This window comes from Dryas octopetala, chromosome 1, assembly GCF_963921425.1.
Source record: "Dryas octopetala chromosome 1, drDryOcto1.1, whole genome shotgun sequence".
Taxonomy (NCBI): domain Eukaryota; kingdom Viridiplantae; phylum Streptophyta; class Magnoliopsida; order Rosales; family Rosaceae; genus Dryas; species Dryas octopetala.
The window spans coordinates 27,730,133-27,802,221 of record NC_141366.1 but is presented as its reverse complement, the minus strand read 5'-3'; the positions used below and the strand labels follow the sequence as shown (position 1 = coordinate 27,802,221).

General features: G+C 36.4%; 2 protein-coding genes across 4 annotated transcripts; one reads left to right on the top strand and one right to left on the bottom strand.

The window, feature by feature from the left end:
- Positions 1–31,844: 31,844 nt before the first annotated feature.
- LOC147299501 (putative magnesium transporter NIPA3) lies at positions 31,845–38,776 on the bottom strand. Of its 3 annotated transcripts, none has more exons than XM_086236984.1 (9): positions 38,408–38,776; positions 38,254–38,310; positions 37,740–37,830; positions 37,458–37,618; positions 37,225–37,304; positions 36,558–36,695; positions 33,623–33,715; positions 32,785–32,905; positions 31,845–32,658 (listed from the first exon to the last, which is right to left on the bottom strand). In XM_086236984.1, exons 1-9 carry the CDS (start codon positions 38,544–38,546, stop codon positions 32,528–32,530), a joined length of 1,011 nt encoding a protein of 336 aa, XP_086093110.1. In that variant the 5' UTR covers positions 38,547–38,776; the 3' UTR covers positions 31,845–32,527. The 3 variants fall into 3 exon arrangements, with proteins under 3 accessions (XP_086093110.1, XP_086093102.1, XP_086093119.1); XM_086236976.1 differs by having other exon boundaries at positions 37,225–37,352; positions 38,408–38,773; XM_086236993.1 differs by lacking the exon at positions 32,785–32,905 and having other exon boundaries at positions 37,225–37,352; positions 38,408–38,775.
- An 11,217-nt stretch (positions 38,777–49,993) lies between these two features.
- On the top strand, positions 49,994–53,064 carry LOC147299500 (mitochondrial fission 1 protein A-like). Its single transcript, XM_086247730.1, has 5 exons — positions 49,994–50,143; positions 51,654–51,795; positions 51,987–52,114; positions 52,521–52,584; positions 52,727–53,064. The coding sequence occupies exons 1-5, from the start codon at positions 50,051–50,053 to the stop codon at positions 52,810–52,812; spliced, it is 513 nt and encodes a 170-aa protein (XP_086103856.1). The 5' UTR covers positions 49,994–50,050; the 3' UTR covers positions 52,813–53,064.
- Positions 53,065–72,089: the final 19,025 nt, after the last annotated feature.

The window sequence follows — 72,089 nt, the reverse complement described above, 5'->3', positions numbered from 1 at the left end:
TCTTATTATTATTCAAAATGTAAATTGATACATGATGATATGAGTTTGACCCATGGGCAGACCTACGTACGTACATTGGGGCATATGGGATCAATTGACCCCTAGAACTCTTATTTATTCCCCTAAAAGTTATAAACTTGACCCCATGATCATGTTTGATCCTTAGAGTTGGAGGGGGCAATGGTGTTTGTAAAAAGATTTCAAAGTGGCTATTGATTATAAGGAGAGGCAATGGTGTCAATCAATCCCATGTTAACTTTATGAAATCTAGTCAGATTTAAGTTAACTTTATCGTTTCAGTATTTTTTGGATTATTGTTTAGCCTTAATATTGCTAGTATTTCTACAGATCCAGTTTAGATTTTTTTCTCTCCATCATCTTCTCTCCAAGGCTTTTACATTTTTTTAATGTTTTAAGAAGCCAGTTTAGTTTGGCCAAAAAAAAAAAAAGAAGCCAGTTTAGATTTTGTTGTTCAGATACATTGGCAAAAATACCAGTTTAAATTTTTAAACTTTTTTTTTCTCAAAAAAGCCAATTTAGATTTTGTTGTAACTTTGGTTTCATTTGCAAACAAGCTCCCAAAATTAAATTAAATCAACTTGTCTTCCCTTGTCAATTACCATATAAGTAAAAGTTGGCTTCCACAAGAATTAAGTAAATAAATGGTGGTGAAATTGAAATTGCAAAGACAAAATAAATGTTATGGTGAATATTGTAGAGTTTTAAAGGTAAGGGTATAAAGTGGAAAATGACTCAAACTACGAGCAATTACACCCCACTTTTTGTATCTTACAAATTCCAAATTCTTCATTCACTTCTTAATCTTGACCCCATGAGTTAATATTTCTAAATCCATCACTGGTTGGACCTGCAATATTCATTTCAGATAAAAAGCAAACCAAAAATAATGAATTGGTTGAGAACCAAGCAAGTGATTTTAGAAAATAGATTTGTTCCATGGAAAACAAATGTCATATTTGTCGTTTGCCCAGTTAAACCTGCATGGGCCATTTGGTAGTATACTCCACCAACAACGACCACACTCTTGTTCATCTCTCTGTTGTATATAAACATCGAAATAGTGAAATACACCTGGCCACGTAAAACTGCAGTAGAATTGTGTATTCTCGAAAAAAATGTTAAGGTTAAAACTGAATTCAAAGGAGACATGAGGGGGAAGCACTTTAACACCAAGATCATCATCCTTGGATTTGCAGTGAACGATAAGGGTCGATGGTCTACCCAAATCGTTTGTTATTCTAACATGTGTTTTTCCATCTGCACCAAATATAGTTATGAACGACAAAACCAGCATCAGCTGCAATGCATTTCTACTAAACAAAGCCATGATTGTTTGAAGAAGTTTTCTCTCTTGGTGAAAAGCTGTAAGGATGAATCATTTATTTTTATAGTTGCTAGTTCGGTTCCATATGGTCTCACATTTGGTAGTGCCTCAATGGCAATATTGTGATAATTGGCATGAGGTTCATAAAATCTAGTAAAAATGGAAAAATATTATGATAATTGGTGAGGTTCATAGAACCTAGTAAAAATGGAAAAATATTATCATAATTGGTGTGGTTCATAGAATCTAGTAAAAATGGAAAAAGAAGTAGAAGAAAGAAGAATACATTGAACAAATATGGTGTATTTTTTTTCGGTCAATAACCAAATATGATACTACTGCTAGTAGATTCAAAGATCCAGCCTGTCTGGGCTCTGAGTTTGAGTATACTGGCCTCAATTTTAACACGTGGACAATTTATATTAAGTGACGTGGGAACAGGTCTGGCTGGCCCAAGCCCAAGGCGACCAAAGCACAGGCCTTGGGTCTCCTTTGAATAAAGGCCTCATATAAATCAAAAGGATTTTAGACAATACATTGACTCACTAATCTTTGAGGCCCAACACAGTCATTTGTGAGACCTCATACACAACAAGTCAAGAAAACAAACGAAAGCCCAATAACCCTTAGTCTTTACATTACAAAAAGAACAATGTTTGGGTACTCATGTTTGAGGACCAACCTTGTCCTCATGACCAATCAAATAAGCTTCACTAGCTCTTCCACTCTTTTGACTCTCTCTCTCTCTCTCTCTCTCTCTCTCTCTCTCTTTATATATATATCTCATTCCCTCTTATTGTTATTCTCAAATTAAAGTATCAAGAAAAGTAAGTAAATCAAAAAACTCAACTTTAATGTCTGTACAATATTATTGTATTGCTGCAATTTAGAGGTGGTGGGGACAAATGAAATTAATAAAATTTCTTTCATTTGGAGATTGAGAATGTCATCCCACTTTCTGAGCACGTGGATAATCTACTCTGATATCATCTGAACATTCATTGAGTTTTATAGAGAATCAAAGAGAGGAAGAAAGAGAGAGAGGGAGAAGAGATAGAAGAGAGAATTTATGAAACTGATTCTGTTATTGATTAATCGATCAAAATAAGTGAATACAAGAGTGGGTTGGACCTTTATACAATGATTAACAAAGGCAGCAAAGCTAATCTTGCTTAACTAACTTAACAGCTAAACAAGCTTAGCTGTCTAAACTAATTAACTAGGCTGAGTCAACATTAGTTAACACCCCCCTTCGAGCTCATGCTTGGGGTCAAGCATGAGATTGGACCTTACAAATCTAAGTTGAGAAGAATGAAGAGCCTTAGTCAGTACATCAACTAGCTGTTCATTGCTGGAAATGAACTCAAGCCTCAATTAAATCTCCTCGAGTTACTCTCTATCTAACAAAATGGTATTTGATTTCTATATGTTTGGCTTTGAAGTGATAAACAGGATTAGTAGAAAGGGCCATAGCTGATACATTATCACAATGCATCATAGGTGGAGATGCTAGAAACACATGCATATCCCACAATAGTGTACTGTCTGATCCAAGCTAACTCAGCTGTTGTGTAAGCCATTGCCCTGTATTCAGCTTCTGTACGTAGAGGACCGTGACACTGTTGGTTGTCTCTTAGAGTACCAGGAGATGGGATTATCGCCAAGAAAAAGGACATGTCTTGTTGTTCACCTCTTTCCATTAGGATCTCCTCCCCAATTTGCTATGAATGAGAAGATTGAAGCTCTCATGAAACAGGGTACATGGACTTTAGTTCCAATCTCACTATGTCCTCCATGGCTAGGTATATCTTTTTTGTTTATTAATAAAATTTCCTCATACAATTGAGGTTTTTTTTAGCCCCCAAGTTTTAAATCATGGATCCGTCCCTAATAACAATTAAAATGACATGGGCTATCTATTGATTTTTTTTAGAGAAAGAAAAAAAAAGTGTGATTGCTTTCTTTTTGGTGCACTCGATCTCTCTTTGTTTCTCTCCCTTGTTCGTTTGTTCCTATATATCAAAATAGCCATCGAATTCGAGGGTTATCCACGTACGGATTGACAATCGGCTACTACATAAACCATACCTTAGTTTTGGATTTGCATGAAGATTCAACTATTAATTAATTGTTACATTTATTTAATTGTCATCAACATAAATAAATCAAACAGAAAGCCCAAAGTTTAGTGCTATTTGCTTGGAAAAAATTTAGGCAGGATAACACTCCATATATATGCACCTCACTTTTCTCAAATAGCAGAAGGTTAAAATCTATTTTCAATCTAGTTATCGACCAATAAAAAGAATCTTGTCATCACAACTATAAAGTGGATCATGTTGTGACAAACTACAACAACTATAAAAAAAAAAAAAAAAACAAAGACAATAATAAATAAATAAATAAACCAACAAAAAGACAAACTCTTATTATTAATTCAAAATGTAAATTGATACATGATGATATAAGTTCGACCATTATTCGTTTTAGATAAAAAGCAAACCATAGATAATGAATTGCTTGAGAATTAAGCAAATGATTTCCCAAAATATATTAGTTCCACGGATAACAAATGTTATAACTATTGTCCCACCAGTTCAACCTGCATGGGCCACTTGGTAGTATACTCCAAAAACAGTTGCTACAGTATAGTTCGTCTCTCGTTTGTTTACAGATATCGAACTAGTGAGATGCACCTGGCCACAGGCCAATCAAATCTGCAAAAGATATTCATTAAAGACTTGAATTCATAACTCGAGAGATTTTAAATGTTTATACCCTTAATGCATTTCAAATTGTACATATTGACATCCCAAGTCTGGTGTTTACGCTTCCAAAGTCATACATTAGGGAATCTCCAGTCGTTCCTTAAGGCATCCCAAGTCGTTCGTTGAAAATATCAGTTTGTAACTCGAGCGATTTTAAATGTTTATACCCTTGGTGCATTTCAAATTGTACCTAATGACATCCGAAGTCATCTCTTGATGCTTCCACAGTCAAACCTTAGTGTTTCTCAAGTCGTTTCTTAGGGCTTCTCCAGTCGTTCTTTAAGGCATCCCAAGTCGTTCGTTGAAAATTTCAGTTCGTAACTTGAGGAATTTTAAATGTTTATACCCTTGATGCATTTCAAATTGTCCCCAGTGACATTCCAAGTCATGTTTTGACACTTCCAAAGTCATAATATAGAGTTTCTCAAATTGTTCATTAAGGCATCTCCAGTTGTTTCTTAGGGCATCCCAAGTCGTTCGTTGAAAATTTCAATTCGTAACTTGAGGGATTTTAAATGTTTATACCATTGATGCATCTCAAATTATACATAGTGATATCTGAAGTCATGTCTTAACGCTTCCAAAGTCATACCTTAGAGTTTTTCAAGTCGTTCCTTATGGCTTCTCCAGTCGTCTTTCATAGAATCTCAAGTCGTTCGTAGAAAATTTCAGTTTGTAACTCCAAGGACATTCGAAGTCATGTTTGTATGTTTATACCATTTTGCATTTCAAACTATAACTATTGACATTTCAAGTCATGTTTTAACGTTTCCCAAGTCATATCCTAGAGTTTCTAAAGTCGTGGATTTGGGCATCTCAAATTGTTCTTTAAGGCATCCCAAGTCATTCTTTGAAAATTTCAGTTTGTAACTCGAGAGATTTAAAATGTTTAAACCCTTGGTGGATTTCAAATTATACCTAATGACATTCCAAGTCATGTTTTGACGTTTCCCTAGGCGTACCTTAGAGTTTCTCAAGTTTTTCCTTAGGGCATCCCAATTTGTTCGTTGAAAATTTCAAATGATCATAACTCGAGGGATTTTAAATGTTTATACTCTTGGTGCATTTCAAATTGTACCTAGTGACATCTCAAATCATGTCTTGACACTTTCAAAGTCATACCTTAGTGTTTCTTAAGTCGTCCCTTAGGGTATTTCTAGTCATTCCTTAAGGCATTATAAGTCGTTCGTTGAAAATTTCAGTTCGTAATTCGAGAAATTTTAAATGTTTATACCCTGGATACATTTCAAATTATACTTTGTGACATTCCAAGTCATGTTTTGACGCTTCCAAACTCATATCTTAGAGTTTCCTAAGTGGTTCCTTAGGGCATTCTAAGTCGTTTCTTGAAAATTTTAGTTCGTAACTCGAGGGATTTTAATTGTTTATACTCTTGGTACATTTCAAATTGTACCTAGTAACATCCCAAATCATGTCTTGACGCTTTCAAAGTCATACCTTAATGTTTCTTAAGTCGTCCCTTAGGGCATTTCCAGTCGTTTCATAAGGCATCATAAGTCATTCCTTAAGGCATTATAAGTCGTTCGTTGAAAATTTCAGTTCGTAATTCGAGGGATTTTAAATGTTTATACCCTGGGTATATTTCAAATTATACTTTGTGACATTCCAAGTCATGTTTTGACGCTTCCAAATTCATATCTTAGAGTTTCTTAAGTCGTTCCTTAGGGCATCTCAAGTCGTTTCTTGAAAATTTTAGTTTGTAACTCCAGGGATTTTAATTGTTTATACTCTTGGTGCATTTCAAATTGTACCTAGTAACATCCCAAATCATGTCGATCTTGACGCTTTCAAAGTCATACCTTAGTGTTTCTTAAGTCGTCCCTTAGGACATTTCCAGTCGTTTCATAAGGTATCATAAGTCATTCCTTAAGGCATCATAAGTCGCTCGTTGAAAATTTCAGTTTGTAACTCGAGGGATTTTAAATGTCTATACCCTGGGTGCATTTCAAATTATATTTTGTGACATTCCCAGTCATGTTTTGACGCTTCCAAAATCATACCTTAGAGTTTCTTAAGTCGTTTCTTAGGGCATCCCAAGTCGTTCCTTGAAAATTTCAGTTCGTAACTCGAGGGATTTTAATTGTTTATACCCTTGGTTCATTTAAAATTGTACCTAGTGAAATCTCAAGTCATGTTTTGATGCTTCTGAATTCATACCCTAGAGTTTCTCAAGTCATTCATTAGGGCATCTCCAGTTGTTCCTTAATGCATCCCAAGTCGTTTGTTAAAAGTTTTAATTCATAACTCGAGGGATTTTAAATGTTTATGCCTATGGTGCATTTCAAATTGTACTCAGTGACTTTTCAAGTCATGTTTTGATGCTTCCAAAGTCATAACTTAGAGTTTCTTAAGTCGTACCTTAAGGCATCCTAAGTCGTTCGTTGAAAATTTCAGTTCCTAACTCGAAGAATTTTAAATGTTTATACCATTTGTGCATCTCAAATTGTACATAGTGATATCTCAAGTTATGTCTTGACACTTCTAAAGTCATATCTTATAGTTTCTCAAGTCATTCCTTAGGGCTTCTTAAGTCGTTCTTTAGGGAATCCCAATTCATTCGTAGAAAGTTTCAATTTGTAACTCCAGGGACATTCCAAGTCATGTTTATATCTTTATACCCTTTGTGAAATTCTATGTCATGTTTTGACACTTTCAAAGTCATACCTTAGGGTTTCTTAAATCGTTTTTTAAAGCATCTCTAGTCTCTCCATAAGGCATCCCAAATACTTACTTGAAAATTTTATTTCGTATTGCGAGAGATTTTAATGGTTTATACCCTTGGTGCATTTCAAATTGTATCTTGTGACATCTCAAGTCTTGTTTTGACGCTTCTTAAGTCATGCCCTAGAGTTTCTGAAGTCGTTCCTTAGGGCATCTCCAATCGTTTCTTAATGCATCCAAAGTCATTTGTTGAAAATTTCAATTCATAACTGTAGGGATTTTAAATATTTATACCCTTGGTGCATTTCAAATTGTAGCTAGTGACATCTCAAGTCATGTGTTGACGCTTCGAAAGTCATACCTTAGTGTTTCTCAAGTCATTTCTTTGGAAATCTCCAATCGTTCCTTAGGCATCCCAAGTCTAAGGATTTTAAATGTTTATACCCTTGGGCATTTCAAATTGTATCTAGTGAATCCCAAGTCATGTTTTGACACTTCCAAAGTCATACCCTAGTGTTTCTCAAGTCGTTTCTTAGAGCATCTCTAGTCGTTCCTTAGGCATCCCAAGTCATTTCCTGAAAAATTTTTGTTCGTAACTCGAGAGATTTTAAATGTTTATACATTTAGTGCATATAAAATTGTACATAGTGATATCCCAAGTCAAGTTTTGACGCTTTTCAAGTCATATCCTTGAGTTTCTCAAGTCATTCTTTAGGGCATCCCACGAGTTATGAAAATTTCAGTTCATAACTCGTGGGATTTAAATGTTTATACGTACCCTTGTTGCATTTCAAATTGTACCTAGTTATATCTCAAGTCATGTCTTGACGCTTCCAAATTTATACCTTAGTGTTTCTCAAGTCATTTCTTAAGACATCTACAGTCGTTGTTTTCGGCATTTTAAGTTATTCGTTTAAAATTTCATTTCGTAACTCAAGGGATTTAAATGTTTATACTCTTGGTGCATTTCAAAATGTACCCAGTGATATTCCAAGTCATGTATTGATGCTTCCAAAGTCATACCTTAGTGTTTCTCAAGTCGTTTCTTAGGGCATCTCCAGTCGTTCTTTAGGGCATCTCAAGTCATTCGTTAAAAATTTGAGTTCGTAAATCGAAAGATTTTAAATGTTTATATCCTTGGAACATTTCAAATTGTACCTAGTGACATTTTAAGTCATGTTTTGACGCTTCCAAAGTCATACCTTAGAGTTTCTTAAGTCGTTCCTTAAGGCATCTTCAGTCGTTCCTTAGGGCATCTTAAGTCGTTCGTTGAAATTTTTCAATTCGTAACTTGGGGGATTTTAAATTTTTATACCCTTGATGCATTTCAAATTGTAACTTTTGACATCCCAAGTCATGTCTTGACGCTTCCAAAGTCATATTTTAATGTTTCTAAAGTCGTTCCTTAGGGCTGCTCCAGTTGTTCCTTAGGGCATCCCAAGTCACTCATTGAAAATTTCAGTTCATAACTTGATAATGGATTTTAAATGTTTATACCCTTGGTGCATTTCAAATTGTATCTTGTGACATCGCAAGTCATGTCTTAACATTTCCAAAGTCATTCCTTAAAGTTTCTCATGTCATTCCTTAGTGCATCTTCAATCGTTCCTCAGGGCATCCCAAGTCTTTCATTGAAAATTTTTGTTTGTAACTCGAGTGATTTTAAATGTTTATACCATTCGAAAGTTATACCTTAATTAGAGTTTTCCAAATCGTTCATTTGGGCTGCTCCAGTTCTTCCTTAGGGCATTTCAAGTCGTTCGTTGAAAATTTCAGTTTGTAACTCAAGGGATTTTAAATGTTTATACCTTTAGTGCATTTAAAATTGTACCTAGTGACATTTCAAGTCATGTCTTGACAGTTCCAAAGTCAAACCTTAGTGTTTCTCAAGTCGTTTCTTAGGGCATCTCTAGTCGTTTTTTAGGGCATCCCAAGTCGTTCGTTAAAAATTTTAATTCGTAACTCGAGGGATTTTAATTGTTTATACCCTTGATGCATTTCAAATTGTATCCAGTGGCATTTCAACTCATGTTTTGACGCTTCTAAAATCATAAATTTGAGTTTCTGAAGCCATTCCTTAGGGCTTCTTCAATCGTTCTTTAAAGAATCTCAAGTCGTTCGTTGAAAATTTTAGTTCTTAACTCGAGGGATTTTAAATGTTTATACCCTTGGTGCATTTCAAATTGTACCTAGTAACATCCTAAGTCATATTTTGACGCTTTCTAAGTCATACCCTAGAGTTTCTTAAGTCGTTCCTTAGAGCATCTCGTGTCGTTTCTTATGCATCCCAAGTTGTTAGTTGAAAATTTCAGTTCATAACTCGAGGATTTTAAATATTTATAGCCTTAGTGTATTTCAAATTATAGCTAGTGACATACGTTATACGTTAGTGTTTAGACATACGTTAGTGTTTCTTAAGTCGTTTTTTAGGGCATCTCCAAATCTTCAAATTAAATTTGTTTGTGAACCATATGTTTCTTTTACTATGTTTGTAAACGAAAATTTCCAAAATATAAAAAAAATAAAAATCATGTACGTTATAAGTAAATTACAAAGAATGCCAGATTTCATTTGTGTATTTCCACTATATTACAAACAACTATAAACTCTTTTACATTTTTAATTGAAAACATTATAGAATTTTTTTTGTTAATAATATTCTATATGGAAATAATTATAGAATCTTTAGTATTCTTCTATTTTTGGTTGTTTTCCATTTTTACTAGGCTCTATGAACCTGATCAATCATCATAATATTTTTCAGTTCTATTTGGTTCTATGAACCTCTAATTATCTTAATATTTGTCCATTTTTAATTACAATTGTAAGACCCCGTATTTTTCAAAGAGTTATTTTAAATATTTTGCGATTTTATTTTAAGGATTTTGGGAATTTATTTGGAATTTAAAAAGGTTTTGGGTTAATTTTTAATTTTTGTTTTAAATTGGGTTTGACCCAAAAGTTGACTTTTAAAACAAATGGACTGTCGTCTTTGACTTTGGGCACGTTGGAAAGGTCTTGAGTCCACGAGTTCGTAGACACGCGGCACGCGTCAATCGGAGCTACGGTTTGAAAGATACGAGCTTTTGAAGCGAGTGGCACACTTGCAATTTTTACAAAAGTGGTTTTTAAAACCCAAAAACTCAGATTTCCTCTCTCTCCTCATTTCTCTCTCTCTCTCTCTCTCTCTCTCTCTCTCTCTCTCTCTCTCTCTCTCCCGCGCCTGTCTCCTTCTCTCACCTCCGTCGATCTGCCACCGGCGCATGGCGGCGCGTCTGGCGACGGATGGGTTGGGTTTTTGGCCCACCAGCCTCGCCTCCCTCCCCTTTCTATCCTTGTGGCCTCCATTTTTCCGGCCGATCACCCACGACGAAGGAACGACGCGGAACAGCCAAGCCTCCCCTCGCCGGCGATCTGCGTTTTCCAATGGAGTTGCGGCGCCGGACCACCTGGGTTCTCTTCCCCAGGCCACGGCGAGTCTCCCAGTGGTTACCCCATGCTCCGATGACCTCAAACGGTGGTGGATCGAAGATGGTTGTCCGATCGTCTTCTCCGGCCAGTTTCGGCCATTTCCGGCGAGAATTGGCCGTCGTCCCAGGTATCATTTTGTCTCCTCTCAACGACTCTTTCGTGCCTGTATAATTTGTTTTCGTAAATTTTGAGTTTTGAAATTCATGCAGGTTGACCACCACGGACCACCACGGGTCCCGTCACGTTTGGCCACACTGATGGCTGGAATTGTTGATTTTTGGCCTCTGGCCAGTCACCCGAAGCTTGTAGTGAGTTTTCGGTGATTTTTGTGTGTTGTTTGGGGCGGGGCAGCCGCCGTGTGTGGTGGCGGCCGCCCGTTTCAGTCGTTCAATGGCGTATTTGTGAATTAGGTGTGTATTTATTTGGTTGTCTGGTCTTAACAGGTACACGGGCTCGGAAAATCGCATTCCCGATGTCGTTATGCTGCCGGATTTGATATCCGAGCAAAGGAGCCAAGAAGGGCATTTTCGTCATTTTACGTGGTTAAACAGTGAGTGAAACTTATCTGCTTATATTGTTGAGTACCGTGGTTTAATTGTCTGTTTTATGGATTTGCTGCTTTACGTTAGAGAAGACTAGGTGTAGGATTTGAGTTAGGAGAATGCATTGATGAGGATTTGAGGCTAGGGAATTATTTAGGAATTATAGGGTTGCCCGAGAATAATTGCTGGATTAGGGAAGAAATACTTATTGTCGAGGATTAATGAAAATAATTAGGTAATTATCTTACAGAATAATCAAGTTACTTTTGATGAAGCATTTGGTATGATTTGAGTAACAAACAAGTGAAAGGTCATGAGTAAGAATCAATTTCGGAAGGGATTCTTGGATTTGGCATAGCTCGGAGTAAACTGAGAGTAAATGTTTAAAGAATAAATTGTCTGACAACAAGTGTCGATGATGATGCATATGTAGAGATGAATCTGAGGAGAAATACATGAGGCATTTATACATTGTGCTACAAGGATGGCTATGAGATGGTTCTGAGAATGTTGTGATTGAGGTTGTGTGAGAATTCCTGCCTGCTCGTGTATAGATTCGCTTTGCACGAGAAGTGGCGAGCATCCTGCCTGCTTGTGCATTGATTCGCTCTGCACGAGAAGTGGTGAGCATTCCTGCCTGCTCGTGTATAGATTCGCTCTGCACGAGAAGTGGCGAGCATACCTGCCTGCCCGTGCATTGATCCGCTCTGCACGGGAAGTGGCGAGCGATTTACAGTTTGTGGAGTGAGGTTTTGGTTGTGGAGTATAAATTGTTCTTCAGAGGTCGATTTACAATTTTGAGGGGATTTTAAAATGGATTTGAAGGAAGATATTTTGAAAATAGTTTTAAAGTTGGGGGATTCTAAAGAGTGAGGTTAGGGGGATTTCAAAGAGCGACGTGAGTGAGATTAGGGAGATTCCAAAGAGCGACGTGAGTGAGATTAGGGGGATTTCAAAGAGTAACGTGAGTGAAATTAGTTAGTTTAACTGTTTGCTGGATTTCTTGTGTGCATTTGTTTGCTAGGACTTGATTTTGACTAGGACTGGGTAGGTCTAGGCTTGAATCTTGAGGATGGAATTGATGAATGCATTATGCATTGAGGTTATGAGTTAGAATGTGAATGATTCGAGATTGAGGTTAATAGTTGACGTTTAGGTAATTGATTTGTCAGAATGAGGATTATTATTTATTGATGGGATTTAAGATGTAAATTTGAGGAATTTTGTTTATTTTGATGCTTGGATATTTGTTGATGAATTTGTGATGTGATTGAGTAATTTTGGATACTTATTGTGGATTATTATTAAGTATGGAAATTGAAGAATTATTTGAGGATCATTGTTTAAGTCATTTCACTCATACGAGCTCTAGTGAGCTTACCGGGTTATTTTTTTGAATGACCCGGTGTACCATGGATATGGTACAGTGTGGTTGTTGATGTTTTGCAGGTTAAGCAGGCTGAGGAGGCAGTGAGGAGAAGACGAGGCAGTGGGATCTATTCTAATTTGATTTAATTGATTTTATGCAGTGAATTTTACATAAATGTTTTGGGCTCACACTCTGATTTATTTAACGTATTTATTTATTATATTAAGTGCATGGCTCATTCTTTGAAAATTGGTTTAAAGGACAAGGTTTCAGTGTATTTTTGGGCCCTAGGATCGGGGCGTTACAACAATTATCATTATATTGCCAATGAGGTAGTACCAAATGTGAGACCATATGAAACCTAATTAGCATATATAAAAGCAAATGATTCATGCTTCCGGCTATCCACCTAGAGAAAACTTATTCAAACAATCATGGCTTCGTTCACAGGAAATGCATTGTAGCTAATGCTGCTTTTGTCGCTCATTGTAACGACCCGACCCAAATTCCACTAGAAATTTAAATTTTTATTTAACTATGGTTTTTAAGAGGTTTTAAAAGGACATTGAATTGTATTTTAAAGATTTAAGATTTAAGATTTATTTGGAAAATAAAAAGGGTGAATTTAAATTTTTTATTTATTTTTGTTTTAATTTGGGGCTTGACCCAAAGTTGACTTTTAAAATAAATGGGCTTTCGATTTTGACTCTGGGTTCATTAGATAGGTTTCAATCCCACGATTTCATAGACACGTAGCACGCGTCGATCCGAGTTACAGTTTGAAAGATATGGGTGTTTGAAGCGAGGGGCAATTTTGTAAAATGGACAAATTGGGTTTAAAAATCAGATTTTTTTAGCAGTTTCTCTCTCTCTCTAGAACATTCTCTCTCCCCTTTTATTTTTCTCACCCCTGCACTCTCTCTCCCTGTTTTCTTCTCCCCCACACCCTCTCCCCTGCGCTATTACCCAGCCACCACCCACTCACCATCGCCGGCCACCTTGCCAGCCTCTAGCTCCGGCGAATCCTCGAGCCCATTCTCTCTCTTCCCGACCATTTTCTCTCTCCTCTGCGCGCGACTCCAACAGGCCGTACCCGTTTTCCCCGACCAGCTTCTCGGCAGCCCAAGGCCACCGACCAACGTCCCAAGCACCGACCACCCCTCGCCAACCTCCGGTGAGCCATCCCCGACGCTGACCAGCTCAGCCAGGCCTTCCTCCAGCCCAACCCAGCTCCCCTGCACATCGGAAAAACTCGCCAAAAAACCATTCAACCGCTGGCCCTTCTCTTTGGCGATTCCGGCCACCTCCGGCCTCCGTTCGGCTTGTTTTCAGGTGAGTTTTCCTCCATTTCCTATAGGCTTTATTTCCCCTATAGGTATCTTGTTCAATTTGAGCATTTAGAAACTTGGATTTTGGAGAATTGAAGGGCATTTCAGGTTCCTCTGTAGATTTCAAATTGAAGGCTTTTCTCTCTGTTTTCTGAGATGATTTACATCCCTAAAATACCCATTGGTCATCTAGAACCCGAAATTTAAACTAAATTGTAGGAAATTTAAGTTTTGGGAAGTTGGATTTGTAAGGTTGGAAACCAATTTGGGTCAGTTGGGGTTGGCCGAGTCTCTGAGTATTTTTGGTGTGATTTTGGACAATCTCATGTTTAGGAAACCCGATATTAGATGTTAGATAGGAATGTATATGAAGATTGAGAAATTTTTGTATATTTAGTTAATGTTTTGGGCTTGAAACAGCCACCTTGGGCAGCAACCTCTATGATTTCGAAACCCCCACTGATATTCCATAATTTTAGAGTATTTATGATAATTGGTTGATTGGGTTATCGACATTAGTTATAGTGTTTGTGGTTAGGTTGAGCCGGGAAACTTTAGGGGCGGTTGTGGAGGTGTGTTGGTCAATTCGTGTAGATTGTAAACCATCATGTAGGAATGAAAGTCGGGTGGGACGTTAGGTGTAACACATACGCACACAAACATTTAACATCTTGGAGATTGAGACTAATTTCTTATTTTATTATCTGTGTTATAGGTGAGACGACTGTGACTCGTGACGATCCAGCAGAGGATCGAAGCTAGGGCTATCTCTGTGAGTGGACTCTTATTTCTTTAAATGATTTATGAAATTCGTTATCTATTTTAGATATGTGAATTTTTATTGAGAATTTGAAGTTGAATAGATTTTTGGTTTTCTATAGAGTTTATGAAATTTCATCCATCATTTCGTACTTAACATTTTGAAATAAATTTGGGATTTATCAAAGGTGTTAGATTATGGATTTCAAATGCCATCATAAATAAGTTTTACACATTTGTCTTTATGAGTTGTTGGATGTTAAAAAGGACACTAGTTTCTTTTTTTTATATATACGCACGGATTATTGCATATTTTTATTTATGGTCAAACATTTTGATTTGATTTTATGTATTTGAACATAATTTATTGAGTACTATTTTACTAGTTGTATTTATATATTTTGGTTTGAGAATTAAAGTTCTGAGAATGCTATAAAGATATTTTCTATTGGTGGAAAAAGAGATTTTGTTTGGTTATGAGAAATAGTTTTAAAACCACCTTTTCAGTACCCTCAAGGTTATCAGATTAGATAGGTCTTTGGGACCCATTGCGGCACACACATAGGCTTTGGGCCGTGTGTCGTGATGCTTGACCCTTTGGGGGTGGCTCTGCGTACACGTAAGACAAAATTTGTGGCTCTGCATGCGTACGATAGATTCTTGGCTCTGCGCGTGTATGACAGATTATATGGGTAATTGACTGGTGTGTGTTTTCAGTTGTTTAGTATTTTAAGTGATGAGTTTATGGCAGCAAAGGTTTTTTTTTAATACGACGATTTCAGTTTGAGAACTTACTATTTTCAAAGATTGATTTTCAGTTAATTGTGAAAAAGATTTACATATGATGAGTTTCTTTTTCCTGCATGACTCCTTTTAAGATTCTCACCCATTTATTATTCTACGAGTTTTTCTTATGCATTGGGCATTCTGAGGATTTGAAATAGTTTTATGTTCATATGTTTTTCTCATACTCTAAGCATGATTGTGGTTTACAAGGAGATTTTGAATTAGACTTCTGAAATCATTTTAAAACTGGGGGATTTCAAAGAGTGATGCGAGGTTTTAGAAGAGTTTTGATTTTAAAGGAATTTGGAAGGATTAATAACTTAAATACTTGGTTTTTATATTCTATCCACTCATTGAGAGTTTTTCTCACATTTTGTTTTTTTTACGTTCCCCCCAGGTAGTTGCGATCACCGAGGTCGGACCGTACCACGTCGAGACATTCGAGTTATTCATCTCTAGTTTATTGGTATAATAGGATCAAGGTTTCCTTTGAAATAAATAAAATGAGATATGATTGTATAGTGGATTAGATATGCTCTGATTAGATTTGTATTACTTGTTGTGGGTTTGAGACATTATTTTTGGTTGTGGTAGAGGTGGTTGATGTTTTAGAAGTGTTTTTAACAGATTTTGAAATTTTGGGTTAGTCCATTTTCAGGGGAGGTTCTACCTAATTTTCGATAGGATTTTTCTTGATTTTGGATTCCCACAGGACCCCTTCGGGGGTTTCTGGGTGGAACTCGGGGGCGGTCCTGTCACTCATAACCATATTTGGTGCAGATGCAAGGGAAAAAACAAATGTTAAAGTGACAAACGATTTGGGCAGATCCTTAAACCTTACCGTTCACTGCAAATCCAAAGATGATGATCTTGGTGTTAAAGTGCTTCTCCCCAATCGCTTCTTTGGTTTCAGTTTTCATCCCAGCATAATTTTCGTTAATACACTATTCTTCTGCAGCTTTGAGTGGCCAGGTGCATCTCACTATTTCGATATATATATACAAGAGAGAGATGAACCAAGCTGTACTAAGTGTTGGTGGAGTATACGTCCAACTGGCCCATGCAGGTTTAACTGGAACTATAACAAATATAACCTCTGTTTCGAGTGGAATAAGAAGTCGATTCCCTGAAATCACTTGCTTCACTCTCGAATAGTTCATTATCTTTGGTTGGTTTTTATGTGTAATGAAAAATAATCGAACTCATATCCTTATGTGTCAATTTTCATTTGAATAAATAATAGAGTTTGGTTTTTTTTTCCTGTCAGAAATAATTTTTATTTTCTTGGATAATATAGGCTTGATAGTTGCTGGAGGTCATGATAACTGGATCCACTTTATAGTCGCGAGGACTAGATTTCTCTTTGGGAAATTTTATAAAACACTTTTTAATGAAGGGATTATATTAATAGCCTTGGTGGAAAATTTGTTATATTTCATAACTCTTTGGCCATTTTTGGACAAAAATATCCCTTATGGTCAACAAAGTTGGCAAAAAATAGCTGCAGAACCATCTAAAGTGGTAGTAGCCAGTTCATCTTGTTCATCTTTTGGTGAATAACTCAGATCTGAAAACCCAGATTTGCTGTAACAAAAAACAACAAAAACCTAGATATGCAAGTATGCAACCCATCAATTTCATTGAAATTGATCCAACTTTCAAGTGAAAAAAAGGGTTACACCTAAGCTAAATAAGTAAGAAGAGCATCAAAAGAGCTAAATGGTAAATAGAGAGGGGGTCCAATAATAGGGTCAATCGGTATGGCATCAAGCCAATGCAATGTGTGAGAACAAGTGAGGTCCATAGCTTGTGTTATGCTTGAAATTTTTTAAAATAATTAATCCTTTTGTTTGGGTTGTCGAGATCTTGAAAATTGAAGAAGGAGAGAGGTGAAGATAGACTGCACCAACGAGAAAGTAACGAAATTTTCTAAAAATAAAATAAATAAAGGCTTTTTTCCAAATCACCCACTCAAACTATACTCCGATTTGTAAGTCACCACCTAAATAAAAGATTGTAACAAATTGCCACTTGAATTAAAAAAAATTTGCAATCTACCCACCGTCCAAGTCAGTCAATTTTTCTGTTAAATACAATGGTGTTCTAGTCTTTTCAGATTAGTTTTTTATCATTAAATATATATATATATTAATAATTAAAAAAAATGAAAAAATTAACCCACCAACCACTGCCACAACACCACCACCATTGACCAGCTGGCCAGCCACCACCCTCCCTCCAACCCCAACCCAACCCACCTCCCTCCCCTCCACCCAGTCCCAGCCCCATCTCACCCCCTCTCACCCAACCCTGTTGCACCCTCTTTCCAACCCCGACCCACCCCACCTCCCTCCCCTCCTAGCAAGCCCAGCCCCTCCTTGTCCCCACCTCTCTCCCTCGTAACCCAGACCCTCCCTGCCCTTCTTCCTAGATTACCTGCCACAAACCAACACACATTCAACAAATTCACGAAAAAACGAAAAAAAGAAACAAGAAATTGAAAATTTGATAGAGAGAGAGAGAGAGAGAGAGATAGACCTTCTCAGTGTAGGCAATGACGGAGGCCTCTCGAGTAAGGCCATCAGGCCAATAAGACATGTCATAAAAATGTCTATGGAAATTTGTTAAGCTGTAGATGAGTCAAAGGGGACACACATTAGTATGTTAAACATAAAAACCAATAAAGGGAATTTTTATCAAATAATAGAAATTGTTATTTTAAATTTCAAAAACAAAATTTGGTACTTATTGTTATGCGAAGAATAATATATCGATCTAATATTTTAAGAACATTAATTAGCATGAATTAACTTTTTGATCTAATCATTACAAATCTATTGAACTTTTTTGGCCACTCAAATCTAAATCTATTGAACTTTAAAGCTTAAGTTCTTATAAGAAAGGTCACTAGCATCTTTTTCAATAAAAAATTAATTTGTATGATGTGTATTAATTAAAACCTCCTTCCCAGCTGCATTTCTGACTTTCGCGCTTCGCACTCTCTCACCCGCAACTCATTTTCTCTCCAGAAACCTCACTCCACCCGCAAACACTATTTCCTTTAGATTAATCACTTACTTTGCTTATTGAATTCAACAGTGAATTTAATAGTGGATACGAATTGATTACTCAATCCTTTGGTTAGATTTCCAAAATGAGGATTTGGTTATTTAATTTTTTATTAAGGTTTTGTTATGATTTTGATTTGGATTTAGAATTCTGATTAGAATAATTGTTCTTGGTTAGAAGTTAACTAAGGATTACATCAGTTTCCCAATATTTGGACCCGGTGAAGTAGAGAGCTGTAATTTGGATTTGTGTTGTGGATATCAAACTGAGCAAAGGATTCCGGGTAGGGGGAATCTCATACTCTACTAGTGGCCCTATTTTACGGCATGTATTATGCTAGTATATGTTGTATGCATGAGAAATTTGCATAGTTTGTCATTGCCATCTGTAGCGTGGTTTTTATCCTATATTGTGATAATTGAATTGTTAGGATGACGTGAGAGTAAGTGGTCACTATAGAGTTAACCTTGGGTTTCGATCCCCTAAATCTCCGGAGACGGTTAGGCTAGTAGCAGTCAATTTATCTTAGCGTCCAGTCTAAAGTTGTAGTAACCAGGAATGGATACTTTCGCTACCAAATCAGTTTTTACTGATAATCCAGGTATGATGGTAGTTGACCAAGTTTGAGTTCGATCATTAGGTATTGTATTAGGAACGTTCCGAAATATTTTTAATGATTGTTTGAGCATGCAAATGGTTTCGAACTGATATTGATTCTCTGGTTGTGCATTGTGCTATTTTCATGTGTTTCACTAGCTTTTTAGTATAAATATGTTCGTATTACCTTAAAACCTAGCCAAGGTCCCCTGAGGGGAAGCTATGATCGTATGTGATGCTTACTCCCTGCTATACTCTTTGAATGCAGAGAACGTAGCAGTTGATCACTTGGATTGAAGGTGCGGCCTTACTACTTGTCAAGTCTCCAATTTCTCGGATTTTGATCTTTTCTTTATGGGCAAGTCGGTTATGATCTTTGTGGATCAATTTTACTATGTAAATTAGCACACTGTTGTCTTTTGTGTTTGTTTTATAAATTATCAAATATCTATCATCGTGTTGGTTACTTTTGTAAATCTTCGAACATCTTTGTTTGTATGTTCCTCGAGGTTACTTTTAAACTTATCTGTAACCTTGTCGGGTTGGTTTAAATTAATGTAAACACTTTATTTACATCTTATATTTTCGTTGGCAATTTATCTCTGATCCAACCAGTTTTCTTTATAATTATTAAGGCTTACCTATTTTGGGAATGTTTGGGAGTATAATACTTGGGGTTAGAGTATTATATTTTCGAGTATTCTCAAGGTAGGTGCCGCTGTGATGGACCCGGGTTTTGGGGCGTCACAAAAAAATGGTATCAGAGCAAGTTTTCTTGAAAATTATTTTCAAAATGATTTTAGAATACCAACCTAGAGTCTTTTGAGAGTTATCTTTTGAAACTTCTCTTTAGTTCACTCTTTCGAATTTGTTGTGTGAGATTCAACAGTGATTTGTATTCTGTTATTTCGAAAGTTTTGATTCACTTCGGAATAGTTGTTGAACCCTGCCCATTATTTCTTTCAATTTGTTGACAAGATGCCGCCTAGACGAGTTAATCGGGCACAATGCAACCAGGGTCAGTTCGACTCTCAACAGTTTGTTGAGATGTTCCAGACTTTCTTAGCGAATTAGGCCGGTGAACAGTTGACGGCTGAAGAGCCCGAGGAAAAGCGCCAGGGTCATTTTTATGATCGTTTTCTGAAGAGCCAACTGTGGAAATTCTACGGTAGTATTGAAGCTAATCAGACTAAAGCAGAAGTATGGATCCAGAATGTTAAAAAGAAGTTGGATTCAATCAATGCCTCGACTGAGTATCGAGTCCTGGAAGGAGAAGCCAACTGTTGGTGGAGAACCATTTGTGATCAAGTGGGAGATGCTACTGCAATTACTTGGGAGCAATTTGCGAAACATTTCTATGATCGTTACTTTTCTCTAGTGCTGCAATAGAGTAAGTTGGGTGAATTTATGATTCTGGAGCAACGTAACATGACTGTTGGTGAATATGTGAATAAGTTTACTGAACTTCGACGTTTTGCCAAGGCAATTTTGAATGATGAGAATACAAAGGCTGTAAGGTTCTTTCAAGGTCTTAAGTTTGGAATCAGAAAGATCATTGTTGGTCATGGAACTAAGACCTATAAGGACATTGTTGAGTCTGCTTATGCGATTGAACAGGAGTATCTGAACAACCAGAAGAGATAGACTTCATCTGGGAGGTCTGATGAGAAGAAAAAGAAGTCTAGTCAAGGAAAAGTGTAACGCCCCGAACCTCGGACCCATAAAAACATTGAAACATCAACCTTTTAAATCTGTTTTCTCTTTCCTTTGAGTCATGTACATAAATATAAATAAATAAATAAATTTTTTTTTTCAAATAAAACATTTATGTAAAACCTCTGTATAAAAACATTTAAACAAAACAAAGTGGGTCTCACTGCCTCGTCTTCTCCTCACTGCCTCCTCATACTGTTTAATCTGCAAAACACAAATAACCACACTGCACCATATCCATGGTACACCGGGTCATTCAAACAAACAACCCGGTAAGCTCACTAGAACTCGTATTAGTGAAATGACAAAATATTATCCTCAATAAATAATCACATGGCCTCAAAATACTTTTCCTCAATTATCACAATTTACAATCCAAAATATATTCACAATAATACCAAGACATAAATAATTAATTCTCATAAGTCCATAATCCAAGAGATAATCAATCAACTAAATCTAGCAACTTAAATATTCTAAACATCAACATCAATAATTCTCATGGCATCTCAAGAATCCTCAAATAAACCTTTAACCTTAAAATCCTCTTTTACTTTCTTAAACTCAAAACTCATCATCAATTCCATCCTCAAGATTAAAGCCTAGACTTTACCAAGTCTTAGCCAACCCAAATCCTAGCAACCAGTCAAACTATCTAATTTCACTCACATCGCTCATTGAAAATCCCCCAGTTTTAAAATCATTCCTCAAATCCATTTTAAATCATCTCCAAAACTATAAATCTCACGCCACACTAGTACCCGGGGAACTGTTGGTCATACACTAAGGTAATTAAGCTTGCCACATCCCGTGCATATACTCGAGCAGGCAGATAACTAGGCTCGCCACTTCCCGTGCAGAGTGATCTCGATGCACAGGCAGGCATAAATGCTTGCCACTTCTCGTGCAGAGCGAATCTATACACGAGCAGGCAGGAATGCTCGTCACTTCCCGTGCAGAGTGATCTCGATGTACAGGCAGGCAGAAATGCTCGCCACTTCTCGTGCAGAGCGAATCTATACACGAGCAGGCAGGTAACTAGGCTCGTCACTTCCCGTACAGAGCGAATCGATGCACGGGCAAGTAGGTATTCTCGCACAACCTCAATCACAGCATTCTAGAAACTAACTCATAACTTTCATTGTTTAATAATATATTGATGCCCCTCGTATTTTTTTTTCAGATTCACCTCTACATATGCATCATCATCAACACTTGTTATGAGAAAATTTATTCTTAAAACATTTATAAAACAAGGTTCACTCACTGTTTACTCCGAACTATGCCGAATCCTTTCTGAAATTGATTCCTACTCACGACCCCTCACTTGTTTGCCACTCAAATCATACAAATGCTTCCTCAATAAGTAACTTGATTATTCTGTAAAATAATTGCCTAATCATCATTCATTAATTCTCGATAATAAGCATTTCTTCTCTAAATCAGCAATTATTCTCAGGGCAACTCTATAATCCCAATTAATTCCTTAGCCTCAAATCCTCATCAATTCATTCTCATGATTCAAATCCTACACTTAACCTTCTCTAACATATAACAACAAACACACAAAATAGACAATTCACTAACGGTACTCTACATTAAAATTCGATAAGTTTCACTCACATTGTAACCACGTGAAAAGACCGAAATGCCCTTGGACGGCACCATTGCTCGGATATCAAATCCGGCAACATAACGGCATCGGGAATGAGATTTCTCAAGCCTGTGTACCTGTTAAGACCAGACAACCAATCAAATACAAAGGATTCACAAATGGCCGTTCAACAACCCAAACAGGCGGTAACCACCACACACAGTGGTTGCCCAGCCACAAACATCAACAAAAACTCACCAAAAGGACCTAGAAAAGTTCCTGGGACCTCAATTGAACGGAATTGGGTTAAACGAACACTAACCCACAGCTAAAAGTGGTAATTCCGATGGTGGCAGCGGCGGCACAAACCTAGAGGATCGACTTTCACTACTGGACTGACAGCCAAAAGTCACCGGAAATGGCCGAAATCGGCGATGGAAGCCGGTGGCTGCGTTGGACTTCCCGAGCTCATTGCTCCGTCGTGGAGCATCGTATGGGCGAACGGAGACCATGGTTGAACTCGCCATAATGAGAAGAAAAAGACCCAATAGGTCCGGTGTCCCGTCGTCGCAGGAAAAACGAGATCGTCGGCGAGAGCCTCTCTCTGTCTTTGTGTCGATTCGTCGCGATGATGGCTCAGGTGGGTGATCGGCGGCCAAGGGGAGGAAGAGGGGAGGGCGGCAATGGCAAGGAGCCAAAGGCCGATCCCAGCCACCGCCGGACACGCCCTCACGCGCCGGTGGCAGAGGCGGCGAGGGTAAGGCGCGAGAGAGAGACAGAGACGCGGGGAAAGAGAGAGAGAAAGAGAAAGAGAGAGAGAGAGAAAGAGAAAGAGATAGAGAGAGAGAGAGAGAGAGAAAAAAAAATGTTTGATTTTGGGTTTTAAAACCCCTTTGGTACAAATTACAAAATTGCCCTTTACTTCAAATGCTCTGTAACTCTCAAACCGTAACTCTAATTCACGCGTGCTTCATGTCTACGAACTCGTGGACTCGAGACCTATCCAACATGCCCAAAGTCAAAAACGAAAACCCACTAATTTAAAAAGTCAACTTTGGGTCAAGTCCAATTTAAAACGAAAATTAAAAATTAACCCAAAACCTTTTTATTTCTCAAATAAATTTTCAAAATAATCAAAATAAATTCTCAAAATATTTAGAATAAATCCTTGAAAAATACGAAGTCTCACAAAAAGACTCATCTTCTGGGAGTGGTACCAAGAAGAGGTCACCGGCCATTTATCTGTTATGGATGTGGAGAAAAGGGACATTTCAAGAGTCAGTGTCCTTAGAAATGAGCTATTGGGCGAGTTACAGTTCCACATATGAGGTTTGGATCGGTTATTTTCTTTGGTTGCGGAGAGGAAGGACATTTCAGAAACCAATGTCCTAAGAGGGGAGCTACTAGACAATCTTTGGCTCCACAGTAGTAGCAGCAATAACCACAGGCATCGTCTACTAGACCTCAACAACAACCACAAGCATCTCAGCAAGCTAGTCAGGGAAGTCAAGGTAGAGGACGACCCCAACAAGCTAGGAGTAGTGGCAGAGTTTTTGCTTTAGGCGAAAGCAGTGGGAAAAGTACACTTGACGGTACGATTCTTTTATCCAATACTGAAGTTAAGATTTTTTTTTATACTGGTGCATTACACTCCTTTATATTTGTTTGGTTTGCTAGAGCTTTAGGATTAAGCTCTGAACTTTTGGAGAAACCTTTAGAATTGAGTGTTTCCATAGGAATAGGAATCACTATAGATAGAATCTTTAAAGCTTGTCAGTTGGTGGTACAAAGCCAAGTTTTGACTGTTGATTTGTTTCCATTGGAAATGGATTGTTATGACCTGATTTTGGGAATGGATTGGTTACAAGTTAAGCAAGCTAAAATTGATTGTGAGAAAAGGAAGATCATTGTAGTTACACCTGAAGGATCAGTGGTAGTCATAAGGTTGAATGAGAATTTTACTCCTTTAAGCTCGTTGTTGAAAGCTTGTTTTGAGAACAAAAGAGTTTTGTTGTGCTATGCCTTTATAGCATCAACAAAGGTGAAGGATGGTGAAAAAAAAATGATACCATTAGTAGATGATTAACCTAAAGTGTTTCCCGAAGATTGGCCAAGTATTTCACCTCAGAAGGAAGTAGAATTTAGAATTGACTTAGTACCTGGTACCCAACCTATTTTGATTCCACCTTATCGGATGGCACCTGCTAAGATGGAAGAGTTAAGAGTACAATTGGAGGATTTGCAAAGGAAAGGTTTCATTCGAGAAAGTACATCACCTTGGGGAGCGCCAGTTTTGTTTGTTAAGAAGCATGATGGTTCATTGCGTTTGTGTGTGGACTATCGAAAGTTGAATAGTGTTATTATCAAGAATAAGTATCATTTGCCAAGGATTGATGAGTTATTTGATCAACTCAGTGAAGCTAAGAACTTTTCGAAGATTGATTTACGATCTGGCTATCACCAACTTAAAGTTTGAAGAGGATATACCAAAGACCGCTTTTCGTACTTGGTATGGACACTATGAGTTTGTAGTGATGCCATTTGGATTGACGAACGCACCAGCAACATTCATGGACTTAATGAACAAGTTTTTTCGACCTAACTTGGATAAGTTTGTTATAATCTTCATTGATGATATTCTCATTTACTCAAGGAGTCAAGGAGAACATGTTGAGCATCTAAGAATTGTTTTGGAGACTCTATTAGAAAAGCAACTTTATGCCAAGAAGTCGAAGTATGATTTTTGGTTGACCGAAGTGCAATTCCTTGGACATGTTATCTCTGGGGAAGGAATTTCAGTGGATCCAAGCAAGATTGAAGTTGTGCTTGAGTGGGAACAAACTAAGACTGTTACGGAGGTAAGAGTTTCCTTGGATTAGCCGGTTATTATAGGAGATTTGTTTAGGATTTCTCCAAGATTGCTACACCTTTGACTTTTTTGTTGAAGAAGGAAGTTAAATTTGAATAGAATGATAAGTGTGAGAAAGCATAAGAAGGTCGTTAGAGTACGAAATTGGTGATCATGTATTCCTTAAGGTATCGCCTCGAAAGAGGGTCAAAAGATTTGGAAAATCTGGGACACTAGCTCCAAGATTTATCGGACCTTTTGAAATTTTAGAACGAATTGGAGAAGTAGCTTACAAACTAGCACTACCACCTTAACTTTCAAGCATTCATAACTTTTTTCATGTCTCTATGCTTCGGAAGTATGAACCGTATCCAACACATGTTTTAGATTGGAGTGAACTTGAAATGGATAAACAATTATCTTTTGAGAATAGACCAATTCGAATCATGGATCACAAAGAAAAAATACTACGAACGAAGACTATTCCATTAGTCAAGGTCCTTTGGCAGCATGGGAATGTAGAAGAAGCTACATGGGAGTTAGAAACCAAGATGCCAAAGAAATATCCAGAACTTTTCTCTAATTCTGATACGTTTTAAATTTCAACGACGAAATTTTTTTTTTAGGAGGATAGATTGTAAAGATCTAAGTTTTTTAAAGTGTTTATTTTTTTTATATTACTTTAAATTGTTAATTGTGTTGGGTAATTGTTTTTTTCAGTCAGATGTGTTTTTTAACAAAGGGTTATTTTTATTTTCTTTGGGTTAATCAGTTAAAGTGGAAGCACTTAATGTGCTATATGAGGGAGGAAGCAGGAGGTGTTAAACCACTATTGCACCACTTCTAAAACCTCTAACTAGGTTCATTTTAGACTAGTAAGCAGTAAGCAGTAAGCTTAGGGATAAATGAAGATGGCTTGTGTTGATGTGTGTGAGTTTTAAGGTTGGCTTGTGCTAGAATGTGGAAGACGTGGGTGAGAGGGAGCAATTGGTCAGCAGCTGCTGGTGGTCTAGGAACCAGATGGTGGAAGTCTAGGAAGCAGGGGGTGGAAGGCTAGATGAAGAGGAGGAAGACAGCAAGTGTGGATAAGCCCACACCATGTTGCATGCCATGCTGTTAGAAGAGATGGGAGAGTATAAAATCAGCAGCACAAAGAACAGAAAATGAAGGAAGAAACCAGAGAGAAAGAGAGAAGGAAAGAAGGACAGAGGGGGAGAAGGAGAAAGAAAAGAAAGGTAATTAATAAGCTTTATGTTCTTGCACCCTCTGTTTTTCTTTAGAATTTAATTTATTGGTCATTTCTGATTTTGGTGAGTTTTACTTAGTGATTAGAGAGGTGTTTGTGACCAAAGAAACTTAGAAACTAAGTGGAGAATTGAAATGATTTTCGGATGGGGTGTAAAGAGTAATTTTCAGATTTTTAAGTTTTTGATTTTAAATCCATTTGGTTGTGTTTCCTTCGATTTTAATTGAGTTACAAGTTGTATTTCTTCATTTATTAGTCATAGAAACTGTTTTTGAGTGCTAGAATCGAAGATGATTGAAGTTGGGTGAAGTTTGGGAAATCTGGGATTTTTCTGGAAATTTTCGCAGTTTTCGGATGGCCTACTTTGAGGCCACATATCTTGAGTTGTAGAGCTCCGTTTTGAGTGTTTTTTGTATGGTTGTAAAGAGGTGTTGCAGATTTTTAAAATGAGTACAATTTTGGTCAATTTAGTGGAGTTTTGATATGTCAAAAGTTAAGGCAAAGTAAAGAGAAAATAAAGAAAAACTGAAAAATTGCAGAAAATTGGAGAAGATGATGAACAGTGTCGCGACCACCACCACTCGCACCACCGGACGCGTGGCGGCGGGTGTGGCGGCTCCGGTCGCTGGAGAAAGTCTCTCCTCACTGCATTTTTAATTCCGATGGTGGCCTCCGTTTTGCAATCCAAGATGCCTAACTTAGTGTTTTCACTACACACACTAGAATTAAAGAGTAAGTGACTTTTATTCCGTAACTATTTTATTTTATTTAGAAAAAAGTGAGTTAGTTTAAAATGTTTTATTTATTTTCTAAATTATATTTTGTTTTGTTTGGGCATTTGTATATATGGGTTTAGGTTCGAGTGTTGTGTTAAAGATCCCGGAATAGTGACTTGAGCAAGCTAAGTTGGAATCGAGGTAAGGAGTCTTGGAAAACCTTTGTGGCAATTGATTATATTAAATTTTGTGATCATTGAATTATATTATTGATTATATTATGTGATTTTATATGAGTGATATAATTGGATGGTTTGTTTGTATAATAACCATGAGATAAATGTTGAATTATTTATGCATTGTTTTCTGATTAATGCAAGTTTATGCTTTGAATTTCATGAGTTATTATTTTATATATCATGGAAGGAGGAAGGGTAATGACTTGAGAAGAAGTCAAAAAGATTCATGTTAAGACGAGAATGATGGGAAAATAGGAAATAAATAAATACTTTTGTGTAGTTGAGTCTAGTCTTCGGGGTTCCAAGCTTCAGGTCAGCCCACCTGTGCATATATGGGGAGTGAAGCCCATTCGATGAAAGGTCAATAAAATTATCATATTGGGTTTCGGAGCTGGAAACCGACAGGTAGACGAGATGACTAACAAAAGGGGAATTTTGGGGTTATTGGAAGTATGAGAAGGATTGAAGTCACATTCATGCATCAACATTATTTTTATATCATGTTATAATTTAATTTGTTTAAAATTGTGATACTTAATTTAATTTAGTCAATTAACTATTGTAAGGTTCATGTCCTACTGCAATGTTGATGCTCACCCCTAAACAGATCTTGCAGGTGCTGAAGCGGATACCTAAACTTGTTTGGCATGCATGATGTTTTGAAAATCTTTATGCTTAATTACAAGTTTGTGTGTTTTATTATTATTTGTTTAAATAAAGAACGAGGAGCTTGATGCTTGTAATGACTTTTGTAGAACTTAAGAGAGAAATAAGGTTATGCAAGGTTTGTTACCATTTGAACTTATTAATCATAATCCAACTTTGTTTTTACTATTTCATCATTTCTTAATTATATAAGTTTTTATTTATATAATTAGGACGTGATTCACATCTTAACCCGAGTTTAAAGTTAAATCCCGTGTTGGGTCGTGGCAACTTGCGAGCTACAACTTAGTATTCAATTCTAATTCCAAGTAAAACAAGTTGTACAAAAAGAGGCAACGATCATCACTCAGGAATTTAGTTAAGGGTGTACTCAATGGTTTATGTAAGCGAATACAAATGCTTACATAGTAGAGATGAAGAACAGCACATATGATGATCTTAATTAAGGAAGGATATCATTACCTAGAATGCATAGATATCAATCCGCATATGCTTATCTCTTCTCTGTACTCCACATTATGGATTTATGGTTTCCATGATTATTTAGGGCTTTTTACAGGGTTGTAATGTAGGCTTAGGTAAGGTTGGGTATTGAAAGAAAAAGGATTTTAAGGGGCTAAGCTATGGTTCTATACACCTCTAGATACTAAGAGGCATACCTTGCACATTGGCAACTTATAGTTTGTATTCATGTTGTACTCCTTCTTGTTGTTCCATTTTTCTCCTTGACATGTTGTTTAGATGCCAAAGACATTGCCAACTGTTGATTGACCGGAGGTGGTGCCAAAAACTTGCTTCTTTAGGAAAATGCGCCTTCTACTTTTTATCTCCAAGATTGGTTGGAAGGATGGACGTACATCTTTTCTTCTTTGTAACTTGAGCAGATTTCTTCTTATTTTGAGCATTAAGCTAAGGTCAGACTTTTCTTTCTAGCCTCCAAAGCACTAAAGATATATATTACCATAGGTAAGGGTTGGTAGGCTGTGTTAGGGATGTAACTCCCCCACACTTTAGGGTTTTGGTAGGGGTAAAGAAAGAAAAGGCTTAAAGGCTCAAAAGGGGTTAACTAGGGATATAATGTAAAGGATTGGTGTAGGTCAAAGGGTTAAAAACAAAAAGGGTCTAAAATCATTTCAAGGATCCATAAACCATAAAACATGCTTAATTTGCACAGAGTCAAAGATAAGTTCTGGATCATGATGAACATTCTAAATAACAATCAAGAGATATATGAGATCTTATATGACAAAGGTAGATAGAAGTATGAAAGCACTCATAATTTAAGCACAGGCTCAAACAAAAGCTCACTTAGTCATATAAGTTTATTCTATTTATGTATGAGAATCACCTAATTTATTAATGCACTCATAATTTAAGCACAAGCTCGATCAAAATATAATTTCTTAATTTTCCCAACTTCGAGAATTCACTTAAAATAGCTCGGGAGTCCGAAAAATTCTTTGAAAAATCCTATGGAATTGTCTCACTAGGTACTATTTATACATGATCTCACAATCATTATTTGACGACTATAGTTTTTTCCAAAAATTCCAACTTCTCAAAATTAATTCCAGACAATCAAAATAATGTTTATCCAACTTTGAAAAATTATAACATTTTATCCTGAACTTGATCAACACAATCTAAATTTCATTGGACTTGTGTCAATGTATACTTTCCAACCATGGGCCCACTTTGACCATTTGACCTACAAAATACAAGGGAATAATTTCTAATAAATCACCAAAAATTATAAAAAGTTCTATAAATCACCCAAAAATACAAATAACTTCAAAATAAATCCATAAAAATTTCCATGATGTTACAGCTCTCCACCTCTTTAGTGGAAAAAGGAGCTCATTATACTTCTTTTCTGGCTCTCATAAAATATCTCTGATTGTAAGATGTATTGTATATTGTTCGTAGTGAAACCCTAAACACAACTGAAGGGAGCGTAGCCCAATTAAATTGATTGGGGTGGACCACTATAAATTCTTTTGTGACTGATTGTTTTGATTATGATCGTTGATGACTTGATGAATTTTGTGCATCAGCATTTGGTGGTGTATGCAAGAACAAACGACGTTGGACTCCTATTGAAAGTTGAGGCTAAGTTTGTTCTTTTGATCACCATTTTTTCTGGCCCCAAACATCCTCCTCCGATCAAACAAGAATTGTTGCAAGTCATCTCTTTTTCTCTCAGAAAATACCAAAATCCGTCTCTGAGATCTACCCTTGCTCTGCAAAAGAAGAAAACCCTCACAAAATTTGTTTAGGATAACCGCTCGTCCTCACTATCAGCCAGTACCAGAATTCCACATAAAACATAAGAAGTGGGACCCACAGGTGTCAAATATACGTATATTTAAGATAAATTTGCACATTTATTACCCAGACTATAGGGGTTGTGTGCATTTACCACCCAAACAAAAAACAATTTACTAATTGTCATACAGACTTTGCTCCGTATAGTAATGTCACACCTACCGTTAATTTTGTCCATTTTTTTTTCTTAAATTAAAGGGTGATTTTGTCAAATCATAAAGAAATTTGCACATTTACGAGGGTGTGTGCATTTACCACAAAAAAAAAAATGTTTACTAATTGTCATACAGACTTTTCTCTGTATGGCAATGTCACACCTATTGTTAATTTCATCTATTTTTTTGTAAAATTAAAGGGTGATTTATTCAAATCATATATAGGACTTATAAAAAACTAACAATAAAATTAAAAAACACTTCTAAAAAACATTTTATCTCATAAAAATATTTTAAATTAAATAAGAAATTAGCCCATCGTAATCCAATGCCGTTGCACAAGCCAACCTCGCCTCTGCCTCTTTGTCCGGCGATGGTCACTATCGCTTCACCAAAGACATTTCTTTCACTATATATTGTGCTCGTGAGGCCTCAATCTATAAGAGGGGTGTCCCCAACTCGGATTTTAATGGATTTTAAAGGAGTTTGCAGATTTCATAGATTCAATGAATTCTTATTGACTTCCATATAATCCATCAAAATTCAAGGGAAAAAATCTATTCTCATGGTCTTTGTTATTTGAACCAAATCCATTCAAATCCACCACTTAATGAAATCCAATATGAGTTTTTAGAACACCTAAATTTCTAAAGAATCTATTAAAATCCAAATTTGGGACATCTAGATTTTTATGGAATCTATTAAAATCCAAATTGAGAACACTTGGATTTTGTTGGACTTTTAAGATCCATTAAAATCCGAGTTAGGGACACCTCTAACCCATACAATAATGCCACCTCTCGACACCGGAAAATCACTAAACTTGCCGCCTCCATTTTCTCTGCCACTGCCATGGGAGGGTGGTGGAAATATGCAGTGAGAAAGAAAAAGAGAAAAAGAAAGAAAGAGAGAGAGAAAGAGAAGGAGAAGAAGAGATAAAAGGAAGATTCACCGACGTCGAGGAAGGGGAGCCGACGTCGAAAAGTGGGAGGGGCTGGGTGGTCGGGTTAAATCGGATAGGGGAGGGATTAAGTTGGGTTTTATTTATTTTTTCTAATTTGATTACAGTAAAATAAATAATGTTGTTAAAGAAAATTTATAGGAAATTTGGTGAAAATATGTTATGATCTAACAAAAATTGTCACATAGGTGCCACATTGCTACACGACACAAAGTGTGGGTGGCAAATAGTAAATTTTTTTTGTTTGGGTGGTAATTGCACATACCTTTTATAGTCTAGGTAGTAAATGTACAAATTTCTTTATGATTTGACAAAATCACCTTTTAATTTAACAATAAAATATATGGAATTGACGGTAGGTGTGACATTGCTACACGGAGCAAAATTTGTATGAAAATTAGTAAAAAAATTTTGTTTGGGTGATAAATACACACGTCCCCTATAGTCTAGGTGGTAAATGTGCAAATTTCTCTATAATTAATGGCTAAGCTAACAGTCAAGCTAACAGCATGGCTAATGTGGCTTTTCTAAAACATTGACTATGAATTTGAAAGATTTGAAAGATTATGGATTAACTTGAAATATCCTTATAGTTCGACATAATTGTAATTGACCCACAGAAATTTGCAATCAATGATTTAATTAATTCCTAGAAAGGCTGGATAAAACACAAACATCAAAGCATATGTATACGAGACTCTTTAAGTTACAATCAGTAGTTGACCATATAAAAAAAAGTTACAACCAATAAGCTGATTCTGCAAAAAGGTATTTCTTGACATAAATTTTGAAAAAGGAAAACCACCCAAAAAAAAAAATTCAACAAATAATTAAGCTACAATAATCTCTTTTCTTTATAAATATAAAAAATGGACCCTGGAAATAATTGGAACTTCACTTTCCTCATTGACCTCGAGCACCTTCATAAAATCACTTGTCACCGCAGTAATAATCTTGACAAAGAAAAGCCTAGCCTTGAAAAAATCCAGTTGGAGAGGTATTCTGAGGCTTCATCTTATTTTACAGCTTTCTTTCCTTATTTAATAAAATGAACAAACTACCCAATAAAAGCCAGAAATCTTGGACCAACTGTACATTGAAGAACCATGGAAAATCAGCATCAATTGCCAATTAATTCTTCCTCGCTAATCTAAACAGAAAAACCCGATTACACGTTGGTAAATGGCCACCTGAACTTCTGGTAGTTCCTGCACTGCATATATGGATTTGACCAGGGCAGGGCAGTATAGAATCATTTCATGGACAATGGTGAAAGAATGGTTTGAACTTCGTTCTTCCTTGCCCTGTAGGTAGATGCAATGGGATGCTATCATCCTAGAAGGATGACCTAGTACAGTTCTTGTTTTTTTAAGCAAAATTCCTCAGAAGGTGACCCATCTTCTTCTTCATGCTTCAATAATTCTCCATTCCCACTACAAAGTCGTGCAGATAATGAAGGCGACACAGGTATATGGCTTCCTGCATTTATTTCAACGAGTATGAAACCCAAAATAATTGAAGGTTTAACAGAGTGAGCTGGTTAGGAAATAAATGATACTACTAGAGAATAGAAAGGAAAGATAAATGAGCAGATTGGATTCCCACCTCTAAAAGACGAGCTTCTCTCAAATTCTTTTGTTGAATGCAATAAGATGGTTCCAGATATTACAACAATAAATCCACATATTTCTGATATGATGGTTCCCCCACTTTGGTTATCCCAATCCTAAAATCATATATTCCAGCATGTAATTACAGTCAGCAAACTAAATTTACAATCAATAACGTCTAGTTTTAGTCGAAGGATAAAACATAATTTGCTAGAAGGAATGATCACATAGTATTCTAGGCAAAGATCTTTTCTTGAAGTAGTTCTAACCCAGGAAACCCTATCCAGACCATGTGTCTCTTATCCTTTAGAATGTAGACATGAGTCACATGTTTAGTGGTAGAAACTGAGTTTTCCTAAAGTATAATTCTTATTGTATATTTGATGAAATTTGAAGCAAACCCTTCTAGGATTCGTCCTACCATAAAGTTCTGACCCTAGGATTTGGATCAAGAGTATTGGATATCTAGGTTTGATTAATGCCAACAGGTTAATTTCAAATATAGATAGTAGCACTAACATTGTATATATAAAGTCCCTTGCCAATCCCAATCAACCAAAAATCCAATCTTTTTCACATTAACTAACATAACAGACTTGGCCAGGCTCATAGAAAGCATGCATTTCTTAGTTCGGGGTGAAAATCTTTTCTTGAAATTCCAAATGAAATTTTATTGACATCATTCAATGTATGCCTTCTAGTCACATTCCAGATTCCTTCCTTCTTATAGAAATGAAACATCAACAAAATTCCAACTTGGAACTGGAGTATACTTGGAAAAGAGGTCTAAAACCATGAAATATCCAACTTATAATACCATCACTTAAGAATACCTTAAACATTATGACACTGGCAATGATTGCCAGTGTTGTAAACATGACATAATAAATTGGGGAGACGACTGCAGTGTTGAATGTATCAAGTGCCTGAAAAATCAGAGTACAGTTGTTAAATAAAAATATACATACAAAGCATCCTTCAAATTCTTCTATAGAAACATATACATGTATATACAGCAGACAACTCACAAAGCAAGAGCACAACTACTACTGCCTAAAAGAATAAATCTCAAGTTATTGTAAGGTACTAGATGTGCCACCAGTCATGGGACCAAATTAGAAAACAAGAGTGGAGGCATAACTAAGATCTACATGATTGCTTTCTGATCTAAGTGTTTTTCCAGGTAGTAAAAAAAGAACCGCCTTATTTTATATAAATTAAATTAGGATCCATTTGGATGGAGTGATTTTTTTGAAAAAAAAAAAAAAAAAGGAATTTGGATTTGATAGTAAGGTTAAATTAGTTAATAAAAAATAAAAAGAAACCTATAGAACGTTACATAAAATGTCTTTGAAATAACTACAGACCATACATTTGAGATGGATTTGGAACAAATGTATACCAATCATCTGAAATCCACATGTTTTCTTCTTTTTCTTCTAATTCAAATATATATATATATGGATTGCGATAGTCCAATCAAGCAATTTAGCTATATAATATTAAGGCTGGTACAAATGGTTCTCGTGGTTCACAACCTTTTTTCATTGTTACTCTCGTGGTTTAAAAATTTTAATTGTACCCTTGTGGTTTAAAATGTTATCAATCTTGGTCCAATTTCATAATTTTGTCCAATTTTCATCAAATAATGCGCATGTGTGCATCATATGAGAGGGTAAAATTGCCCTTTCGCTTAATCAGTTGGCCATCATGCTAGTAAACTGGGATTTTACCCTCCCATCCAGGACTATTTGACGAAAATGGAATGGAATTATGAATTGTACCAAATCAAGTGATAACATTTTAAACCACGAGGGTATGATTCAAAATTTTAAACCATGAGTAACATTAAAATATGGTGCAAACCACAAGGACCATTTGTGAAATTTAGCCTAATATTAACTTAATCTCTAGATTTGAAATCACTCCTCCCAAATGGGCCCAATGCAGGAGCCAAGTTCAAAGTATAATAAATAACACCATCCAAGTTCCAAGCACAACATGAAGAGACTTTGCACTTGATAAATACAATTTATGCATTTATTTTAGGTCCATTATTCTGGAGTTTTATATTCAATGTCTTTGACTCTCTTTATGCCAGTTAAATGTATTAACTGTCATACGTTATGTCTTTTAGAATTCCTACGTGCATTAATTTGGATATTTTAAATGATTCATATATCAATGGCTCTATAAAAGGGCTATTTTGTAATCATTGAAATCAAGTTAATGGTGAAAGAAATCAGATTTTCTGCTTGTTTGTGAAGCATGAGTTGACTTGGAGTGATTCCGTGCCACCTTCAGTGAGATACTGAAGGCTGGTGCCAAGCCAGAATTTTTCTATTTTGTGTTGGAGTGATTCCATTACACCTTTGGTGTGATGCCATAGGCCGGAGTAAGTCCGGATCTCTCTTCTTTTCCTTACTCTTACTATTGACTGACATCACTTACGTTCTTTCTTCTCGACTATGCCAACACAATTTCTCAGGATTTTCACAAAGCAATAAAGAGAAATCCTGGACATTTCAGAATAACAGCCTAACTAGTATCATGTCTTCTCAATTGTCAACTTTTTAAGAAAATTTTTATCCTGTAAACTGTTTTTATGGTTTCTAGTTGTTCCTCCTATGGAAATTTTGAAGATGTAGAGCTAAGTTATATAGAAATTTTGAATTTTCATAGCTATTATGACATGAAACTATCCTACAATTAATCATAGTTAACGCATCCACTGGATGCTGCTATAGATTTTGATTTGTACAAATATCTTTTCAATCCAGAATTTTTATTTTTTTATGTTGCATAACTTGATCAGAAGCTGCCTTCTTTGACTAGCTTAAGAGCCGGGATGACACAAAGTTAAGAAGCAGCAAGAATTGCAAAACAGTAAGAAGTACACATTTATGAGATTAACTTCTTGACAGGCAAAAGGCTGAAATGGAAAGAATATTGACATAATTCTATGATTAGAAAAAATTAAATATATCCCAAACTTGATGTGTTCGCTAAATTCAATCTTTACAATTAAATATCTCCATCATACTGGCAAGTTTTGTAAAGTTATAGGAGTTCCATATTGGTTTTCTACCAGGTTGAAGAATGAAGTCAAAACAGTACAGTATCCAAAGAAAAGTAAGAAAAGAATGCATGAAGAAATTCTTGGGGCGACTTACATATGATTGAGCATGGTCATATATGAACAAAGGATCCATAAGTGGGAATTCAGTTGCTTCATCAGTTAAGTTTAGTAATCCTATTTTTAGAGTGCTTTCAACAACTACAGCACAAATTAGTTTATAATGACCATAACTTCTAATTGCAAGTATTAACTAAGTGTTAATAACTTTACATGCTTCACCGTTGAAGTAATCTTTGCGAACTAAAAATCAATAGGACCACACATCTGGATGCACTGTATTTTCCTATTCTTTTAAGTAGCTACAGATCTATTGGAGTGCAAAAAAGAAAAAAGGAAGATTGCTCAGAATAGCTTGGCAGAACTGCATGTCCTCAAAGAAGTCAAAATTTTGGGAAAACACGCTTAATTATGTTCAGGCCACTTTTTCTATTAGAGCTAGAAGAACATGTAAAAGGCCAAAGAGAAAGACAGGACAAAGGAAAAGCCCAAAAATGTTTTTAGTTTTTTCTTTTAAGGGTAAAGGTGTAAGAATAGTGCAAGCGCAAGAACTTCGAAAAGACTCCTAAAATCAGCCAAGGATTGGCCATATCTAGCATACTCACAAATTACAATGGAACAGATTTTCTAACCTTGTTCAGATAATTCATTTGAGTGATGACACATGTAGCTACAACCAACATAAAAAGCCATGTTTCGGGATAGATTAACTGATTCTTTCCCTCAAAAGTTAATTTCAGAGCAGTTCCTAGGGCTTTAACACTCATAACCTGCAGAACATGAAAATTACACATAAAAATTACAAGAAACCAAGGTATTATGAAAATTGAAAGGAAATCATTTCAACCTCAATTTCAATACACGAAATCATTGAAAGCATATTCAGGGGGAGAGAGACTCTAAATTGATGTGCTGACAGAAATTTGTCTTCACCCAAGCAAGAAATCAGATTGACAAATATTATTCTGCACCAATAACCCACACAACCCCCACTACGAACTTCTTTGAAATAAATTTGAACATGAAGAATTTACATGTTGATGTCAGCATGATTTTAGTACCAGCATTACGTGTGAACTTTATAATTCAATTTTGAATGAAATCAGTCACTGTAAATGCATATAATTAATTCTGGGAAGTTCTCCAAAAAAAAAAAAATTGAATTCTGGAAAGTTCTTTTTTTCTTTTTTCTTTTTTCTTTTTCTTTTGGTGTGCAGGACACCCTAGTTTGAAATGAAAGGAACTCAACACAATAAGACAGGAATGAACTAATGATTATCAGTACTTGTAATGATTTACCGAGAGAGAGCCCATCAACGAACAAATGCCGGTGAAAACTAGAACATTTGTGTGCCCACATTGTGGCACAAAATGGAAGACTAGTATGAAAACCAGAATAATCACTGAGCCTACATAAAGCAAGAAAGCTGAAAGAGACAGTGTATGTTGTTAATCACCAGTGAAGGATCATAAATCTCAAGAATAAAGGGCGAAAGGAAATTAAAATAAAATGAATGAGCCTGAATTCACACCTGGTTGAGTTGCCATACTCCATATTTCAAGAACAGAAGTGATAGGATGCTCCTGTGGTGCATGGATAACAATTATGACTGATCCAGAAATGCACATTACACAGCCCAAAACCCCAAACCGGTGTAACCTCTCCTTCAAGATAAAATGAGCCAGCACAGCACTACACAATACCATTCAATTCTTAAAACATTATTAGTAAACCTAGCTACATCGTAGGACATGATAAAAAGATATATAACAATAACCAATCACAGAATCAAAAGCAATATATGAAGAATTACCTCATAATTATACTTAATGCACCGAGAGGGGTCACAAGAACTGCAGGAGCAAATGCATAGGCAACGAAATTTGCAATTTCACCAACAATCACTATATCAAAAACCATAAATCAAGAGAGCTTCTGCAAACCATCAATGAAATTCCAAATGACCAGAATAAATGACAAGATGCATTCGTTAACTGACATTGTATAAACCAATGCTACAATAACAAAACCAAAGCTTCCATAGTGAAGGAGAATTATTTCCAATGACAAGAGAATTTGAACTCGATTACAAAATGAAGCATGACTGATCAAAAAATACCAAACAATCACAGTCTAGAATTAATGAAAATGACAAGCGCAAACAAAAATAAGCAATGACCATACAGTTTAATAATATAGTATGGCCATAATAATTTTCAGAACCTGAAGTCAACAATAGAACTATGTAACACCCACAACAATTTGCAGAATTTTGGATTCAAAACAACCACAATAAAGGGAAAAAAAAAACAGATAAAAAAACTTACTTGTAATCATGCCCACCCACCAAAGAGGCTCTAAGAGATAAGAAAACCCACCATAACCTACAAGGATCAAGAATCAATGACAAACCTATTTGAGGAAACCAAAAATCCGTACACGAATAACCGAATTTGAGAAGAAAAATGGAAAAAAATTCACCAGCTCTGACCCCAGAAGTAGCTGCCGCTCTTCTGAGACCCTTTTTCTTGATGATAAAGCTTGCCCCTATGAACCCACTTGAAAGCAAAGCCAGAACAAAGCCTTTAAGATTGTCTTTGGAGAAACCCATGTTGAACATTCCTCTGTCTTTCTGAAATTTTCCTTCGTTTCTTCATGGGAAAACAACCAGTCAGAAGCTTTGGGAGATCATCCTCGTTGCCTCGTTGGCATTTGGCAATCCGTGAGTATGCCCTCTTTCTCGTTAGGGGATGTGGGGACATCTATGGTGTTTAATTACAGGTGTTTCAGATGGGCGCCTCCTTTTCTTCTTCTTAGTATTTCATGGCTCTTAAAATTCGTCCAATGTAGAAACTTACAATTTGTTTCTGTATTGAGGACATTAGGTCCTCTAGTAAGATTATTTATTTCAATCATATCTTATATAAACGTGCATATCCATTTTTTTTTTTTTTTTTGGATAAAATGAAAATCATACATATCTACTAAGTTGTGTAATTTACTTTAGCTCATTTTTTTTTATTTTTTTTAGAAATTTGCACATTGACCGCTCAGATTATAGAGGGTGTGTGTGCATTTACCACCCAAACAAAACAAATTTACTATTTGTCATCCAGACTTTTCACCGTGGAACAATATGGCACCTCCATCACATTCTGTCAATTCTTTCATTAAATTATAAGGGTATTTTCATAAAATTACATACAAGAGTTTGAAGAAACTTTTTTCAATTTTTTTTTTCATATTTTTTTTGTTTCATATTTATGTTTTAAGTTTCTTTTTTAATTAGAATTGAGTAATATTTTTATTTAAGAAAAATTAGTGGATAAAAAAATGAATTTTTTAATTTCATACAAGGGTAAAATAGGGATTTTGTTCTAATTTAACAAAAAATGTGACAAAGGTACCACATTGCTACACAGTGCAAAGTTTGGATGGAAAATAGTAAAAAAATTTGTTTAGGTGGTAAATGCACACACCCCCCATAGTCTGGGTGGTAAATGTGCAAGTAAGGACATCCTTACTTATCTCTTTTTTTTTTAACTTATCTATATATATATATATATAAGGAAATTTTCAAGTAAGGATATCCTTACTTTAAGAAAAGTAAGAATATTATTTTCGGATCTACAATTCAATGATCGGAATCGTTCATATTTTAGAACATAATTTACAGATCACCCTTGCAAAAAATTAGCTAAATCAAAACCTGTTTAGTCAATTTATTATAGCCAACATCATTTCAATTTTGTCTAACGGACTGTATTTATTTGCACAATTTAGATAATTAAACAATTACTGATTTGGCTGATTTTTTACAAAGGTGACCCTTGAGGAGGGATCTAAAACATGAACGGTTCCGATTATGGAACTACAGTGTCTGGTGGTACCGAAAGATGATGTTTTTACTTTTCTTAAAGTAAAGAAATCCTTACTTGAACGAGACTCTGTTCAAGTATATATATATATATATCTTACCAGGGCCATTCAGGTGCGAACATGTGGGTCGAGCACTCGGTAGTACAAAATTTTGCAACTACCGAGCGCTCAGTACTGGTTCAACGGCGTTTATGTTATGGTTTATCTCCGAGATTTTGGGTGTCAGAGCTAAACCCTAATATAATGCATCCACCAAACTCATTCTATTCTTAGAAGGAGATGAGGTGAAAAAATGGAGATTTACACTCAAAACTCAGCAGTGGAAGCAGCGGCGAGAAATCATTGTCGAGCGCTCGACGATAGGTGGTGCATGTTCATACGTTCGCACCTGATTGAATCTGTATATCTTATATCTACAGCTACAAGCTTCTTCCATTAAAGAATCCCTCAAATAATTTTATTTAAGGGATACCTCAAATAATTTTATTTAAGGGATCCCTCATGGCGACTACTCCATATAGTATTTCAATAATCCGAACCATCTATTCTTTAAGTCTATATTCAAAGATCATACGTACAAAAAATTAGACAAATAAAAAACTATTAAGCTATCAAATTTTGATCAAATAAATAGACAAACAAAATATTTTCGATAAACACTTGAAAATGGTGACCATTTAATCAATAATCAAATGGTTTCCGATTAACTTAATTTTTTTTAAGGACAACCCTTCAATAGAGACCAAAAAGATAGACGATTTCGATCATCAAAATACAATGTGGAATGGCCTCCACAAGAGATCCCTTAAATAAGTTTTTATTTAAGGGATCCCTCAATAAAAGGGGCATGTCTATATATATATATATGAGTGCTCTAAAACTAACTGATTAGTAAGTTAATATGAAGCTAACCATACTTTTGGGACCACCACATAACTAATCTCATAATCCGAACCATCAATTATTTAGGTCATACTTCAAAGATCATCATTGCAAAAATCAACTAAATCGGAAATCATTTAGTCATCTAATTGAGATCAAATAAATAGACGATCAGTGTTTTCGATAAAAGCATATAAATAGTTGTTGTTATAATCAAATGACTAAACGACTTCCGATTTTGGAGATTTTTTACAAGAATGATCTTCAAAGTAGAGCCTAAAAAATAGACGGTTCGGATTTTGAGATTATATTGTGCGGTATATCCAACAGAGTGGTTAGCTTTGTATTAACTTACTAACTAGTTAGTTTTAGAGCATTCTTGTATATATATATATATATATATAAAGCAAGCTCTCTCCTTGGATGAAATTTTCATAAACTCTAAAAATTCCCTCCTACAAAAAAGATGCTACAGTAAAATAGTTAAATAAAGTAAAGGCAAAATTGTAAAACAATAATTTAACAAAAATAAAATAAATCAAAGCACTAACCCACTACTCTCTCTCTCTCTCTCTCTCTCTCTCTCTAGAGATCTCTCTCAATCAAACCACGTTATAACACAACCTCAAGGAAAAAAAATTAACAATATTTATATTTATTACAAATAGATAAGTTAGGAATTATGACATAAAAAATGTCAGTTATCCATCTATCTATTTATTAGTGTTTTAGAAAAAATTATTAAATAAATAATATAAATTAAAAAAAATTAAATATTATTATGAGTTAACGTTAAACAAAAAAAGTTACAATTTTATGGGGAGAAAGCCAATGGATGTGCGCGGAGCACGTGTCAAGGGGCAAGTCTATATATATAAAGTAAACTCCCTCCTTAGTTGAAATTTTTATAAACTCCTACAATATCCTTCTACTAAAAAGATGCTACAGTAAAATAACTAAATAAAGTAAGAGAAAAATAGTAAAATAATAATTTAACAAAATTTAAATAAAATAAAATAAATCAAAACACTAACCCACTACTCACTCACTCTCTCTCTCTCTCTCTCTCTCAAATTTAATCTAAGGAAGATAAAATGGTAAAAGAACAATAAAACTGAAAAAGTGCTACTATGTGCACACCCATATTCCTCTCACTACACACCATTTCTCATTACACACTCCTTTAACTTTTAAATTTTGTAATTTCTCACAAAACACCTCTCGCATTACCAAACTACCCATATTACCTTCAAAATAATTTCAAACACCAAAATTTCTCACTACACTCCAAAACCCCAACCATCACTTTCCATAATTCCCACCACCGAATGTGAATCATCGAAGTTGTTGTGTCAATGCCGCTAGAGCTATCGCCGTCAACGTCATCGGATCTCTTACAGCGACCAAATTTGCTACAACCTCTACTCTCCCACAACCATAGCCATTGTTAACACTTGGAGGTATGCCTTAACCTAATTTTTTTTTTATTCAAATGTAAATTAAGGTTTTCCATTCTAATCTCAGTTGTTTAATCCATTAGAACACTTAATTTTTCAATTTGAGATTATTTGGACTGTGGGTGTTTAGGATTTCCTATTGAAATTTCGAGTTGAAGGAGATGGGTTTCACGGGTTGTTTGGCACTGGTATGCCCAACATATTAGGTGTATTCGGCAACTAGCTATTGAATAGGTTATGTATGTTCAGCAAGACATGCTCGAACGAAAATTCCCTCGTCCGTTGTAAATTTAGTTGTATAGTCATGTGAGTATTTGATCCCAACCTCGACCCAGTGTCAACCCTAACCTTGTTGTTTCGAGTAGAAGCATCACCATATTGCTTGCTCTATACATAAAACATGAAAATGTAATTAGAACCTAGTATTCGGTAGAGAGTAGCTGAGTCTTTGTTCGGTCGTTGATGGCCGAACAAATATGCTAGCATTCGGCTCCAAGCAATCGAATAGATCAATTACAAACAATTAAACAGAATTTCATTCGGCATATTCCTTCCGAATAACTATTAACTATTTGGTAGGTACCTACGAATGGTATTCGACGGTTATCCGCCGAAAACGATCTTATATGATATTCTTCTATAATTAACATTCGGTCATGGTCAACTGAATGATAATAGGGTGTTCAATTGGAACCTACCGAAACATTTTTGACCATTTAGCACTAGTTCATCGAATGAATCGAGATCAGCACATTCAAGAACACTAAAAAAAACTCAAAAATTTACTATCATACCTTATCTGAAGACGAATAAGGGACGAGTAAAGGCTCCATTCATCAAAACTAATATGATTTTCTACAATACTATTATCTATATAAAATAAAGAGAGAAGGTTTAAGGTTTAGTGGATGAAAGATGACGGAAGGGGGTTATGGGAGGAGGGGTTGTGCCTGAAATGTTGTGGTTGGAAGATGAGGGGTTATGGGATTGGGTTTAGGTGTGTATAGAGTTATATTTTTTTTCTTTTAAAAAATTATAGGTTGTCCTTTAGAGTCTTTTCCAATTGTGTCAAATGTGTCATTCACAAATTAAGTGAGGCGATTGTGTAGTGAGAGGAATATGAGTGTGCATGTAGCAGCACTCAATTGAAAACCCAACATGCATTTCCTCTTGATAAGAATAAGAACAGTTCAACTCTATCCTACCATCCCACTAACCACAAAACTAACGTCTTTAATATCCAACAACTAATCAGATTCTTTGCATTTTCTTTTTCCTATATTCTGCTGCTTCATATCCTCCTCAAAAAGTAGAAGATAGAAAGATTGAAGATAAATTTTTCATTGGGTGGAAATGATACGAACTAGATTGAAAAATTGATTAATGCAGCATTAAAAGTAGGGTTAAATACAAAAATTAATAGTCCACGAACTTAACACTGATTCTTAATTTGGTCCACTAACTATAAAAAATATCAATTTGGTTCACAAATTTTTCAAGTTGTACCAAAACAGTATAAACGTTAACTTCCATCCGAGAATTAACGGAATTGGTCACATGAAAATGTGATGAACCGACTAAAATGCCCCTGAAAATGTGGTCACTTGCTGTGTATATGATCAGTTTCCGTTAAATTTTTCGATGGAAGTTAACGTTTGTACTGCTTTGGTACAACTTAAAAAGTTCGTGAACCAAATTGACACTTTTTATAGTTAGTGGACCGAATTGAGATTCATTGTAAAGTTCATGGATCATTTTTGTATTTAACCCTTAAAAGTAATACCTAATAGCTTCAGTAATTCTTGATTATTGGAATCTTAAAAGGTTATTTATTGTTTTAATTGCAATTTATCGTTTGTATGATTGTATCATATGATTCTTCTTGATGAATTTATGTTTTTTTTTTTTCTACTTATTTTGCAGAATGTACATTCTGTTCATGCCAAGTAAGGAAAATATTTGTACTTTCCTTCAATTTTATTTTTTTCTCGGGTTTTCATTGTGAATTTTTGTTTGGTGGGTTATAGTTTGCAGTTATTATTTTTGTTCTGCAAGGTGGGTCATTATTGAAGATAAAGTGTGTATGGGTTATTGTTGTTAAGGTGTACATGTTTATATTGACGATCACTCATGTTTGCTTAGAATTTTTAATTTTTATATAGCAATTAATACCTCTAGATTACTAACGGAATTCATCTTAGTCTAGCCAAAAGACAGGTATGCATCATATACAGGTTTGGTTCACTGCTTTTGTTTTCTATTTCTTTTATATTTTCTTACTATACTGGTGGCATTAACCTCAACTCCGCATGGACATCTACTTTGTATTTTTCTTACCTTTTGCATTTTATTTTTGTTGATCATGAAACCAAAAACTTGTGTTGCAAGGGATATTGCCTAAATATTTAAATGGTATTTCTTTTGATTTCTTTCATTTTTCTTCTTTTGTTTGCTTACTCTTCTCTTCTACAGATATCTAAGGATTTTGAGTCTCACTGTATAAGCACATTGCCAAGGTTAGGAATTTCTGCTCTTCATTATTATATTTATCCATGCATTGCTTGAGGAATAAGTTGCTTTTACTTTTAATTGAATTCAACCTGCATTTCTTTTAAGTAAAGGTCTTTAGTTGAAATTCACAATGGCCAAATATGTTAGGCTCTCAAATCATTTAAAAAAAAACCCCATTTCTTACATAGAATACTAACAAAATTATTGCCAAGCCTTAAAGGATGGTTTGTATATACTTTACAGATAATCCTCATTTGGTTTTTTGGTATTTGAAACTCATGGATCATGTGAAATTTTGATTCATTTAGCATATGTCCTAGACAACCCCTCCACATCTTGAGCCACCAGGTGATGATGAGTGTGAAAGATACGATGAGCACAAGGCTCATAATGTGCAAGCCAAGTGCTTTATGCTAGCATCAATGACTGCAGAATTGCATAAGTCTCATGAAGGGATGGACAATGCTGCTGACATTCTGGTCCATTTGAGGGAGCTCTATGGCGAACAAGCCAGAAACATGCACTACTCTTTAGTGAAAGAGCTTTTCCGTTGTAAGATCGTTGAGCAACTTCAAGACCTTGGGGTAACCCTGGAAGTTGAGCTGTCGTAGGACATACTTCTTCAATCACTCTCCGATGCATTCTCGCAATTTGTCATGCAATATAACATGTAGATGGATCATTCCTTGTCTGAACTCCTCAATATTATGTTGACAACTGTTGAGAAATTTGTAGTAAATATGCCCTAAAGCCAACAAGGACATTGATGAATTAACGACTCAGGGCTATTTCAATTAATGGGCAAGAACATTATTCTTTTAGTTTACATTAGAATAATGTGTCTCTGGATCTCAGCGAGATGAAACATGAAAAGCCAAGGAAGAGCCTTTGAGATTCATGTTATTTGAATCCCAGATTTCCTAGTCGAGAGAATGTTAATTGGGGCATTAACATTCCAACCTAGAAGAAGACTAGCACATGTTGATTCTTTTTTCGTTAGAATAGCACAATGACACACACATGAAGACATATGAGTGCACAACATGAAATCTCTCACCTTTCATAAACGAAGGGATTGTACAAGGAAGTGTTGACTCGTAAAGTCTTTGGCCAAAGCATTAAAGTCATAAGTATTGACTATACGCTATAGGCAGTGGGATTGACACTTAAACCATGTCCACAGTTATAGTCATATGGACAAGAATGATAGAAGGACCAAATCATATAGTAATCATAATCGAATAGGTTCTCACACCGCCATTCGTCTTAGTTTGGGTAGCCATGATGCATAGTTGAGTGTCAATCATGAACTTATGGAATCCATAGAATTAATAAGGGGTTTTATTAATTCTAGTTATTGGGAAAAGTTAAAAGGGTTTAACTTGGTTTAAATTCCATGACCAAATTAAGCGGAACCTATGAGGTCTCACACCTATAGATGAATGATGGAAATGATACATGTGGAATGAGAGAATAAATTAGTGATCTATGTATGAGAATTAATGTGATTAATTTCTCATAAGGTATGATGAATTGTCATATATGTCACATTTAATGTAACATATACCTTAGGACTTTGACTAATCAAAGACATGGGGTCACAAACATAATTTTAAATAGTTGGTGGGTTAAAAGAGAAAATAAAAAAAGAACAAGAGATCCAATAGACAAGGATGAGTCACTTTAATCTAAGGGTCATGAGAAAAGATGGAGATGGATAAAAGAGAGCTTTGAGGGTTCAAACCCTAAGTCTTTCCATGCTTTCCGCTCCCTTCTCACCATCTCTCTATCTCATCTTTTCTCTCTTGTTTTCTCTACTCACTCCATGGAGATCAAAGGGAGATTTAGCAATCCTTCTCTATACTCATTTCTCCTATCATCTCATTTAGTGTGTTAACCTCTAGAGAGTTCACAGTTTTGAACTTTTGTGTGGTGATCAACTCAAGGTGGAAAGAGAAAGGTTTTGGTGGTTAACTTGGCTAGGGCACCAATCTAGAGCAAAATGTATAATTTCTATATCTCCCTTATTTCAAAGTTTTAAATGTCTTGTTTACATATTATAACCCATATGATCTTGGGTGTTAAAGATAGGATTTATGTTAGTATTCCGTTGCTATGTTCTAATTTTGGTTTAGAATGTCATGCTAGTATCCTAGTTACAAAAGAACACTGAATCCAATAATGACCCTGAACCCACACCGGTCTTAACACAACCAACTCCGCATAAGTCTGGAAGGGTAAGTATGGAACCTGAGAGGTACCTAGGACTCATGGAGAAAGAATTGCTGAATCTATTTGGGAATAACAATGGCCCCATATATGTCAGGCCCCAAACTGGGGTCCTAGCAGAGGCACTCGCTCCAAGAACCTTAGAATACGATACCATGCTTTAGCATCAGAGAATAAAGCATACAACAAAAAATATAAAAACATACTTCAAAAATATATATATTTAAAATAAGTCAACCTAGTATGGTATTTAGAGGTTTACAAAAACAACCCTTAACACAACATGATATCAGCAAAGATCATGTTTGTGAAACAAAACCCAAAACAGGATATCAACCAAATACTAGAGAGGTGTTCTGAATGATTACAACTGGAATATACGATAGATAATAAAACGGGTAAAAGACCCAACAAAACAACAAGTTAAACATGAAAAAGACCTGAGGATGCCTAACAAGATATACGAGTGTCTCGCCCAACCGATTAATCAAGATCGTCAACCGAAACTTTATCTGCAATCACAGGCAAAAAGCAAAACAAACAACGTAAGAGGTAAGCATCACGTACGATCATAGCTTCCCCTTGAGGAACCCTGGTTGGATTTGAAAATAATAAGTAAAATACTTAAATAAATATAGCTAGTGATAAAACAGTTCATAAAGATTTACCAACAAATCAATATCAAAGTTTAATCGTTGAAAATCCACGAAACCTTTGTTGATGAGCATGCAACTTCTTTAAAACGTTAATGAGATCCTAAAGTATTATTACGTGATGATCGATCACTAATGGCCAACTACACTTACCACATTCATACTCGGTAATGTAGCGAGAGTATCCTTTACTATGGTAGTACCCCTTAAGCTAGCCTTCCCAGAAGGACAAATCGACTAGCTCGTCAGTACGTACCCCTTCTAGAAGTTTAGGATTGAAACCCAAGGTCATCGTTTTTCGTGACCCTTTACTCTCATATCATCATTAACAACAACAAAACCACATAACATTGCATACAAAAACAATGCAGAGTTCACAAGCAACATATTTATTATCATACATACATGCACTAAAATAGTCCCAATAGTCGGGGTGTGAGAATCCCTCTACCTGGTGTCCAAGCTTAACTTCTATGTACTTCCACTATGCCAATGTCCTTAAATTCTTCTCTAGGAAACTGGAAATCCAAATCCAACAGAATATCGACTTTAGTCAATGGTAAAATTGACATAGTTTCGACATGACCTTTCTTTTCAGTCATGTTTTCTTAGAAAATTTCATAAACTAGTCTACTAAGACTAAGTCTATGTATTTGGTCTATGTATTTTCGGGACTTAGGGTTTCTATTTAAAGTCTGATTTTATTTATAAGTCTGGAAGTTAACCAATTAAAGTCCAACAATATGACCAGGGCAATACGAGGGAGACTGGGGGATCAGTCCCAGTATCCTTAAGCCGGTAGAGTAATAGCAGCCGATACTGACTTCGACATCACGTATTCGGTTACTTTAATAGGGTGGCCTTAATCCATTATAGATTGATTAATTAATAAGTAACTAATACTTTGGTTTTTCTACCTGTTATTTAACAAATCAATCATTTTAAAACAACCTAATAAATGATGGTATAGTTGTAAAATACAACGATTAAAATAAAATTTAAAAAATAAAAACCACACCCTATTACCTTAAAACGTGGAGATAGTGGTGAGAATAACAATAAAAAAAAAAAACCAAAATAAAAATACAAATTGACACGTGCGAAACGCGTGCTAAGAGACTAATAAATAAATAAGAGTGCTGTTATTTGCACACCCTAAATTTCTCTTTGCACACCCTTTCTTAAAAAAAAGAAAAAACTCAAAGGAAAAGACCATTTGGCCCTTCCCTCACCCACACACCCCATCCCCATCTCCCCCCCGTACACACCCCACCCCTCACCTGCAAATTTTTTTTTTTTCTTCTTCACCGTCGCACCCTCCACCCTTTATCTTCTTCTTCTTCCCCCCACCCCAACCACCTCCCCCCGAGCCTTCCCCTCCTCTCCTCTCCTCTCCGACTCCTCCCCCCTTGCTCTGTTTTTTTTCCCTCCGCCGATCACCACCTTCCTCGCACCAGCAGCACCACATTCCTCACAGAACCACCACCGCGCGCCACCACCTTCCTCGCAGCTAGCTCACCGTCGTGCGCCGAAGAGAAGATAACTTAAAAAAAAAAAATTGGAGTGGGTTCGGCGGACCAGTGCCGAACCCGATGGTTTCGTTCGGTAAGTACCCACCGAACAATCCTATTCTATTCGGCGGGTACCTGTCGAACGAAACCACTGGGTTTGGCACTGGTCCGCCGAACCCGCTGCATTTTTTTTTTTTAAAATTTGTTTGGCTGTCTGCTGGGTGAGAGGAGAGGGGGAAGGAGAGAGAGAGAGAGAGAGAGAGAGAGAGAGAGAGAGAGAGAGAGAGAGAGCGCGCTGCGCGTGGTGGCTGGAGGGCTGGGGTGGTCGGGGCTGGGTTGGGCGCGGGGAGGGTGGTGCAGCAGGGAGGAGAGAGAGGGGTGGTGCATGGTGGTGGGCACGGGGAGAGTGGTGCAGCAGGGTGGTGGGCGCACGGTGGTGGTGCTGCGCGCGGGGAGGGTGGTGCAGCAGGGTGGTGGGCGCAAGGTGGTGGTGCTGCGCGCGGGGAGGGTAGTGCAGCATGGTGGTGGTGCTGCGCGCGGGGAGGGTGGTGCAGCATGGTGGAGAGGTGGGGAGGGGGTGTGTACGGGGGGGGGGGGGAGATGGGGATGGGGTGTGTGAGTTTTGGGTGTGTGTGTGTGTTTTTTTTTTTTTCTGTTTAGGGAGGGTGTGCAAAAAGAAAAATGGATGGGGGTGTGTGGGTGAGGGAAAGGCCAAATGGTCTTTTTCCTTGAGTTTTTTTTTTTTTTTCAAGAAAGGGTGTGCAAAGAAAAATTTAGAGTATGCAAATAGCAGCACTCATAAATAAAGAGAAACTAAATTGTTTTTTTTTTTAATTACAAATAGATGCTTTTCTTTTTCCGTGAAAAAAAAATACATTGTTTTTCTCTGAGGAAAAGGATAAACACTTAACCCTTAAGTAATTACCAATCATTTATATCGTTCGACCGAAAAAAAAGAAACCATTTATATCGAACTGAACTTTACACAGAAACGAAACGAAAATGGAAGCGAGTTTTGGGAAATTCTTGGAGTCGGTTGGCAGCTTCTTCTCTGGTGGCGATCAGATCCCCTGGTGCGACCGCGACGTCATCGCTGTAAGCCCTTTCTGTAGCATTTTTGTTTATTCGTTATTGTTACGGGTTAGGGTTTTCGATGTACATGTAAAAATGGGTTTGTAGCTTTCATTTAAAGAGCCAATTGATTTTAGAAAACAAGATTGATTCATTTATATGTTTCTCTGAGGTATATTAGAAGAATTTGCTTGTCAGGGAGGGTTCTATCGTGAATGGGTCATGATTTGTTTTTCTTATGATTTTCATTTTCTGTAATTACAATTATTTGGGTATTTCTTTGAAATATTAATCTTATGGAATAATAATCTGATTATTGATGGTAATTGGTATGGGGGTCAAAACGGATGAAATATATTATTAAATCCCCTGTTAGGCATCTCTGGGATACTTCAACTATTAGAGTTAAAAACCATTTGAAAGGACCTTTCAGCAGTTCAGTTTCCATATCACTATCAATTTTGGGTTTATCTACAAAAACAACTAGCATGCCACTGGTAGCAAGTGTAGAGGCTAAGAAGTAATAAGTACTACCAACTCTTTGTTGTTCTTTTTTTCTGCTTTGGATAAGAAACTTGTTTTTTTCCAGCTCAGAGGATGCCATTCTAGTTTGATATCAAATCTGTGTGTGTGTGTGTAAGAGAGAGAGAGAGAGAGAGAGAGAGAGAGAGAGAGAGAGAGAGAGAGAGAGAGAGAGAGAGAGAGAGACAGAGACAGAGAGAGACAGAGACAGAGAGAGTTGGACTTTAGAACAATTGTAAACAAGTTCAATACAGTTGCCCATGTCTTGTTAGTAATACAACTTGTGGTACGTAAGCGTGAATATTGGCAGAACCTAGCTAATCTATCTTAATGTGATTGTAGTTCATGATAGCTTAAAATTAATTTACTACAGATGAAAAAACTATTTAATTGATGTTCCAATTGTAATGAGTAATGTAAGCATACGGATATCGTTACAATTCTAATACCTAAGTGGTTAAGTCTTTTTCTCCTTGACACCTCAAGCTTTTGAGTAGTGATTAGTTCTGAACAATTGGTACCAAATCCAACCTCCACATCTAGGGTTGGAGTTCCATAAGGGGAGATCTAGCGGCTGAAGTAAAATGCCTTGGTATTAATGTACCATCATAGTTCTAATTTCTATGTCATTGAATACCAGTAGATTAGTTAAGCTAATAGGATAGATGGCTACCACCGGACCAGTGCATATAGAGTGGCCAACAAGGACGTTGGATTTGGAAGCATTATGGAATGTCACGATCTTAAAGCTTGAGTAGCTAAGCCTTCCTCTTTGTGAAAACTCGAGTTTTTGAGGAGTATTGACTGGTTCTTAACAGAATACTATTCCCAGTATATGGGGAAATAAATGACTAGTAATTATGAGCATTGTTGATAAGAAAATAAAACCTAAGGACTACAAGAATTTATTTGTAAGGTTAGATGAGTGTTTGGTAGTAATGGTCATGTTGCATATCACACTAATAAGAATTTTTCATGTGATTATATGTTTCTAAAATGCATTCTATGACAGGGTTGTGAAAGAGAGGTTGCTGATGCTCAGAAAGAAGGTTCCTCTGGTGACCTTTTCAAAGAATGTATCATGCGATTATCATGGGCACTTGTTCATTCAAGACATCCAGAAGATGTGCAGCGTGGGATAGCAATGCTCGAAGGTTCTCTCTCTCCCTTACACACACACACACATGAAGACACACACTTTTCCTTAGGACTTCTCAGCTGAGGTAGTGAGCTTTCCCTGTTTCCGTTGAGCATATGATGTCTTAGGCAGTGCAACTCCTTGATGCTGTTCAGTTTATGGCTTTTTTGTACCTTTTTCTGACTTGATACAACTAGTACTTTGCAGCCTCTGTAGCCGATGCTAATAATAGCAGCCCTCTGCAATTGAGAGAGAAGCTATATCTTCTTGCTGTTGGGTATTACAGAAGTGGTGACCATTCCAGGAGTAGGGAACTTGTGGAACAGTGCTTAATGGTATGATATCTGTTTTCTTGATTTGATTATGTAAGCATACAAGAGTTTAATGCATGATCATGCGCTTTAAATTACTTCCCCTTTGTATTTGAGACGATTCTTATCCTTGGAAGGCATGAGTACTTTAAATTTGATGGAGATCTAGAGCTGTTCCTTAGGACCTGTGGGTAGTAAACATATTAAATTCTTGTGTTTGCAAAAAGGTTGAAAAAACAGGGATTAGTACAGGTCTAACTTTCTATATGCATATATACTATAACTAATAATTTTTCATCATAGATATGTTGACATCAATAGATATGCATGCTTAGAGAAGTGCTTTTTATTTTTTATTTTTTATTTTTTATTTTATATGAATGTGCTTATAAAGTGTGCATTAGATCACCATGGTATGGTTCTTTGGTAGATTGCACCTGATTGGAGACAGGCACTGACCCTTAAGAAAATGAATGAAGACAAGATCAAAAGAGGTAGAAATCAATCTTCTCTCTCTCTCTCTCTCTCTCTCTCTCTCTCTCCCTCTCTCTCTCCCTCTCCCTCCCTCTCCCTCCCTCTATGTCTATGTGTTTGTGTAACTTAGCCACTGACAATTCTACCCCCATTTGAATGTAGATGGAGCAATTGGCATAGGTATTGCCGCAACTGCTGCTGGACTGCTTGTTGGGGGAATTGCTGCAGCTGTTGCTCGGAAGAAGTGACCCAACTCTTTCTAATTCACCGACATGGGAAGTCTATCAGATGAACATGCTCAATTCTTAAATCCTCGTGCCTGAATTTCTTGTTCCCCGTTCATATAAACTTTACATCATATGTGAAGTTGATAGTTTGATACAAATCGTAGCTTAAATATACCAGTTTGAAGCTTTTATATCATGAAGGAAAATCAACAGAGATGGACCTTTGTTTTTAATATTCTTTGGAAATTTACATGAATTACTACTTTTTGAAGAGTCTGAATCGTGCCATAAATACCTCTTTCAATGATTTGTTCTTTTTGCTCACCTTTTTGGGCTACTACAGAGCCCAGAAATTTGTATATAATGAGTTGCATCTGCTACTGGTTCCAATTTTGGCCAACAGATGCATATGCGATTGACGAGGCTTCAGACACGGGCAACAACTATGGGCTAGATATGCGAAACCTTTGATTCTTTTTTTTTTTTTGGGCCATGAGCGAAACCTTTGATTCTTTGATTATTAGAAGCGTGCATTACTCATTTGTCTTTTTAAACTTTAATATTCTCACTTTGTCTCCCGAATTTTACAAACTCTATATTCCGTCAAGTCCGTCTATAACTCCGTTAAAAAATTTGACATGTCACTTACGTGCATGAGCAACGAATTAGCTTTTTTGATGAAGTCATTGATGGACTTCACGAAATATAACTTACTGAACGAGTTTGTAGAATTCGGGAGACAAAGTAAGAAGATTATAGTTTAAGGGGACAAAGTGAGAATGAAAGTTATTTTCAAAGAGCATTTGTGCGAATAGAAAATAAATAACTGACATCTTAGAAGAGGATTGACCAAGACTCCAAGAGTGCTCTTTAAATATAATGTAACCTTTGTAATAGTCGAATTATATGCGGAACTTTCATATTTGTGAAAAAAAAAAAAGGCAGGTTTATAATATTATCCCTCTTACATTAGTTGATAGTTTAAGGAAGTTTTACCTGGAATGAAAGAACAAAAATGGATTCATGAGGGTCTAATTACTGAACCACTTCCCAATGGTATTACAACTATATTCCTCTGTGACAAATAATAATTAGATACCAATATTTTGCGGTTAACAAAAGCATGGGCAAATAACTGCGATTGATATGGATTGTCATGATAATTACCGCGACAATTGTCGACGGTTAAGTGATGCTTAACGCATGACCATCAAAGAAAAACAACAGTTAGTGTCTGACATGCTGAGGCAAATCTAATTTTGTTTTTTGGACAAAGAGGAAAATGTAGTTGTATATGCTACATAGGGTTCTAATGCTGAGGCTTGTAGTTGTTTTTTGCACATTTGGGGAATGGTCAGCTACCTTCCAATTTCTACCTTCACACACATCTGTGGGCTACAATTAAATCATACCGGGTAATACACGTATTGGGCTGGGCCTAGTTTAAATGGTTCTCCTATTGGGTTTCCAATATTATAACTAAATGCTAAACCCACGATGAAATTAGCACATTAACCAAAAAATGCAGGCCCGAGCTAAAGACCAAGCATTAAACACATGTTGAATGAACTACATCACGTTCCCATTAATTAGGAACGTGGGTGTTAGTCAACCCATGATCTTCCCCACTCCCAGCAGAATCCTTCCATGCAGGACGTGGAATTAGGAAGAACGGGAGTGGGGAAATAAAAGGAATTGCTTAGGGAGCAAGGATTGGGGATCTATAAATGGCCCCATAAACAACAGTAAAAGGTACGCAACTATTCAGAGCTTGATTGATTAGCATTTTGAACAAACACTTACTTTGGCATCGGAGTGTCTTTGGCAAGAGGACACACCCCACACATTAGATATCGGGAGCTCGTTAACCAATATTATTCATCTCCAAGTCAGGTTCTTTCAACCATTTACTTATTGTTGGCTAATTGATTTCTTTTCGAGAATTTTAGCTCCAACAATTGGCGCCGTATGAGAGAAAATCTGAACGAAATAGTTGAAAGCAACCATGAGTGGAGACGAAATCCCCGAAGTAATGAGCCAGGCAGAAGTCATGGCTCTTTTCAAAGGAATGATCAACGATGTGAATGAGGTTACCAGAATGGCTACCGAGGCTTTAGAAGCAACCAAGCGAAGACAGGATATAGTGAACTGAAAAAGGAAGCAGTTTGGGGAACCATCTGGTAACTCAACCCCCGAAGAGGAAGTGCGCGCTAATTGAAGATGAAGAAGATCAATGCGGGGGAAAGAAGAGTCTTGACAACGACTATTGTGAAAAACTGAAGAAACTCTTGCATCCTTCTAATTAATGATCAAGATCGCCGACGACTGTAATAATTAGATATATTGCATCCTTCTAATTAATCTTGATCTGTATTCAAAGAGTAGTTCTTGGTTCAGATATATATGGATTAAACATTGTTATGAATTCTGATACTTAATTTTCATGCATGGTTGTAGATAACGTTCAATAATTTAAATTATTTGTTCTTGTTCTTTAATTTGTCGATAGAAAACTCTTGCAATCTTTTTTGTTTTTTTGTTTTGGTTGAAAACAACGTACCCTTGTTATTTGAAGAAAAGTAGCGGAGTACCATTGTTCTTTAAATCTATATATGTGAAAACCATAGGAAACATTTAATTAGCAGGTCAATAACCCATTTTACTTATAGATTCACAATGTTCTGCAAGAACCACAATGAGATTGAAAGAAGTTCAGTAAAAAGGAACCACAAAAATAGAAAAGGAGGCACTGAGAGTAGACTAACTAGGCAACCGCCTCGGCCTTGAAATATTGAGGGCCTCAAAAGTTATAAATCCTCTATATACTTATATATTATGTTAGGCCCAAGTAATTTACATGAAGGTTCAATAATCTCATTTTTATAGTTCACCTCGAGCCTTAATAATTAGGACCAATCCTTAAATTTATATACATTGGTCCCAAAATCTAATTCCTTTTGTTAATTTCTTAAATCCTGCTGGCTGCTTATTAAGGCTAAATTCCACTTTTAGTCCCTATACTTTATATTGTTCTGATTTTGGTCTTATTGTTTATAGACCGTTACAATTCAAGAATACGTTAGCACTAATTTATTAAATTAATCAATCATTCAATTGCTAGTGATATGAAAGTATATGACCAAAATCGAAATAGTTTATAAAGTACATGACCAAAAACACAATGAATTTGATGATTTAATGAACGGGAATGTTAATGTGTCCTTAATTGAATTACAACGGTTTGCAAACTACATAGACCAAAAATAAAATTTAGCCTTAAAACGATTCCCAAAATTAGAGCAAATTGAAACTATAATGATCAAAGCGAAACTAGCTTAGCCCAAACTACAAAGTTTAAAAGTGAAATTTGGCATAAATTCAATTCCCAAAATTAGAGCAAATTGAAACTATAATGATCAAAGCGAAACTTAGCCCAAACTACAAAATCCAAAAGTGAAATTTGACACTAATTGGGTTCCCAAAATTAGCCTTTTCAACCTTCTATAATTATTAGGCTTCACTTTTTCTTCCCCTTGTGAAATGTCATTACTTTAGTGTACGTGTTAGGGAAGCTATGTATAGTACCTGGTCTCTGAATAATTTACTAATTTACTAATTTGGACTAGCTTTCAGATTCTTTTGTTTCTAATTCAAGTGTGGGAGTGGAAATTGGGCTTTATTGTCACTAGTAGAATATGGCTCATAAGTGTTATACACGTCTAGCAGAAGAGTCTCTTAATTGAATATATGTTCATGTTATCTTGTTTGTTTTTTTTTTATTTTTTATTATTAATCAATTGTTGTTCTTGATACGAACTCTGACCTTCTCTGATAACAAGAGCTAAGTCGTATTTATGAGTACTTTGAGAAACATGCCCTTAACATAGTTTTGGATGAAAAAGAGCTAAGTCGTATTTATGATAGATAGTAATGATTGTAGATGTGTTATAATTTGGATGAATTAATAACACGTTTTTAGTATGACATATTACTGTCACATAAAAACATATGTGGAAATGGATGGTGTTGGACATGAACATATGTTTGGTGAAGTGAATTGTCATGAAATGTAATAATTTTTAATTTATTTTTGTTAATTTGTAATAATTATTGGTTGATACAATTTATAAATATATATATATATATATTCTTATGGGTTAGCTCAAGTGATAAACTTTTGGTCAGTTACACACATAAGTGATTCTAACCAAGGAGTAAAATTTTGGTTTTGAGGAAATTTTGGATGAAAATTTTGATTTTGACAAAATTAAACAAAAACAACGGAAATTGCTATTAAAATACGAAAATTTTGAATGAAACTTGACCATATGTTTGTTTAACATATTATCTACTACATTAGTAAAAAACATTGAAGAAACCAAATTATGTAGTAGGTTTCATAGGTTTCATGTGATATACAGTAAGGTGAATATAATGTGCGCTGGAAACAAATAATGTTAAAAAAAAGGGTCACTAATTAATAATTATATAAATAACACCTCAAATTTATTTATATTACAATATTAAATCATGAATTAAATAAGTATTAAATAAGATGTATTAAGGTTTAGAGTTTAAAAACAATTAAACGAAACCTCAAAAGAGCCAAACCAGACCCCAAATGAAACCCCAAACCTTTTTTTTTTTTTTTTCTTTCTAACTACCCAAAACCCAATGAACCCTAAACACCCACTTTTTTTTTTTTTTTTTCTTTTCTTTTCTTTCCTTCCTTTTTCCTTCGATGACTTCTTATTCTTGCTGATCTGAGATCTACGCATTATCACTCTTTGAAAATTGGAAATAACCTAGCTTTTGAGTATATATTACAAGATTGTTCATTGCAAGCATTACTATTCATTCCCGGCTCTGGGCCATCCTTGGGCATTACCAGCTGAGTGCTCTTCAAACCTAAGATTTCAACAAAAAAAGCTCTGGTTTGATATCGCCTAAATGAAAAACTTCACTCTCATTTCTTTCTCCCCAACCACACATAGAAGACCTTATCTCTCTCTTCCAGCCGCTCATCTCTCTCTCTCCCCAACCTCATCTCTCTCTTGCCCCCTGTCGCCGAAGCCCACTGAAACCAAGAAATCCCACCCTAAGTTGATATTTACGCTGAAATTTCTAAAATCTTGATGAAATATCTTGGTATTTTGATAAAATCTCCCCTTCCCCAAAAAACGAAATTTTCCTCCTTGATTCTAACTGACCGGCCAACAATAATTAATCATCATATTTTTATTTTTTTAGATTTTCTTTCTTCTTTAATTTAACCTATATGTATTACTTTTTTGTAGTTGATTTGTACAATATCTAGATAGTAGGGAGATCCACTAGCAAGTTCTCACTAAATATTACATTTATTATTTTATTTCAATGTCACACAGATGCACACAATTGATAAGAGCATTTGAGCTAGCAATATTTAATTATATCAATCACAATCTTGTCATACTGAAATTAATGACTGCTTTATTGCAAATGTAAAAATGATAAAATTAGGGGTGGGTAGAAGGTCGGTTTACCTCGACAAACTGACCAGAACCGACCAGAAAAAGGAGGTGCGGTTCTAGTGTAAGCTTTAAGTAAGCAATAGTTGGTTATATACCGACCTGACCAACCACATCCGATGTGGTGAGGGGGTTGGAAACTCAAGCACCCAAGAAGAACCTAACCGTACGGAACTTCCAGCACACACAAACGCAGCACCCTTGCAAAGTTGACTGATCAAAGGGAGAACGTGATGGACAGATGAGCATGGCAACAGTGGCGACGAAGACTGTGGTGGAGATGACTGTTTTGGCCACGACAGAGGCTGTGGTGGAGGGAATTTCCATGTTATTGGTGGGTTTTTTTCATCTCATCTGAAGCTTCAATCCCCTTATCATTTTACATGTTTTAGTTGAGTAATTTGGAAGTTGGAATTTCCTTTAGCCTTTCCTGCTTGCGAATTGGATAAGAGGTTAAACAAAGTAGGCAGTGGAAGTATTGATAATGGAATTGAGTGCCGGTCAAGGCCTATACTGAGCCGATCTGAGCCGAACCGAGCCGAGCCGAGTTGAAATGCCTGTCATACCAAGCGCCGGTTTACCAATATGCTAGTACCGGACTCGGTATCCAAAAGAATCAATCGTGGGGGGTTCGGTCGGTACACTGGTTTGCAGTTACCGGTTCGGTAATCGTACTAAACCCACACATACTCATAATAGTGGCTGGTGTTTGGGCTTTAATAAATTGAGCCTTTTGGCCTTATATAAAGGTGGGCCTAGTAAATTTATTTTAAAGTTAGGCTTTTAACAAAATAGTTAAGCCTAAAATCAAGTATTAAACTAACCCAATCCAATTCAAGTGGATTGGTTCGGTGTGCGGTTTGATTTTCTCATGGGCCGGTTTTGGTTGTTCAAAAGTCTATATTGATCATCTTGGTTTGGTGGGCGGGTTGGGCCAAAATCCGACCTAATCTGTGCCCACTCCTAGATAAAAGTGAAGAGGCTGGTCGGTCCTGCATCACTGGTTCACACAAATAGTGTTTACATTTTGAATTGATCAATAAATTTAGCTCACAATTACACAATTATGATAATTGTGGTTGCACTGCTAGTATTGAATATTAGTTACCATCATTTGCGTGTAATTGATTGATTGCTCGTGAAGCCATGTCACACCTCAATCCTGAATAAAATCTAATATCTCGGAGTGAAGCGTGACTTACGTCCTAATTGTAGATTAATAAAATTATTTCTACAATTAAGACGTGAAAAGAAAAGAAAAGAAAATAATATAAAATAATTGGAGAAACTAAGTAAAGTGAAAATGAAAAATAGACTTTATTTAGCAAATTACTGTTCCAAGAGTACCATACTAGATGTTCATCTTCTTATCTATTACAATTTATTGATAAACAAACTAAATATAGTACTCCAGCAAATTCTCTAAATTTCCCTTGGGTATTCCACATCATCGGTCATATTTCTGTCACCTGCACAATCTATTAGGGTGTGAGCTTTTAAGGCTCAGTAGGGTATAGTGATCCCTCATGGCCAGTTATTACATTTAATCAATGTCTCAGTAAAAGGAAAGAAATACAGATAATGATTTCAATTATATGCAATGAGAATGTATGTACTCACTCCTTAACCATTCTCGTTGACACATACCCAAGATAAACAGGCCTACAAGTCCCATACCGTGCATCCTTCCGCTGTGGCCCCGAATGTCCCAAGTATGAGCCAACACCCGTCCGTCCCTTAAGCCTAAATATTTTAAATATTATTAATTCCACTTTTCCTTCAATAATTCTTCTACAAATCATGAACTCACCAGGTACATCTCCCTTTCTCCATGATGTCTCTAATAAATCACGAGACCACCAAGCTCATCTCTCTCTTTTCTTGGTGTCTCAATTAATCATTTTCTTAACATTGTTCACAATCACACTTTCCTTATGCATTTATGATTACGCATGTAAAGATAAACATTAATGTATGTGTAGAGAAATTAAATCGTGCATTAATAATAATTCAACCTTATGCAATTTGAGTGTATCACAAACTTAGGAAATTTCACAGTGCACACACAAGATTAATAATAAAAGCTTCCTCTCAAATATAATGAACTTGATACATTTAATAAAAAATACCATCGCAAGTAATAAAGATAAATTATAACAAGAAAATCACACAACATGACACAAGGATTAATTGTAATATAGTCCAATCATTGGGGAAATAGAGACCCTACCTTAATTTCTTGAGCACGGGTTCCTTCTTGGTCCGTTCCTATGTGTTCGGGTCTAAAAAGTTTAAAAAGTATAGTTTAGATATAACTTAATTAAATTTAAATTTATTTCACTCTCTTTTTAAGGAAAGTGTAACTCACACTCTAACTTAGAGGTGTCGGATTGACGCAAAATTTGTACCAATGGACTTGTATCGAAAAATAGAGTTAGGAGGGTAAAAATTGGGCGAAAACGGTCGCCAGAAACAGCCGCATGCGCCACCATGCGCTGGCGGTGCGAGTGGGGGTGGCTGGCCGGTGACTGTTCATCGTCTCTTTAAAACAGCTCCTGTTTTCCAGATTTTTCAATTTTTTTATCTCATTTTTGACTCGACTTTTGACCTATCAAACCTTCACCAAATTGAGCAAACTTATACTTGTTTTAAATCTCTGCATCACCTCTTTATAACCATATAAAGAACATGAAAAACGGACGGTTAAAACTCAAGTTATAAGGCTCGAAAAGGGGCCATATAAACATGCGAATTTTCTGGAAAAATTTCCAGATTTTTCATTTTTCTTGGTTTTTCATTTTCTTTTGTTTTCAACCCTCAAAACCTATTCTTATGGCTATAATAAGGTTATAAATGACCTATTTTTAGTTTAACAATATTAAACAAAGAGGTATAAAAAAATTTAAAAATAAAAGTTTCAAAAGAAAATTGCTAAGAACACTCATGGTTCCTTGAGCTCACCTTCCTTTCTATCCTTTGGAGTTAAAAAGAGGCTAAAACTTGTGATTCTTATAGTAAAAAGAAAAACCACAGAGACTTAAAGATGTTAGTTCAACTGTTTAAGCAAAGTCTAAACAACTAAGAAGGATGGAGTTTAACTTTGAACTCTAACCTTCTCAAGTTTCTTCCCTCCCCTTTCTGTCCCTTTCCAGTTCACTCACTCACTCTCTCTCTCTCTCTCTCTCTCTCTCTCTCTCTCTCTCTCTCTCTCTCTCTCTCTCTCTCTCTCTCTTCTTTGTTCAGTCTTGCTGCTCAAGGGTATGCTTAAGCACACTTACACAGTGTATAGTCTAATTGGCTTATATATTCAGTTAAGAAGAAATGAATCTAATCATTATTTAGATAAGGACTCATCCCTCTAAAGGGATCATCACCATTGATCTTAAGCTTAGGTGTTCCAAATTGAGAGGGCTGATGGACGTTGGTGTTATCCCTTCTTCCATTTTTTTTTTTTTTCAAGTTGGGCTTTGTATCTTGTAGACAATTGGGCTAAAGTCCAAACTTAGAGATGTAGGCCAATTTTAAAGCCAAAATAAAAATAAGTTTATTTATTATTATTATTAATTTTTTTTTTTAGGACATTACAAGCCAACACAATTGTTGATGTAGCGACAAGGCTTGGTATGAAGAGGTTGTGCATGGAGTACTGGGTAAACCAGCCACCAACCTCTCTTATGTATGTTCTTTCCAGGGATGGCCTTCCATGACCTCCCAGTTAGTTATTGTTAGCTTTGCTTAGTCCTCTTTTGTAGTAGTTCCCTTTGCTAGTATCACTTCTAGATGCTAGGCCGAAACTGCTTTTTTTGACAAAGCCTACTACTACCAATAATATCTGTGTGTGATCTATAATATTTTTGTAGTGAATATTTATGCGGTAGTTAGATTTCCAATCTTTAGATACAATGTAATTTTCATTAAACACATAAGAACATTAATAATATTTATGGGTAGTTAAAATGGTCTTCTCGATAAAAAAAAAGAAAAAGAAAAGTAGGGTAGTTATATTGGATTTTATAGATACATTATGAGAGAAACTTATATATAACAGGTGTATACTCTCATTCTCTCACAACAAGTCCGCACATAATAGTTATGTGACCATTAATTGTGAGAGGTGGGTGTATACACCCGTTACATGTAAGTTTTTCTCATATATTATTATTAAACAGGTAGTTAAATTAATAATAATGTATCTATAAAAAAAATTAGAATTAATCTAATCTAGTACTTGGGTATAATGAAAATTAAACAAAAACATATTGAAAGATGAGGATCCAAATCCCTAAGGTCTAGTTTGATGCCTAAGATTGGACTGGATAGGATTATAAACCACCATCTATATGCAAGGTTCCACATTATCACACGTCTTCTGACAGGACCGCCCCCGGATTTCACCCTAAAACCCGGAGAGGTCCTGCGGGAATCCAAAATCAAGGAAAATCCTACCGAAAATTCGGCAGAACCTCCCCTGAAAATGGACTAACCCAAAATTTCAAAACCTGTCAAAAGCACTTCTAAGTCTTTCAGCCACCTCTACCACAAGCATATAAGGGTCTCAGACCCGTCCAAAGATAAATACAACTAATTTTCATAGGTTATCAGAGCCATTCTAGATTTTATCTTTATACAAATAGCATTAAAAGGAAACTCTAAAAGCCTACAAGGTCTTCACACGCTTTCAGAGTGCCTCGACGTCCTTCTTGGCTCGACCGCTCGTACCTGGGGAAATTTTTAAAATAAATAAGACGTGAGAGAAAAATCTCAGTGAGTGGACATAGAAGTTTTAAAAGCATGTAGTTTTTCGTAAACTCTAAATTTGATTTTTCCTTTAGAATTCCCCAGTTTTAAAACATTTTCACAAATCCCTTTCTAAACCATCTCAAAACTGTAAATCAAACTCTGAAAAACAATTTATACTCTCAAGCTGTAAAATTATTAAAATATCTAAAATAAGATACATTGCCTTAATGAAACTGTCGTTTAAAACGTTTACTGGTATAATATATTTTCTCAAAATACTTCCCAACTGAAAACTCACGCCACACTAGTACCCGGGAAACTGCTGGTCATACACTGCCGAGTCATCTCTAGGCAAGTGCAGAGCAAATATACACCTGTGCTGGTCATACACCGCCGAGTCATCTCTAGGCGAGTGCAGAGCAATTATGTACCTGTGCTGGTCATACACCGCCGAGTCATCTCTAGGCGAGTGCAGAGCAATTATGTACCTGTGCTGGTCATACACCGCCGAGTCATCTCTAAGCGAGTGCAGAGCAATTATGTACCTGCTGTAGGGGGTACTAATATGACGGTTTAAAACTGCTCATTTAACTTTATAAAACTCGTAACTCAAATCAATATTTCTAATTCAAGACTCATGATAACCAAATAATAAAATCATGATTTAAGAAAAGACTTCCAAATCAAAGATCCAATTCATCTTCTTTTATCTCTCAAACAAATTCAATAACCAAATGATTAAATCATGAATTTAGAAAAGTATTTACAAAAGTAAAGTCCACTCACAAAGATTGCCCTAGCTTCGATCCTCCGCTGGATCGTCACGAGTCACAGTCGTGTCTCCTAAAATAAATAGAATATTAAAATATAAGATTAATCTTGGCTCAACTACATTTAAAAGTGTATGTGGCAACTTAAACATCTCCCTCAACTTCCATCTTCACAACGGTTAATAAATTCCTCACCTAACTATAAACGCTCTCTAATTCACTCCGAGTCCTCCCAAGTTCAATTCCCACGTCACACGCACTCTCCAAACTAATCATAAACCCTAAAACAAAACCTATGTAGGATCTACTTTGATCGGAAGTTCATCCGAGAGTTGTTTTGATATCGGAACAGTGTTTAATTACTGCCCAAAATGGGGTTTCATCAACTCGAGCTACTTCAACTTATCCAAAACCATTAACTAACTCAATACAATCCAAATTTCACATTCAACAACCAAATTGACGGTGGGGGGTCAGAACCACCGCTGTCACCACTCAAAGTGGCATTTCTAAAATCCAACTTTCACAATCTCTTAACATTTCTCAAATCTTTCAAATCTACACAACAAATGGGGTTTTCTAGGGGTAGGAATTGTCCACAAATATACAAGAATAACTTCCAGAATTCGAAATCTAAGGGCAACCCGAAATGGGTTCCAAACCCCAAAATCCAATTTCTCCCAAACTCAAAATTTAACTTTCAATTTTAATTAAATTTTCAGGTTCTAAACGACCAATGGGTATTTTAGGGATGTAATACATCACAGAAAAAAAACAGAGGGAAAAGCCCTCAATCTGAAATCTACAGAAGAATCCGAAATGGCCCTACAATCCTCCAAAATCCAAGTTTCTAAATGTTCAAATTGATCAAGATAGATATAGGGGAAATAAAACCCATAGAAAATAGAGGAAAACTCACCTGAAATGGAGGTGATTGGCGCCGGTAATTGGTCAGAATCCGGCGAGACAAGGGTAGCCAAACCGCTGGGTTTTCTGTGTGCGCGGGCTGGGCTAGCTGGAGGAGTGGCCGGGGGAGGTGGTCGGCGTCGGGAAGGCTCGCCGGTGGCTTGGACAAGTCGGGTGGTGGCTGGAATTGGCCGGGCTGGGCCGAGTTGGTCGCGCGCAGTGGAGAAGGGAGAAGAAAGAGTCACAGAGAGAGGGAAATCTGGGGGGGTGGGGTCTGTGGGGTCGGTGACGACGAGAGGGACTCGTCGCCAGCCTCTGGTTGCCGGAACAATGGCCGGAGCCGGCCGCGCCCGAGAGAGGAGAGGGAGGAGGAGAGTGAGCTCGGGGAGAGAGAGGGAGAAGTGAGGGAGTGCGGGAGAGAGAGAGAAATAAAAAGGGAGAGAGAAAGTTCTAGAGAGAGAGAGAGAGTTGTGGAAAAATCTAGAGAGAGAGGAAATCTGATTTTTAAAACCCACTTTTATAAATTTACAACATTGCCCCTCACTTTAAATGCCTATATCTTTCAAACTGTAACTCGGATTGGCGCGTACAGCGTGTCTATGAAATCGTGAGTTCGAAACTTATCCAACGGACCCGAAGTCGAAATCAAAAGCCTTTTTATTTTAAAAGTCAAATTTTGGGTCAAGCTTAAATTAAAACAAAAATAAATCAAAACCCTTTTTATTTTTCAAATAAATCTTAAAATCTTTAAAATAAAATCCAACATCTTTTATAAACCTCTTCAAAACATAGTTAAATAAAAATTTAAATTTCTAGTGAAAAATTTGGGTCGGGTCGTTACAACCTTCCCCCCTTAAAAATTTCGTCCTCGAAATTTAGTATAATCATAACGGACAAGTGATGCCCGAACTCGTAACTCTTATCAAGTTTCTAAGCCGGTTCCACCCATGTACGATCCCACCATGAGACCTGACTAACGCAATATTTCTTTATATGTAGTACCTCGCTTCTTTAGTCCAAACAAAAATATAATACTCGTCAAAGTGAATTGTCGCCATGTCAAATCCAAAATGTGAATCACAAACTCCTATCTCGACGTTAGAGCGATGGTGTGCCCTGTAACTCATTAGGTGATCCACTAAAAGTTTCATCATTGCACCACTGGAGTAGGTGTCACGAATAGGCAACGAGGGAGCGTCATTGTGTCCATCCAAAAATTCACCGAGAGGCGACAAGATCGCTATCCGCGCATGATCGTGTACTGTACTGACTGCTCGTATCAATATGTGCTTGATATGCTAACTCCTTTATTTTACTTGACTTGTAAATTCTCAACTTGTGTTATCAGTAATTGTAATCGATATAATTAACCCTTTGGCTTAATCGAAGAAAATCTGAATTCATGCCCAAGTTGTCTTCATTTCCTCGCTAATCCTTTTGTTGATCACGTGTCGGGGTGATTTGTGTAAGTCTCACCACACTTCCGCTGCGCAACTTTGAGTGACCCTCTGATCTCTAAATGTATCCAATAGTACTCTAAATACCCTCTGCTCATAACCTCGAAAAATTATTACTAAACTCAAACACCTAAGTACTTCTCCACGATCTCAACTCCCTAAGTGCACGAGTCAAGGCTGAAATACAGACGTACCGTAATCGTAACACTCACGTTATTCGAATAAACTATACCCCCAAAACCTACCACAAACTTCTTGAGGTCGGCCACGTCGAGGAGGCATATCCATATTAGCTGAGGAAAACCTTTCCATACATCGAAGGATGCACACGAGGTGCGAAGTCTTCAAGAATTCAAACCTAATGCTCTGATACCAAGTTGACAGGACCGCCCCCGGATTTCACCCTGAAACCTGGAGAGGTCCCGCGGGAATCCAAAATCAAGGAAAATCCTACCGAAAATTCGGCAGAACCTCCCCTGAAAATGGACTAACCCAAAATTTCAAAACCTGTCAAAAGCACTTCTAAGTCTTTTAGCCACCTCTACCACAAGCATATAAGGGTCTCAGACCCGTCCAAAGATAAATACAACTAATTTTCATAGGTTATCAGAGCCATTCTAGATTTTATCTTTATACAAATAGCATTAAAAGGAAACTCTAAAAGCCTACAAGGTCTTCACACGCTTTCAGAGTGCCTCAACGTCCTTCTTGGCTCGACCGCTCGTACCTGGGGAAATTTTTAAAATAAATAAGACGTGAGAGAAAAATCTCAGTGAGTGGACATAGAAGATTTAATAGCATGTAGTTTTTCGTAAACTCTAAATTTGATTTTTCCTTTAGAATTCCCCAGTTTTAAAACATTTTCACAAATCCCTTTCTAAACCATCTCAAAACTGTAAATCAAACTCTGAAAAACAATTTATACTCTCAAGCTGTAAAATTATTAAAATATCTAAAATAAGATACATTGCCTTAATGAAACTGTCGTTTAAAACGTTTACTGGTGTAATATATTTTCTCAAAATACTTCCCAACTGAAAACTCACGCCACACTAGTACCCGGGAAACTGCTGGTCATACACTGCCGAGTCATCTCTAGGCAAGTGCAGAGCAAATATACACCTGTGCTGGTCATACACCGCCGAGTCATCTCTAGGCGAGTGCAGAGCAATTATGTACCTGTGCTGGTCATACACCGTCGAGTCATCTCTAGGCAAGTGCAGAGCAAATATACACCTGTGCTGGTCATACACCGACGAGTCATCTCTAGGCGAGTGCAGAGCAATTATGTACTTGTGCTGGTCATACACCGCTGAGTCATCTCTAGGCGAGTGCAGAGCAATATATACCTGCTGTAGGGGGTACTAATATGACGGTTTAAAACTGCTCATTTAACTTTATAAAACTCGTAACTCAAATCAATATTTCTAATACAAGACTCATGATAACCAAATAATAAAATCATGATTTAAGAAAAGACTTCCAAATCAAAGATCCAATTCATCTTCTTTTATCTCTCAAACAAATTCAATAACCAAATGATTAAATCATGAATTTAGAAAAGTATTTACAAAAGTAAAGTCCACTCACAAAGATTGCCCTAGCTTCGATCCTCCGCTGGATCGTCACGAGTCACAGTCGTGTCTCCTAAAATAAATAGAATATTAAAATATAAGATTAATCTTGGCTCAACTACATTTAAAAGTGTATGTGGCAACTTAAACATCTCCCTCAACTTCCATCTTCACAACGGTTAATAAATTCCTCACCTAACTATAAACGCTCTCTAATTCACTCCGAGTCCTCCCAAGTTCAATTCCCACGTCACACGCACTCTCCAAACTAATCATAAACCCTAAAACAAAACCTATGTAGGATCTACTTTGATCGAAAGTTCATCCGAGAGTTGTTTTGATATCGGAACAGTGTTTAATTACTGCCCAAAATGGGGTTTCATCTACTCGAGCTACTTCAACTTATCCAAAACCATTAACTAACTCAATACAATCCAAATTTCACATTCAACAACCAAATTGACGGTGGGGGGTCAGAACCACCGCTGTCACCACTCAAAGTGGCATTTCTAAAATCCAACTTTCACAATCTCTTAACATTTCTCAAATCTTTCAAATCTACACAACAAATGGGGTTTTCTAGGGGTAGGAATTGTCCACAAATATACAAGAATAACTTCCAGAATTCGAAATCTAAGGGCAACCCGAAATGGGTTCCAAACCCCAAAATCCAATTTCTCCCAAACTCAAAATTTCAATTTCAATTTTAATTAAATTTTCAGGTTCTAAACGACCAATGGGTATTTTAGGGATGTAATACATCACAGAAAAAAAAACAGAGGGAAAAGCCCTCAATCTGAAATCTACAGAAGAATCCGAAATGGCCCTACAATCCTCCAAAATCCAAGTTTCTAAATGTTCAAATTGATCAAGATAGATATAGGGGAAATAAAACCCATAGAAAATGGAGGAAAACTCACCTGAAATGGAGGTGATTGGCGCTGGTAATTGGTCAGAATCCGGCGAGACAAGGGTAGCCAAACCGCTGGGTTTTCTTGTGCGCGGGCTGGGCTAGCTGGAGGAGTGGCCGGGGGAGGTGGTCGGCGTCGGGAGGTGGTCGGCGTCGGGAAGGCTCGCCGGTGGCTTGGACAAGTCGGGTGGTGGCTGGAATTGGCCGGGCTGGGCCGAGTTGGTCGCGCGCAGTGGAGAAGGGAGAAGAGAGAGTCACAGAGAGAGAGAAATCTGGGGGGGGTCTGTGGGGTCGGTGACGACGAGAGGGACTCGTCGCCAGCCTCTGGTTGCCGGAACAATGGCCGGAGCCGGCCGCGCCCGAGAGAGGAGAGGGAGGAGGAGAGTGAGCTCGGGGAGAGAGAGGGAGAAGTGAGGGAGTGCGGGAGAGAGAGAGAGAAATAAAAAGGGAGAGAGAAAGTTCTAGAGAGAGAGAGAGAGAGTTGTGGAAAAATCTAGAGAGAGAGGAAATCTGATTTTTAAAACCCACTTTTATAAATTTACAACATTGCCCCTCACTTTAAACGCCTATATCTTTCAAACTGTAACTCGGATTGGCGCGTGCCGCGTGTCTGTGAAATCGTGAGTTCGAAACTTATCCAACGGACCCGAAGTCGAAATCAAAAGCCCTTTTATTTTAAAAGTCAAATTTTGGGTCAAGCTTAAATTAAAACAAAAATAAATCAAAACCCTTTTTATTTTCCAAATAAATCTTAAAATCTTTAAAATAAAATCCAACATCTTTTATAAACCTCTTCAAAACATAGTTAAATAAAAATTTAAATTTCTAGTGAAAAATTTGGGTCGGGTCGTTACAATGAGTGCTCTTCAAACCTGAGATTTCAACAGAAAAAGCTCTGGTTTGATATCGCCTAAATGAAAAAATTCACTCTCATTTCTCTCTCCCCGACCTCATCTCTCTCTCTCTCTCCCCAACCTCATCTCTCTCTCTCACCCCTTGTCGCCGAAGACCACTAAAACCCAGAAATCCCACCCTAAGTTGATATTTTCGCTGAAATTTCTGAAATCTTGACGAAAATATCTTGGTATTTTGATAAAATCTCCCCTTCCCCAAAAAACAAAATTTTCCTCCTTGATTCTAACTGACCGACCAACAATAATTAATCATCATATTTTTATTTTTTAAGATTTTTTTTCTTCTTTAAGTTAACCTATGTGTATTACTTTTTTGTAGTTGATTTGTACAATATCTAGATAGTAGGGAGATCCACTAGCAAGTTCTCACTAAATATTACATTTATTATTTTATTTCAATGTCACACAAACGCACACAGTTGTTAAGAGCATTTGAGCAAGCAATATTTAATTATATCAATCACAATCTTGTCATACTGAAATTAATGACTGCTTTATTGAAAATGTAAAAATGATAAAATTAGGGGTGGGTAGGAGTCGGTTCACCTTGACCAACCGACCAGAACCGACCAGAAAAAGGAGGTGCGGTTCTAGTGTAAGCTTTGAGTAAGCAATAGTTGGTTATATACCGACCCGACCAACCACATCTGATGTGGTGAGGGGGTTGGAAACTCAGGCACCCAAGAAGAACCGAATCGTACCGAACTTCCAGCACACACAAACGCAGTACCCTTGCAAAGTTGACTGATCAAAGGGAGAACGTGATGGACAGATGAGCATGGCAACAGCGGCGACGGAGACTGTGGTGGAGATGACTGTTTTGGCCACGATGGAGGCTGTGGTGGAGGGCATTTCCATGTTTTTGGTAAACATGGTGATCATATATGGGTTGATTTTGATGGGGATTCTGGGGTTGATTGAGGAATTGTGAGGTGAGTTTTGGTTCGAATGTACGTGGGGGAAGTTCTTTGGTTAAAGATGGTGGTGGAAGTTTTTGTGCGGAAAGACCATTCTTGTTATTAGAGTAGTCACTAAACCAATCCCACTTTAGAAAAAAACCAAAATAATTTCCTTCTCTCTTATAAATATGCTCCAAGGCCTTTTTCCTATCACTAGTTGCATATATTTAGGGCTGGGTCGATTTGACGAAAAATCGGGAATCGTCCCGAAATATGAAAACACCGATTTGAATGGGAACTAAAATCAAGACCCCGGTTTGTCAATCGAACCGGCCTTCTCGGTTCGGTTCTGGTTCCCAAACTCCAGAACCGTCTGTAAATCGAACTGAACCAGGCATATAAATATATAATATAATTAATATAATTATTTCAATTGAACCATAAATTTATTATGTAAAAATGTTGAATGATATATTTTTATAAGTTCTTAAACCTTATATATATAATTCATAGTTGGAAAATTTTAAATCTTTTCCCTTATATCCTATACCCTATACCCTAAGACTAAAATTCATAGTTGGTATATAACTATAGAAATGTTTAGGATATGGTATAACATTATTATTAGGGTTTAGAGTATTTTTAATTAGTTTTTATAGAAATGTATTATATAAATTAAAAAACATATAAATTATATGTTTTATATAAATTATAGAAATGTATTATAAATTATATAGAAGGGTATTTTAGGGTATAGAAATATATAAAAATGTATAGAAAGGTAGTTTAGGGTATAGAAATGTATTATATAAATTAAAATGTAATTTAGGGTAAAGAAATGTATTATATATATAAATGTATTAAAAGTAAAAACTCCAAACTCCAAACCCCAAACCAAACCCCAAAATACCCTAGCTAATGTCTAAATTAAATTAATTAATAAAATGAAACAGGACTTAAACAAAACAACCATTTTTTTTTTTTTTGAAGAATATAAAATATAATGATTAAGACCTCTTTATTTATTTATTTTTTAAAATATGTGGCATTCTTTGATTGGTTTTTTTTCATTCTTACCATACACCCTACCCCAAGGAATCTCAACTCCCACAAATCACCACGTTTACAGAATCTTTACATTTTTCCCTCACACTCTCTCAGTCTTTCTATCTTTCTCTCTCTTGCGACTCCCATGCAAGCAGCCCTTGCCACCACCGGTTTTCACTTCGCCGACCATCCCACGGTGATCCAAGTCGGCGACAACACAACCCAACCACCACCCAGCCCGAATGGCCACCCCACGCGATGAAATTGAAGCTTCAAGCCGCGCCCCTCTCGTCGGATTTCTTCAAATTTCGACCAATTTCAACCTCCGATCATCAAATTTCCTGGTGAGTTTTTTTCCTCTCATCTCAAGCTTCAATCCCCTTATCATTTTACATGTTTTAGTTGAGTAATTTGGAAGTTGGAATTTCCTTTAGCCTTTCCTGCTTGCAAATTGAATATGAGGTTAAACAAAGTAGGCATTGAAAGCATTGATAATGGAATTGAGTGCCGGTCAAGGCCCATTCCAAGCCGAGCCGAGCCAAAATGCCGGTCATACCAAGTACTGGTTTAC

Bases quoted from the DNA above. Each gene is read 5' to 3' on its own strand.
- LOC147299501 (XM_086236976.1), bottom strand. From the start codon at position 38,546: ATGTTCAACATGGGTTTCTCCAAAGACAATCTTAAAGGCTTTGTTCTG. The intron at 33,716-36,557 runs GTTAGAAAATCT...CTGATTTTTCAG, and splicing joins AAATGAATTATCTGAACAAG to GCACTTGATACATTCAACAC. The intron at 32,659-32,784 runs GTGGGAATCCAA...AAATAAATGCAG, and splicing joins GAGAAGCTCGTCTTTTAGAG to GAAGCCATATACCTGTGTCG.
- LOC147299500 (XM_086247730.1), top strand. From the start codon at position 50,051: ATGGAAGCGAGTTTTGGGAAATTCTTGGAGTCGGTTGGCAGCTTCTTC. The intron at 51,796-51,986 runs GTTCTCTCTCTC...AGTACTTTGCAG, and splicing joins TGGGATAGCAATGCTCGAAG to CCTCTGTAGCCGATGCTAAT. The intron at 52,115-52,520 runs GTATGATATCTG...GTTCTTTGGTAG, and splicing joins TTGTGGAACAGTGCTTAATG to ATTGCACCTGATTGGAGACA.